Source organism: Hordeum vulgare, chromosome 6H, assembly GCF_904849725.1.
Source record: "Hordeum vulgare subsp. vulgare chromosome 6H, MorexV3_pseudomolecules_assembly, whole genome shotgun sequence".
Taxonomy (NCBI): Eukaryota; Viridiplantae; Streptophyta; class Magnoliopsida; order Poales; family Poaceae; genus Hordeum; species Hordeum vulgare.
Window position 1 is genome coordinate 16,410,078 of NC_058523.1, and position 72,089 is coordinate 16,482,166.

A 72,089-nucleotide genomic window follows, 5' to 3' on the forward strand; every position below is an offset into this window, starting at 1 on the left:
GTACGTCGTCAGATCCCTGGTCGTTCTTGGTGGTGGTGCTTTTCCTAATCCTGTATATGCTGGCTGACCATGATATGATAGATTGGGGATTGCAGGCCTCAAGCTTTGGACGTAAATAGCACATAAGCAACTCCTTTTCAGTGTTCTCTTCCTCTTCATATCCATACAAACATAACTAAACAATCAAGAAATTCCTTGTAGGATTTTAATGGTACAGCCGTAAAGATTTAAACGAAATAAAAAGAAAGAGATGAAGCAAAGGAGTAAGGGTTAACCTGAACCTATGCAGTCATGCTAAACCTCAATCAGCCCTGATCTTTGCTTGGAGGCAGGGGAAAATTTCTCCCGGCGGCTGTAGGCGGAGACTCGAGCGGATGATGGATAGAAACATTGCACGAAGCCACGATCTGGGTGATGCTGCGATCAAAACTATTGATCGGGCTGTCAGGAAACAAATGGGCTGTGTGCGTGCTTCTACTGGGCTTCATGTTTGACAGTGGACCCTTTTTACTTCCCTAGGTTTTAGTTGTACATGGGCTGGGGATGGGTCCCTTAGGAGCTTCACTTTGTGTCTGCTAAAAAAACATAGGGGAGGACAGATCGAGCAAAAAGGAATCGCTAATTGCGATCTGCCTAATCGTTAACACTGGGCAACGTGATCGTTTGGGGGGGGGGGGGTGTCGCCCCCCTCGCCCCCCCTTGGATCTACACATGAGTCACCCTTTTTGTAATATGCCTTTTCTCTCACATGAAGAAAAAACTTACATCTCTTTTTCTAAGTAGCACAAGAAGACTACTAATAAAATACTTAGAGAATCGTCAACAGACCAATGCTAAAACATGAAACTAAAATAATATTTGAAATCAATTAAAAGTTCCATAGAAATATACATTTATAAAAGAAGGCTTAGACGGTGGCGATAATGAAGATGGATGGAAGGAGTCGTGAGGAGGAATGTTTTCTTTCAAGAAGTGGATGCTTATGTAGACAACTATTGTCGAAGAGAAGAGAAGGGGCACGAAAGAGAATCATGACATATACTATATTCAACAAACATTTCTCAGTTACAACAATTGCTTTATAACTATATTTTGTTATTCTGTGACAACGTATTAGTAACCACTAAAATGGTAGCGCAAGCAAGTAGACCGTGCATGCTATTTTTGCTTGCATGGGTCTTTGGGGTCGACGGTACTCATGGATGGCAAACTATACTTAGAGCTGAGAAAATATAGCAAACCTTAATTAGAAAATGCTTCCTAACCATGAAATGAAGCTCTTTCCCCATTCCCCCGCTAGCTCTCTCCCGGCTCCCCGCTATTTCGTGACGTCGATCAAACGAACCAGGACGACATACACACCCCGGCGCCCCAAGAAATCGATCCCTCAACCAACAACCTTGAGTTCCTTGTGAAGATCGGCGTCGACAATGGAGTCGGACACATGCGACATCCATGAAGGCATCATGTCGACGGAGCGGGCGTACGAGGCGGAGCCGGTGCCGTCGCTGTCGGAGACGATCACGGCGCGGTCGCTGGCGGTGAGCCTGGTCCTGGCGGTGACCCTGACGGTGGTGGCGATGAAGATCAGCCTCAACTCGGGGTTCCTGCCGTCGCTGAGCATCCCGGCGTGCCTCCTTGGCTTCTACCTGTCGCACGCGTGCATCCGCGTGCTGGACTACATGGAGGTGTCGCACCTCCCCTTCACCCGGCAGGAGAACACGGTGATCCAGACCTGCGTCGCCGCCTGCACAACCATCGCCTTCAGCGGCGGCTTCGGCACCTTCCTCCTGGCCATGGGCCGCAAGTCGGCCGGCAGCACCGACGCCAATAAGAACGACGTCAACGTGGAGGAGCCGAGCATCACCCGCATGATCGCCTTCCTCTTCCTCGTCAGCTTCGCCGGCATCTTCATCATCATGCCGTTCCGGAAGGTGATGATCATCCGGCACCAGCTCACGTTCCCAAGCGGCACGGCCACGGCGCACCTCATCAACAGCTTCAACACCCCGCAGGGCGCCACCCAGGCCAAGATGCAGGTCTACGTGCTCTTCAAGTCCCTCGCGGCCTCCATGGCCTGGTCCATCTTCCAGTGGTTCTTCTCCGCCGGGAGGGACTGCGGCTTCCGGACCTTCCCCACCTTCGGCATGGAGGCCTACAGGCATGGCTTCTTCTTCGACTTCGGCATGACCAACGTCGGCATCGGCATGATCTGCCCCTACGTCATCAGCCTCTCCATGCTCGCCGGCTCCGCCGTCTCGTGGGGGATCCTATGGCCCTACATCGAGACCAAGGAGGGGGACTGGTACCCCGCCAACCTCGGCAGCGGCAGCCTCAGCGGCATCAAGGGCTACAAGGTCTTCATCGGCGTCTCCATGATCCTCGCCGACGGCCTCTTCAACTTCCTCTCCATCATGTTCCGGACGTCGCGCACCATGACCAAGAGCCGAAAGCAGCCCATCACATCGTCCGCCGGCGGCAGCGTGAACCAGCCGTTCCAGTCCCTCATCGGCGAAGGCCCGGACATGGAGCAGCAGAAGACGGCCAAGAGCTTCGACGAGCGGCGCAGGGCGCAGGTGTTCCTCAGGGACAGCATACCCAACATGGTCACCATCGGCGTCTATATCCTCCTCGCCGCCCTCTCCACCGTCACCATCCCGCTGCTGTACCGGCAGCTGCGCTACTACCACGTCGCGCTCGTCTACCTCATGGCGCCCCTCTTCACCTTCTGCAACGTCTACGGCTTCGGCCTCACCGACATGAACCTGTCCAGCACCTACGCCAAGATCGCCATGCTGGTCGTCGGCTCGTGGGTCGGGCACAAGGACGGCGGCGTGATCGCCGGGCTCGTCACCTGCGGGATCATGATGTGCACGCTCTGCAACGGCGGCGACGTCATGCAGGACCTCAAGACGGGGTACCTCACCCTCACCTCGCCGCGCGCCGTGCTCATCAGCGAGCTCATCGGCACGGGATTCGGCTGCCTCATCAACCCCACCGTCTTCTGGGTGTTCTACAAGGTGTACAAGACGGGCGGGACGACCGGCGGCGACGTACCCGACGTGCCCTACGCCAGGGTGTACCGCGGCATGGCCATGCTGAGCGTCGGCCAGGATGGGCTGCCCATGCACAGCATGCTCTTCGCCAAGATCTTCTTCATGCTCGCGCTGGCCCTGTGCATGCTCCGGGAGCTGGCGAGCCGACAGGAGTGGCGCATGCGGGCGTACCTCCCGAGCACCGTGGCCATGGCCGTGGCCTTCTTCGTGCCGCCGGACATGGCCATCGGCATGTGCATAGGGAGCCTGGTGCTGTGGCTGTGGGAGCGCACGGACCCTGCTGAGGAGCGGATGCTGTCGTCGCCGGTGGCGTCCGGGCTCATCTGCGGGGACGGGCTCGGCTCGCTTGTGTCGTCGCTGCTCACGCTCACCAAGGCCACGGCGCCCATCTGCATCAAGTTCTTGTCCCGAGGCGACAACGAGAAGTTGGATGCCTTCTTGGCAACGCTGCCAGCGACATAGATTCTTCCTATCGTATATATACAAAGTGTGCTTCGTTTAGGTTAACAAAATTTATAATTGACCGTGTACAAACTATTCAGGCATATATATATATATAGATCTTAGATGTCGTGTATGTTCCACTCCACTGTAATGAACAAGTCCATATTCAAACAATTTTCATGCAAGTGTGCATCAGCACAGAGAGGATTTCCGGGTTTATTTCTTCTTTTTTCCAAAAGGCGGATTGCCCCTACAATCATGCATGCATCCATATTGTACTTCCTCCGTTACTAAATATAGGTCTTTTAAGATATTTCACTAGAAGTCTACATACGAAGCAAAATGAATGAATCTACATTCTAAAGTATGTCTATATACATTCGTATGTAGTCTATTAGTGGAATCTTTAGAAAGACTTATATTTAGAAACGGAGGAAGTATTAAATAAAGCTTTCAACAAGTAGATAGTACATGATTATCTATAACTAATTTCTACTCTCGATGACCTCTCTTTATCCCCTTCCTCCCCTCTCTCGAACCGTGACAGCGGCGACTGAAAATTCCCCATCTACTCACCGCCCTTCCCACCCACCCACCACGCGAGCCTCTCCCACCCAATGCTTTCCATCGCTCGAATATGTCTATGCCCAACTGGTTGCATGCGTAACTCCAATCCCCGTCGTTGCTTCTTCATGTGGATGCGAGCCATTTGCATGTGCATGATTCTTCTTCTCTCTCTTGCTGTACACACACTGACACATGCATGCCTACTTTATCTTTCCTCTCTCCTCTAACTCTATCACTTTTTATTTGTTTCACAATTTTGATGGCTCATATCTTTTAAACCAAAAACACGTTTCTAAAACTTTTTACATATTTGAAATCGTGATGCCAAGCCCTTCAGAACAAGATCAGTCTTGGATACATGCGAAACACTTTTTTTTGTTGAGGCGGTGAAAAACTTTCTGAATAACAGGCTTGCACTTTGTTAGAAATATGAAAGAACTTTGCTAGAAAATGTATTTAAAAATGAAGAACTTTATAAACAGTTTACCAGAACTTCGATGAAAAGTTTATGGAACTTGTTTGAGCTGCACACAATATTTATGGTAAACTAAAATGAAAAAATCAAACTAATTCAAATATATTCAACATTGGTCTTGTTCTAAAGGTCTTTACGTCAGAAGTTCAAATATATATAAAAAAATAAATTTGAAATATTGGTTTAGAAGATATAAATGATTTAAGTTTACAAAGGGGTAATAAAATGACGGATTTGCTTGGGAGAGAGCAGGCCTGGGAGAGAGAGAGGAGAGAGGTACAAAAAGCTGTTGATTTGACGTGCATGTAGAATAGTTGATTTAACATGCATGTAGGATGGATGGATCAGATATGCGTCACGCCCGCAAAGGGTTAGACAAAATCCGCGTCCTCCATCGCTGCACTCGCATGGTGAGTTCACATCGTCGTCGGATTCGGATCCGCCGGGTGGCTCCGGTGACGCGAGTGGCACAACCGGTGGCGCTGCCATCTCCTGCGGTGGCCTCACTGCCTTTGATCGACTCCGATTTGCCGGAGGCTCGCAGGGAGATGCAAAAGGGTGGTGCTGGATCGGTTTCACAACCGGAGCGAGTGGTCGGACATCCACATCGAAATCATCCGCTATGCAATATTCGTCGAGAGTACCCGGTTCATGGGGGACGACGGGTGTATGGATGTGGAGCTCATTTTCTGAGCGATTCAGGAGGCTGAATCATCAGATCCGATGCAGGCGCTAAGGTGGGTGTTCTATCGCACAACGAATTCATCCCGCCTCAACATCCGACCGTCGCGGGTGGACGCCCTAGCCAGTTTTCCCTAGAGAGTGCTGCCACCGGGGGTGCTCCCCCTCGCCACAATGTTTGAGGTCATCGCGCCCTTCAACCCCGGTGCTGCTTCGAGCCATTGACCCCCCCTCCGTGACCTGGCGATGGAGGTACCTCGATTCGCCTCCCTACCTCTTTTTGTTCGATATTGGCTGCATTTCGTGGTCGAAGGCCTAGCGATTTGAATTTGATTGCTCGGTGTCATCTATCTGATGAAGGTGTGGGAGGTTTTCCTCCTGGAATTGATGAACTGGGCTAGGGAGGTGTCGTTTCTACAACATGTAGACCAGTAGTTGACAAGTTTTGGGTTCGCAATCGCCGCAGTTTGACCTTGTGGCCGACGATGATCTCGCCGACGAGAGATGTGAGAATTCCCCACCCCTCCTTATCCGTTGGTGGACCCTACCCTTAGAGCCTGTTTCGTGGACCTAGAAGTAGAGGAGCACTTTGGCTAGCTCATCCCCCCCCCCCCCCCCCCGACGCCAGCATGTGTAAAGTTGCACTCATCTCAGAGGTAGGGGTGCAGGGCGATAAGTTGAACATAGACTACTAGACAATTGGATAGGACATGAGATGAAGTTGCACGTCTCATTGGTAGTGGGTAGTTTAGGATGGAGGTGCCATCAGTGAAAACCGCACATCCACGGATAGTACGAAAATTGTACATTGACTGCTAGTGAGTTGCACTTAACGGGAAGTAAACTGTACATAAAAATGTTCGTCGTAACATACCCATGCGGGACGTAGTTTCAAAGAGCACGCCACGACGTTTCCAATAGCGAATGAGCGTCTTAAGTTCGATGTTCAAATCAAAAGATATATTTCTTTATAGAAAAATGAAACCCAAATTAAAAGCGTTCACACATGTTTACATTAGTGAAAAGTACACAATCATGAATAGGGAAAAAGTTGCACCTTGATTACCACGTAGTTGCACTTAACGAGGAGTAAATTGCACACACGAAATCTATGTAAACATACTCATGCATATTGTAGATTGAAGAGCACATTGCAAAGATTCAAACGGCAAAAAATGGTTCTTAATTCTGATGTTTGTTTCAAAAGTTACAGCTTTTAGAAAACTACATAACTCAAATTAAATGCGTTTACACCTGTTTACATGGGTAATTTTTCAGTTTTCTTTTCCTTTTTCTTATTCACATGGTACTTTTCTAATAAGGACTAGGGAGACAAACTATTTATGAATATGCCTGGCCACTCCAAACGTCTAATGAGCCAATGGTCACTCGGTAGATGTGTTTTTTTTAGATTTGTTACCTAGTTTTACTACTTCTCATTTTCCATAGATGTTTTTTTTATTTTTTTCTTTTTCTTTTTTATTTTCCTTGTTTTACTTTGTTTAATAAATTCCTGAACATTCTTTTCAAATTTGTGAACAACCTATGATTTTTTTTTTAAATCCATGACCTTTTTAAAATTACATATTATTTCAAACCTATGCACATTTTTCGAGTTAAAAAAATTGAAATTAACAAACTTTCTTGAAAATCTGTGAAAATCTTAAAAATTAATGGACATTTTTTTCAAATGAGTGATATCTTATATTTCTTTTTTGAAATTTATGGACTTATTAAATTAGCGAACATTTTCAAATTCATGTTTTTTCAAATGGACAGACTTTTCAAATTTTTTGAACTTATTGAATTAGTGAATATTCTTTTAATTCACAAGCATTCCTTTAAATCCGTGAATAGCTTTCAAACTCATGAAGACTTTTTCAAATTCATGAATATTTTCCGTATTCGCGATCAAAATGTTTGAATTCTCTATTTGTTTTGTGTTCACAATTTTTTCCCCAAATTCATGCAAACATTTTTCTGAATCTATGATTTTTTTAATAGATCACCGGAAGTCGGTTTTTTCTTGAACAATTTGGTAGTGGTCTTTTCAATGATTGAACTGATAGCCATCGGGCCACCAAGTTTCGAGCGCAGTTTGGCCCGCAGGAATGAGCCCATTTTTTTACTACTCCCTCTGTCCGGAATTACCTTTTAAAAAATAGATGTAACTAGATGTATTTTAGTTTATATATACATATTTATTTATTTATTTATTTTTGCGATGAATAGTTCTGGACGAAGGGAGTACTTTTTAGTCAATGTTTTGTATAATAGGCACCGGTTTGGTAGGATTTTTTTCGCATTCAAAATCCCATTCACTAGGAGTTTTAAGGCATAAGAAGAAGAGTACAAGAATATCGGGCGAAATCATGTAACATGATTGAATATACTATAACACCGATCTCTTTAGAATTGAAGGCATCACAATCAACTGAGGTCTCCAATTTAAATTCGGTTACCCAATTTTGACCGAGTCAACAATTTTTATAAACTCTCTCATTCAATTTTTTGTACAATACTCTATGATTCATAATTTTAAAATCTTTACAACTAATTGATGCTGCAATTTGGAATTGGGTCACCCGATTTTGATCGGGTCAACAATTTCTTAAAAAGCTCTCCCATTTAATTATTTTAATTTTATATGTTTCTGAGCTCTTTCATTCGATCGAGGTATTTAATTTTGGATTCGGTTTATGGTTTTGATCGGCCTAACGAATTTTCAAATCAGTCAACAACAATCGGTCTATAAAAACATATCAACCCCTTGCACACACCCATTACCTAGAAAAAAGCGTCACTGTGTGATATACAACCATCAATGTAAAAATATCATCACATAAATATGAGTTAATTACCAGATAACACAGAATCACACCGTAAAGAATGCACCAAATAACCACATTATAAAAAAACATAAAGCACACTTGAACATCTTCCTCGCCGGCAAAACTAAATATTCCATCAGTGGCAAAACTAAATATTCCATCAGTTTCAATATAAGGGTTATTAGCTTTTTGAAAAGTCAAATTTCTTCAACTTTGTCCAAGTTCAGAGCCAAAAATATCGACATACAAAATATTAAACCAAAAAAAAAAATCATTTCATGATGAATCTAATAACACCGATTTTATATTATGATTTTTGACAGATTTCTCTCCAAATTTGATCAAACGAAAAGAAGTTTGACTTCTTTAAGAAGTAATACACCATATATTTTGAAATAGAACAAGTAAATAAATTAAAAATCCCAACAAATTAAGTGACGCTGCAAAACGCGTCCAACCCTTCTAGTACTATATAAAGCCAAGAACAAATGGGAGGAAAACCAACTCCCATTGGATAAAATTTAAAAGGGGTAATTAGGGCACAAGTTTGCTTAAATTGGATAAAAAAGATATCTGTGTTAAATAAGCTAAGTGTCGCCACAAACATTAAAATTAAATTAACTGTAAAAATAAACAGGAATCGACATAATTATACATATGGAGTTCTATTAAAATATAGCACTGGTACAAACAAGCAATAGTAGTACTGAATCCCTTGGTTCAGAATATACATAAACATGAGTAGTATCTTACGGGCGAACCAACATGCGGTTGACTGGTTAAAAAGATTGTGATATTCACAGCTCATCAGGTTCAAGGAGACGTTCCTGTTCATGACGTCATTTTAAGAATCTTAAGATGATATGCCGGTTCAGTCTTTTAAAATTATTCATAGAGATAGGATATGTGTGTATATTAAAGGTAAATATATACGGATATATATAAACGTTTGCGTCTATACTGTGTTTAAAAAAATACTCTCTCCATTTTAAAATAAATGCCCTATATTGATAACTAAACTGGTATAAATTATATATTAAGCGAGCGACATTTATTTTAAAAGTGAAGGAGTAGTATCTTACAGTAAACAGGGCACAATCCTCTGGTTCAAAATCACAAACTAATGTAGTACCAATCTAACTACTACCCTCTGTTAGAGGTAGCTATGTAGGCAATTATAAGTTAGTAATTTATACATCTCACAAAAAAAGTAAGTAGTTTATATAATTTCACTTTGTGGGTTAAATACAAAGTACAAAATAGTTATACAGACGACCTCCAAAAACTTCAAAAATCTCAAAATGATGCGGGTCTAGTTTTTTTAAAGATGTTCATAAAGATAGGGTGTATGTACGTTAATAAGGATGAATATATACGCGTATATATGTGCTTTTGCGTCTGTATTGTGTTAGAAAAATACTCCCTTCGCTCTAAAATAAATATCATATAATTATAACTAAAGTAGTATAAATTTTATATGATAACTAAACTTGTATAAATTTTATATTAAATGAGCGACATTTATTTTAAAAGTGAGGGAGTAATATCTTACCGTAAATAGGGAACTGAATCCCCTGGTTCAAAACCAAAAACTAATGTACCAATCTAACTACTAGCTACGTAGGCAATTACTATAAGTAAGTAATTTATACAATTTCACTCTGTGGGTTCAATACAACGTACAAAATAATTATACAGACGACCTCCAAAGACTATACAGATCTAAGCACAAGCTTAGTTAACAGAAGGAAAGCCATGGGCAGAAGATGGCTACGTGCACGGAGCCACGGACTACCTACATGACGGCGCATGCGGCGTTGGGGTTCTCGTCGGAGAAGGCGGAGGTGTACTTGACCTCGGCGGAGGACGCCCTGGCGAGCGGCGCGGCGTCGGGGTCGGCGACGACGTTCCTGACGTAGCCGGGGGGCGCCTTCTTGTCGTAGGCGCCGGGGGCGTAGGGGTGCGGCACGACGTCGTAGGGCACGTACGGCCACGGCTCCACCTTCTTGCCGGTCTTGCGCGCCACCCGCCGCATCAGCCTGGCCGGGTCGTCGATGTACCCGGTGACGGCCACCTTGTTCTGCTTGGGGAGCACCTCGACGCCGGTGACCCCACGGACGCCGTCGACGGCCTTGCGGATGCGGCGCTCGCAGCCCTCGCAGTCGATCCTCACCTTCATCTCCACCGTCTCCAGCTGCGGCCGCTTCTTCATGCGCCGCCGCGCGCGCACCCTCGGGCACGCGCACATCTCCGTCACCGCGTCCAGGATGCCCATCCCCACGACCTCAAGATCGACCGGCAAGCAAAGCTGAGCTCTGAGAAGATTGAGTAGAACGACGAGCTGAGCTGAGAAGGAATGGAGGAGGAGGAGGAGGAGGGAGATATAGGCCGGTGGATGGACGGGCGGACGGCGACGCGTGGGGAAGGTGCGTGTGGGAAGGTGATAGGGTGAGCGAGATGGGTCTGGAGTGTGGATCGGCCGGATCTGCGTGTGTGGCCGGAGGACGTGCGTGCGCCACGTACGTGAACCCACGAGAAGGCCGCCGGCGATCGAGCACAAGGCCAACTCGGGTTGATACTCTTGGCATGAGTGAATTAACAACAAACGTAATTTCTCTGTTGGTTTTGGTTTGGCTTTCGTAGCGTCGCCTTTCGGCAAACGGGGTCGCCGGCTGTCCTTGTCCCAACCATTCTTGGTTGGAGTTTGGCGCGGTGGAGGTTGGGCCGAGCTTTCAGTTCTCCAGTATTCCCCCATGTTAGATTTCAGATTTTTTTATATTTTTTTGACGAGAGGCTGCAGCGCAGCTTTCTGGGTAAAAGTAAAATAGTGGAGCAGCCAACCAAATTGGCTAAAAGAAAGAAAAGATGACGCCCACACGTATGGGCATTTGTATCTCGTCCACACGTATTGATCGATGTTCGTTTATGGTTATACAGATTTTGACAAGTTTTGTCAGATTTTCTATGTCACGCAGGACTGAGTTGGTGCCTGGACAATTAATCATTTCGTCCGCACGCCCGTTTTTCTCTAAGTAGGATTTTTTTTTTCCGTCTTGAAAATGTTTTATTTCCTAATTGAAAAATCCAATTAAAAAATAGTTTTCACAATTAGATCCGTCTCGACGAGATCTTCAAAACTAAATCCCTAATATGTTTCGATGATTTTATTGAGGCAAAAGTTGTCATGATGTTACACTGTAATTGTCATAGTGTTTACACTGCAGTTATCATTTTTTTTATAAAAGAAGGATATACCCCGGCCTGTGCATCTGGACAATGCATGCAGCCATTTTATTAATTATTCTTAAAAACCTTGCAAAACAATACATCACTAAGCCTGAAGCCACCATCTTGACAACACATGCCTCTACTCCTATCTCCATGATGAAGGTGTGCCGAATGTCCGAGCCTAATACCAAACAGACATCACACCAAATCCTAACATCTAAAGCCGGATGCCCCAGCCCAGCCACATACCGGGACTAGGTCCAAACCGGTCTGGCGCACAGGCCGTCGCCGCCGTCTTGCACCAACCCATCTCCAGATCTGATACTAATGCACCGACCTTGCCAGGCCTATCGTTGACGCCACCACGGTGCCAGACAGCTCCGCCATCCTGCATGTATTCATCCACACGCGGCCGTCGGTGAAACTCCGCAGAACCATGCCGCCGGGATCCGTCATCGGCCTTGCGGTGAATGTAACACCGCTCTTCCTCTTGTCCCCTCCAGCCAGCACTTGCTCCAAAACGATGCCCCCAGGAGGGAGAACGACACCGAAAGCGTCGTCATCGTCCGATCCGGTAGACCCAGATCTAGGGTTTCCCCCGGAACATTCCGATCAAATTGACGTTGTTAGAGCATATATCTCCATATGTGGTTTTGGTAATTAATGACAATTCCTATGGACTAATGGTTTCCTTAAGTTATATTTACATGATTTGTCCATAGGCACTTCTTGAAGTCCATCTGTTGGGTTCAAGGAGTTTATATGATGACCAAGATGGTATTCAAGGAATTATCCAAAGAATGGTCATAGAGACACAAGGTTGATCAAGATCTCAGACAAAGAGTAAATCAAGATGTACCGAGAGGGATCAAGTGATCCCATGGTATGGTAAGCATTGTCCATTACGTGTTTGTGTACTAACCCATGGTCTTCGTGAGAGTTCTATGTGGGGGTTAGGTGTGTTTCCATGGGCTTGCGTCAAAGGGAAGATCTCATACAACCCATGAAGTATGACGTCAAGTTTTGATCGTCATCAAGATTGCGGTGTGCAAGTTCAAGTGAATTAGCACGAAGATATCATGCTTGAAGCTTGCCGTCCATTGTGGTGGCAATGGACTTGTGAAGATATGCTGAAGAGTGGATCACCCATAGTGAGTATGGGGGAGCAATCAACTAGTCTTCATCAAGCCAACGCAATCAAGAAAGGTGGTCCATCTTGAGGAAGCCAAGATCATCATCATCTAGCTCAAGAGGACAAGGTGCAAGGTATAGTTTTGCCCTAGATAGGTTTTCTGTTTAGGATAGATTGCTGTACTATCAAGGGGGGCTCTCAAGTGAGTAGCTTCATCGTATCGTTCGTTGAGAGCTCAAACCATTTGCATCCTTGCATCATACTTCTTGGTTCTTGTTTGGTGTTTCTCTTTGTGAGTTTTAGAGCTTATGGTCATCTTCATGACAAGCTCGAGTTCATCGAAAATGGAGTCCATATGCATCTACTATGATGTTTTCGATGTTGGAATTTTTGCCGGTTCTTCATTCATAGAGGACTCACAGCTCTATATCATTGGCATTTTCATATCTGCATGGTCTTAAGATTTCCCCCAAATATTCATGTTTTCCTGTGGCTAGCCTTTTACAACAAATGCTTGACCAGAGATAACATAGCCAAAATAATACATGTTGACGATGTAATTTGTATCTTTTGCAATGAATTTGAATCCATTCAACGCTTATTTTTTGTATGCATTGTTGCTTATGAAACTTGGTTGATTGTTGCTGATGCTTGTGGTATATCTGTGCCTTCTTGCTTTTCTGATTTGGTGGTTTTGTGGAAACAAAAAAAGTCACGAGAGGCGATTAATATTGTGACACGTGCCACTTTGTGGAGCTTATGGTTGCTGCGGAATGATTTTGTCTTTCAGGGCGGAGATGGCAAAGTTTACGCTGCATCTTGGATCTAGTGGGGGCTATGATCAGGAAGTGGAAGATCCTATGTTCTGACACCCACGGTGCTCTTCTTCTCCGGTGCTGAAGACTCTTGGATTATCGAAGAGGGGAATTTCTTAAAATAGCTCGGTAGCTTCCTGATACTGGCTTGGGGAGTGTGTGGTTTTGCTGTTTGATTGCTCTATCTATTTTACGCCTCCCTTTCAGCCATGTCTTGTAATATACTTAGTTGTAATAAGGGTGGATCTAACCCTATTTTGTGTCTGTGACAGCTACCTCTGGTTGTTGACGAGAGGTATTAACATTTGGTCAGGCGGTTTGCTTCGACTTCAATAAAAGTTGGGGCGGGGAGACACCCCTTTCTTTTCAAAAAAGATGTACATAGTGCGCTACAAAGCATCGAAAAGATTTTTAAAAAATAAACAAGGTCATAATCGGCAGAAATAAGATTAGATGCCTATACACCTATTGTATTGTTGGACCACCATCCAAACCGGCTGTAGGTATTCTGTTGGCAACAGTTGGACCCATAAGACCCATGCTTCTTGACTTTCGCACGACTAAGTAATTGACGAATGCGTACAGATCCACAAAGTTGCTCTCTAGATGACGTGCAAAAGAATATCAAACATTTGGATCGAGAAATCCAAGAGTGCTCCCACCATACACTGGCGTTAAGTGTAAACGTGAAATTGAGATAAAAGCTCTTGTTATCCATATAGGCAATTTAGTGATCTTTATTTTGGTGTCTATCGAACATTTTTTTTGTAGAAGTTAATCCTCAATTTTGCAACTAGTCGGGGAACAGATAAGGAAGAGTCAAGTAGCCATTTTCCGTCTTTCACGACTAATTTACTTGCTCGACACACACTTCATCATTCTTTGACCAACCCTGGCAACAACAAGGACTACTAGCGGACCTATCATCCCTCCTTTTCTAGTTGCCTGCTTGACTGAGGGCAGAGAACGAAGTTGCAAATATCCGTGACTGGGTAGTTGGAGTACGTATGGCACAAACAGTGAAAACTCCATATTAATGGGGAGATAAGGGAAGAGAAACTTGCATATCGACTGGCAGACAGTTGGCCGGGTTTAACAAGAGAAGTTGCACACTCATCTGAGAGGTAGGGGTGTTTGGAACGAGGGTGCCAACAATGAAAACTACGCATCTACAAGCAGGGCGATAAGTTGCACATTGACTACTAGACAATTGTTTAGAACATCAGATGAAGTTGCACGTATCATTGGTAGCATTTAGGATGGAGGTGCCTGTTGAAAATATGTCATAGAGGCAATAATAAAATGGTTATTATCATATTTCCTTGTTCATGATAATCGTCTATTGTTCATGCTACAATTGTATTAACAGGAAACAGTAATACATGTGTGGATAAATAGATCACAATGTGTCCCTAGCAAGCCTCTAGTTGGCTAGCTCGTTGATCAATAGATGATCATGGTTTCCTGATCATGGGCATTCGATGTCATTGATAACGGGATCACATTATTGGGAGAATGATGTGATGGACAAGACCCAATCCTAAGCATAGCACTAGATCGTATTGTTCGTATGCTAAAGCTTTTCTAATGTCAAGTGTCTTTTCCTTCGACCGTGAGATTGTGCAACTCACGGATACCGTAGGAGTGCTTTGGGTGTATCAAACATCACAACGTAACTGGGTGACTATAAAGGTGCACTACGGGTACCTCTGAAAGTGTCTGTTGGGTTGGTACGAATCGAGATTGGGATTTGTCACTCCGCGTGACAGAGAGGTATCTCTGGGCCCACTCGGTAGAACATCATCATGAGCTCAATGTGACTAAGGAGTTAGTCACATGATGATGTGCTACGAAACGAGTAAAGAGACTTACCGGTAACGAGATTGAACAAGGTATAGGTATACCGACGATCGAATCTCGGGCAAGTTCTATACCAACACACAAAGGGAATTGTATACGGGATTGATTGAATCCTTGACATCGTGGTTCATCCGATGAGATCATCGTGGAGCAAGTGGGAGCCACCGTGGGTATCCAGACCCCGCTGATGGTTATTGGCCGGAGAGGTGTCTCGGTCATGTCTGCCTGTCTCCCGAACCCGTAGGGTCTACACACTTAAGGTTCGATGACACTAGGGTTATAGGGAATTGTTATACAAGGTTACCGAAAGTTGTTCGGAGTCCCGGATGAGATCCCGAACATCACGAGGAGCTCCGGAATGGTCCGGAGGTAAAGATTGATATATATGATGGATGGTTTTGGACACCGGAAATGTTTCGGGAGTCACCGGTAATGTACCGGGACCACCGGAAATGGTCCCGGGGGTCCACCGGGAGGGGCCACCAGCCCAAGAGGTAGCATGGGCCAAAAGAGGGAGGGAAACCAGCCCAAAGTGGGCTGGTGCGCCTCCCACAAGGAGGCCCAAGGCGTAGGAGGTGGAGAGGGGGGGGGACCCTAGGCGCTGGTGGGCCTAAGGCCCACCTAGGGGGTGCGCCACCCCCTTCCCCTGTCCTGGCCGCCGCACCTCCCATCTGGGGGGCTACCGCACCACCTAGGGTCGAAACCCTAGGGGTGGCACCCCCTCCCCTCCTCCTATATATAGTGGGGGGTTTTGGGGCTGTTTTACACACAGTTTTCCCACCTCCCTCGGGGCAGCCCTGCCCCCTTCTTCCTCCTCTCCCATGGTGCTTGGCGAATCCCTGCTGGGAGACCTCGTCTCTCCATCGACACCACGCCGTCGTGCTGCCGGAGATCTTCCCCAACCTCTCCCTCCTCCTTGCTAGATCAAGGTGCAGGAGACGTCACCGGGCTGCACGTGTGTTGAACGCGGAGGTGCCGTGGTTCGGCACTAGATCGGAATCACACCGCGATCTGAATCGCCGCGAATACGACTCCATCAACCGCGTTCTAGCAATGCTTTCGCTTAGCGATCTTCAAAGGTATGAAGATGCACTCACCCCTCTCTCGTTGCTCGTCTCTCCATAGGAAGATCTGAATATGCGTAGGATTTTTTTTGAATTTATGCTACGTTACCTAACAGTGGCATCTGAGCTAGGTTTTCTATGCGTAGATTCTATGCACGAGTAGAACACAAAAGGTTGTGGGCGATGATTTTTCAATTTCTTGCCGCTACTAGTCTTATTCTTTTCCGGCGGTATTATGGGATGAAGCGGCCCGGACCGACATTACACGTACGCTTACGTGAGACTGGTTCCATCGACAGACATGCACACCATGCATAAAGGTGGCTAGCGGGTGTCTGTCTCTCCTACTCTAGTCGGATTGGATTTGATGAAAAGGGTCCTTATGAAGGGTAAATAGATTTTTCATATCATCGTTGTGGCTGTCACGTAGGTAAGAAAGCGTTTTTGCTAGAAACCCAAATCAGCCACGTAAAACTTGCAACAACAATTAGAGGATGTCTAACTTGTTTTTGCAGGGTTTGACATGTGATGTGATATGGCCAAAGTTGTGATGTTGCATGTATGATGTATGAGATGATCATGTTATTGTAATAGGTTTCACGACTTGCATGTCGATGAGTATGACAACCGGCAGGAGCCATAGGAGTTGTCTTAATTTATTGTATGAGATGCAACACCATGTGCTTACTACTTTTACTTCATTGCTAACGGTTAGCTATAGTAGTAGAGATACTAGTAGTTCGCGTGACGACTTCACTGAGACACGATGATGGAGATCATGATGATGGAGATCATGGTGTCACGCCGGTGACAATGATGATCATGCGATGTCTGAAGATGGAGATCGAAAGAGCAAAGATGATAATGGCCATATCATGTCACTATATGATTGCATTGTGATGTTTATCATGTTTTTCATCTTATTGCTTAGAACAACGGTAGAATAATAAGATGATCCCTCTTAAAATTTTGAGAACGTATTCCCCTAAGTGTGCACCGTTGCGAAGGATCGTTGTCTCGAAGCACCACGTGAGGATCGGGTGTGATAGATTCTAAACGTTCGCATACAACGGGTGTAAGCCAGATTTACACACGCGAAACACTTAGGTTGACTCGACGAGCTTAGCATGTACAGACATGACCTCGAATACAAGAGACCGAAAAGTCGAACATGAGTCGTATGGTTGAATACGATCAGCATGAAGTTGCTCACCATGGTGACTGGTCCGTCTCACGTGATGATCGGACACGGGTTAGTCAACATGGATCATGTATCACTTAGATGACTGGAGGGATGTCGATTTAAGTGGGAGTTCATACTTAATTTGATTAAATGAACTTAACTGTCATGAACTTAGTCTAAAAGTTGTCTTTATAAATATTGTAGATGGCCAACGTCAACCTCATTTCAACGCATTCCTAGAGAAAAACAAGCTGAAAGATGATGGTAGCAACTATGCGGACTGGGTTCGCAACTTGAAGCTCATCCTTGAAGCAGCTAAAAAGGCTTATGTCCTTGATGCGCCGCTAGGTGACCCTCCGCTCCCGCAGCAGCCCAGGATATTCTGAACGTATGGCAAACGCGGAGTGATGACTACTCTCTGGTTAGGTGTGGCATGTTATACAGTTTGGAAACGGGGCTCCAATGGCGTTTTGAGCAACACGGTGCATATGAGATGTTCCAAGAGCTGAAACTAGTTTTTCAAGCTCATGCCCGTGTCGAGAGATATGAAGTCTCCGACAAGTTCTTTAGCTGTAAGATGGAGGAGAAAAGTTCTGTCAGTGAGCACATACTCAAAATGTCTGGGTTACACGGTCGTCTGACTTCACTTGGAGTCGAACTTCCGGATGATGCTATAATTGTGTGACATCCTCGACTTTTGCTACAGTAATGATTGTAATTAAGCGACACTGATCCCGCGCTAATGATGCCACGTCATCGCAAGTGATATCAATGATCTCGTGTTGGTTGAAACCGAATCAAATTCGAAGCTTTAAAATAAAGCCAGACGAGAAAATATTTTTGTGTTGTTGAAATAAAAACGTCGGGGAGTTATCAAAAATTCCCTAACGGATTATAATATCGAATCGGGCACTTTTAGAATTATTGATAATCCCAATATATTTGAAAGTGGAGCTTTAAATCAAATAAATAAAAGAAAGATAGCAAATAAAAATAGAATAATAAAAGGAACTAGAATTAATAAAAAAAAAGAAAAAAAAGGAAAGACCCCCCACCCCCTGGCCTAACTGGGCCTAGTGGCCCAGCCGGCCAGGCCTCCAGCCGCCGCGCTGGGAACCCTAGCGCTCCCCGTGGCGAGAGGCTGGCTCCCCTCGCTCTCCCTCCTGCCGCCGCCAGAAAGGGACGAGGGAGCCCTCCCCTCGTCACCCCCACCAACCGTCGCCCCACCTCCCACCGACACCCTTCTCTCTCCCTCCCAGTCCCCCACGCACCAGAGCCCCCTCCCCCACGACTCTCCCTCCCCTGCCCGATCCACCTCCTCCCCACCGGCCCTCCTCTCCACCTCCTCCCCTCCCGCCGGCGGCCCCCCTGCCCCTCCTCCACTCGGCTCCTCTCACCTCGAGCCGAGAGGAACCCCCCGTCGGCCGGACCTCCAGCACCCTCCGGCGGCCGAAGCCCTCCCGGTTCCTCCCTGGTCGACCGACCCAGGCCAGGGGACTTTCCCCCCGTCGCGCCGCCCCTTCCTCCCGCTCGGTCCAGGAGGGACCGGGCAGGGAGACAGGCCCCCTCGGCCCCTCCACCCCGCCGGCGAGCCCCTCCCCCACCGGGCCTCCCCTACACCTCTTCCTCGCCGGAACGACCGTCACCGTCCTCACCGGAACCGTGCCGTCACCGTCACCGCCTCGTCCTCCTCCTCGCCGTCACCTCCGCTTCCCGCGAACTCCGGCTTCATCTGGCCGTCTCATCAATGTTGGTGAGCCCCTCCTCGGGCTCCTCCCACCGTCGCGTTCCCCTCACCGTCCCGGTTCCGTTCCGGCAAACGGGACCCCGATCCGTCGACGGTAGCGACCGGTAGGAGGATTTGAAGAAGGTGTTCTCCTATGTTGAGCTAGCACAGAGTTCTCTGTCTGTGTGTTAACACACAGAGAGATGAGAGTGCCAAGGATTAAATGAAAATAAAAACAAATGATGTATTAGATGCGTATGTATGTATGTATGTATTTATGAGATGCGATGTATATATTTGCGTATATAGATATTTGGAGGAATACGATAATTGCATGGTTATGTATGTGTAAAAAAATGAGTATATAGCCTTAGGTCACTTACCGGTGGGGCCAACGCACCCGCTGTCTATGACAGGGAGGCCCCACGCGATAGTTAAAATAAAATAAAAATAATATTAATGTTTTTATTAAATAAATAAGTAGATATATTAGTTAAATTAATTAATTGGATAATTAGAATAATTAGAGTATGACACGTGGGTCCCCCACTAAATTAATCTGATTAATTAATATTTAATCTTAATTAAAACTTGTGCCTATGACGTTCGGGACCCGCTGGTCAGTTGACCAGTCAACTGTTGATGTCAGCATGACATCATGTTGATGTCATAATAGCTTTTTATTAAATCTTTTAAATCTGTTTTTAATTCCTAATTATTGAATAAAACTTAAAAAATTAATATTAAATAATCCGTAAGTCAGATCAAAATATTTTCAACATGAAAGCTGATCTGCAGAACGAGACGAACCCGGATACACGGTCCATTCGTCTGTCACGCGTCCCTAGCATAGCAAACATGGAACATTTCCATCGTTTCCAGTATAACCGGTAGTAGCCCGAGACCCGGAAAATATCGTCAGATATTCTTCCGACCCGTCTATGACGGATGTTGTTGCGTTAGCTCATGTCTAGCCTGCATCTTGCCATGTCATGCTTTGTGTTGCATCGGTGCTATTATTTATTGTTTCTTCCCCCTCTTCTTACCGGTAGACCCCGAGACTGACGCTGCTGCCGGGTACATCTACGACCCTGCCGATCAGTCCTTTGCCGCAGAGCAGCAAGGCAAGCAAACCCCCCCCCCTTGATCATTCCTATATCACCTATGTCTTTCTTCCTACTGCTTGCATTAGTATTTTGCTACTGTTGTAGTTAGCTCCTATATCTGATGCATAGCCTGTTTTTGATGAACTTCTACTTTCAGTCCTGTACCTTTAATATGCCTAGTATAGGTGGAGCAGTCATCCCCTCTGACCCCGTAGTCCAGTTGCCCCGCTTGTTTTCAATCTCGATCTTTGATCGACGAGCCAGACCCGACACAACACACACACCCCCTTCGTTGTACGACGCTAAAGGGATACTATCGGGTACCGAGGGTGACACCTCGCTAAGTACTCCTGATGATATCTCTGTAGTATAGCTAGTCGGTCGTGGTTATCGAGGGTGATTCCTCTTTCACCATTCCCGATGACGCCTCTGTCGTGCAACCCCGCAAGTGTGGGACCCCCGAGGGTGATTCCTCTGAGCCCACCTTGACGGGTACATCGTTCGGAATCCAACGAGGGTGATACCTCGGATTCCCCCCCCCCGATGTTCCAACCACACAGTTACTCGACCATGTTACTGGGATCATTGGTGATTAGTTGTAAGACGGGTGGATTCCCGTGAGACTGTGTTGTTGACCTAATTGAAATGTTAATGGACTTGGGTATTTGATCTGGGTTGGTCGGAGACCTTTTCGCACTAACCGGCTACGCGGGAAGAATTATGGGTACTCGGCATCGCGGTATCAGCCGAAGCTTTTCAGATGTCAGCAATCGTAGTGGCGCGCGCCCGAGTGGTCCCGAGATGCATTGCGCTTGTGATTAAGGGATGCTAGGACTGACGTCGGCCGCCCTCGCATCATGCAGGAGCGCGGAGGGGAACTGGGCCCATGAACCCTTTGCGCTTAGGATTTAGACCGGCGGGCTGACCTCTCTCATTAGTCTTAGGTGGGGCTGCGACGTGTCGATATTCCGAGGCCGGGCAGGACCCAGAAAAGTATGTCCGGCCAGAGTGTTATCGAGCGTGACGGGACATGTGGTGCACCCCTGCAGGGATGAAAATTAACTATTCGGATAGCCGTGTCCACGGTTACAGGACGACTTGGAGTTGTGCCCCGATCTTATACAACTACAATTGTTACTTAACTGGATCATTAGTTTGCCTTGGGATTGCTTCCTCGCAGGGAGTCGAGGGAGGATCTATAGGCGTGACCTCACTTTAATATTGCTGCAACAATATGACTATTAATGTGTTACCCCCATGTTCTACTCTCGTCTATTGCTGCAAGACCCTGAAGATGCTAGTCTTCGATAGGACTAGGCCTTCTCCCTTTATTCTTGCATTGCTGCAGTCAGTCCACATATAACCCCCCTTCTTTGATACTGATGCATAATTAGAATAGTTCTGATGTAAGACTTGCGAGTACTTTGGACGAGTACTCACCGCTGCTTTGCTCCCCCTCTTGTCCCCTCGATCCGTTTGCTGCGACGAGATGATGGAGCCCAGGAGATGGAGGTCCCCGCCACCGACGACTGCTACCCCGACGGTGCCTACTACTACGTGGAGGCCGTTGATGATCAGGAGTAGTTAGGAGGTTCCCAGGCAGGAGGCCTCGCCTCATTCGATCGTTGTATCTTTTGTGCTAGCCTTCTCTAAGGCACCCCATGTTTTATGTCTGTACTCAGATATTTGTTGCTTCCGCTGACTCGTGTGTTTATCGAGCTTTCGTATTCTAGCCCTCGAGGCCCCTGGCTTGTAATATGAAGCTGATGTTATTTTATTTGTTTTTAGAGTTGTGTTGTGATATCTTCCCGTGAGTCCTTGGGTTTGATCGTACGCATTTGCGTGTATGATTAGCGTACGTTTAAATCGAGGGCGTCACAAATTGACAGAATCCTCCAGTCTCTCCCACCAAGCTACAAAGGTTTTGTGCTGAACAACAACATGCAAGGGATGGAGAAGACCATTCCCGAGTTGTACTCGATGCTCAAGTCTGCAGAAGTAGAAATCAAGAAAGAGCATCAAGTGTTGATGGTCAACAAGACCACTAGTTTCAAGAAGGGCAAGGGTAAGAAGAACTTCAAGAAAGACGACAAAGCCGTTGCCGTGCCCGGTAAGCCAGATGCCGGGAAGAAGAAAAAGAATGGACCCAAGCCTGAGACTGAGTGCTTCTATTGCAAGGGAAAAGGTCACTGGAAGCGGAACTGCCACAAATACTTAACGGACAAGAAGGCCGACAACGTTAAAGGTATATGTGATATACATGTTATTGATGTGTACCTTACCAGCGCTCGTAGTAGCTCCTGGGTATTTGATACCGGTGCTGTTGCTCACATTTGCAACTCAAAGTAGGAACTGCGGAATAAGCGGAGACTGGCCAAGGACGAGGTGACGATGCGCGTCGGGAATGGCTCCAAGGTCGATGTGATCGCCGTCGGCACTCTACCTCTACATCTACCGTCGGGATTAGTTTTAAACCTTAATAATTGTTATTTAGTACCAGCTTTGATCATGAATATTGTATCAGGGTCTTGCTTAATGCGAGACGGCTACTCATTTAAGTCAGAGAATAATGGTTGTTCTATTTATATGAGTGATATGTTTTATGGTCATGCTCCGCTGGTGAATGGTTTATTCTTGATGAATCTCGATCGTGATGTTACACATATTCATAGTGTGAGTACCAAAAGATGTAAAGTTGATAATGATAGTCCCACATACTTGTGGCACTGCCGCCTTGATCATATCGGTGTTAAGCGCATGAAGAAGCTCCATACTGATGGACTATTAGAGTCTCTTGACTTTTAATCATTTGACACATGCGAACCGTGCCTCATGGACAAGATGACTAAGACTCCATTCTCAGGAATAATGGAGAGAGCAACCGACTTATTGGAAACAATACATACTGATTTGTGTGGTCCAATGAACGTTGAAGCTCGCGGTGGCTATCGTTATGTTCTCACTCTCACTGATGATTTGAGTAGGTATGGGTATATCTACTTGATGAAGCACAAATCTGAGACGTTTGAAAAGTTCAAGGAATTTCAGAGTGAGGTCGAGAATCAATATGACAGAAAAATTAAGTGTCTACGATCTGATTGTGGAGGGGAATATTTGAGTCACGAGTTTGGCACACACCTAAGGAAGTGTAGAATCGTTTCACAACTGACGCCGCCTGGCACACCGCAACGCAACGGAGTGTCTGAACGTCGTAATCGCACTTTATTAGATATGGTATGATCTATGATGTCTCTTACCGACTTACCGCTATCATTTTGGGGATACGCATTAAAAACTGCAGCATTCACTTTAAATAGGACACCGTCTAAATCCTTTGAGATGACACCGAGGCTTCCGGACACCGCGGAGGTGGTACGTCACCGTGTCAGAGAGGAGGATGAGCACGTCCGTCGCTACATGGTTGCGTTGGAGGGCAGGTTCGAGCATACCTGGCAGGTTCTTCGGGGATCTCACTTGAGCTATGATCCTGTGATGGTTCCTTCTCTTTGGGTGTCCACCGCCCGCGACGATACCCGTCGGGCGCTACGGTTCTATATGTGTCAGTGATGCTATATGTATGATAGTATTCGAGGAGTATTAGTGATAATATTCGACGATGTACGGACAAAAGAGATGATGTATTTGTTTATAATTGAATGCATGCTAATCTGAATACTACTTTATTTTACGATTTGGTTTTGCTTATTGAATGCTCAAATTGGAAAAGTACTCCTACTTTGAATACTATGCAGAAATCTAGGAGTCCCGGGTAGAGCCACGACCCGGGACTAAAGTTGTTTTGGAACGGAGTTTCTGATAGAATAATGTGACATATAGAAGGGTAGATGAGATCAGGAAAATAGGATCATTTTCTACACATCTAGAATGTCGCCATTTTGTTAAATCCTTAAAGGTTAAGAGAATCCGTTAGACATATTTTAGAGTTTAGGTTCTAGCCAAGACCCGGGACTAAAGGTCCTCCTATATAAAACGACACTTCGAAGTTTCCAACCCCTCTTATATAGTTTGTTAGTTTATTTGTTAATCAAATGTCCGTTTTTTGCAGAACTATGGATCCACATATCAGGAACCTCGAAGAGGAAGAACTTCTCGAAGATATAATCAAAGACGGCCCCGACGTTGAACCAACTGAATCTCCGTCGTCATATCTAAACCCCTCCGGATATGGAATGGAGGTCGACCGACACGAAGATGAAGCCGATGGGGCAGGAGATAGGTCCAATGACGGAGAAGGTGATAGCTCCACTGATGGAGAAGCCGGTGGAGAAGCCGGTGAAGAAATAATAAAGTCCGGCGAGGTATACATATGAAGTTCGACAATCACTTGTAATATGTGAAAAATATTGGAGATAGCTCTATATTGTACATATACATTCATTTGACGAATGTTTCTCCCTCTTAGGCCTCCACATCGAGCAAAGCTACGAAACGAGGCCCGACTAGAAAGTTGGATGCACGGACGCATTACACCTTTGAGGTGATATTGCCTACGGGCGAACCCAAGCTTCCTAAGAATGTTGCTGACACATTCAAGAAGCAATGCGGAGTTCTCGTTAGGGATCACGTCCCGATCAGCGTTCGGGAGTGGAACAAGCGCAGAGGGGCAGCCGATAGTGACTATGTCGCCGAAAGGTACAAAGATAATCTTTGGAATGATCTCATGTCACATTTCAACCTGCCAGAATGTGAGAATGAAGACGCCGCAGACAAACTGAGGACCAATGTCAAGCAGTGGACTCTAAAGAAGATGGCCGAACTGTTTCGTAGCTGAAAGAAGAAGCTATGGAAAAACTATCTGAAGACAAAGAAAGTGCCAGTATTCGAGGGGTATCTAGCCAAGCAGGCGAATCACTGGAAGGCATTTCAAGAGTACAAGGAGTCAGAACATGCCCATGCATTATCAGAAAAGAACAAGATAAATGCCGACAAGAAGAAATATCACCACAAGCTGGGGCCAGGGGGCTATGAGACTGCCATCCCAAAGTGGGATAAGAAAGAGCAAGATCTGCTAGCTAAAGGCATCGTACGTGAACCACTCCGTGATGAGTGGGAATTGAGAGCAAGAAATTGGTTCCTTGCGCATGGTGGTTCGTACGACGAAGAAACAGGGGACCTCATCTGCAGTGACGGTCTTAGGATACCCAGGGAGAATTGGAAAAAGATAGTGAAAGTAATTTAGGAGGGAAAAAGAAAGTTCACTGCAGATAGAGAGAAAGATTTGCTCAAACTGGTCCTCGGCAATGACGAACATGGAGGACGAATGCGAGGCTTCGGTCCTTCTTACCCGTGGTGGCTTGGGTTTGACAGAGACCAAGACACTTACAGAAGCCGAGAGAGAGCAAAGAAGCGGCAGCAGGATGAGGAGAATGACAAGTTCAACCAGTTGCTTGCCAGGATTAACGAGCAACAGAAGCAGATTGATGAGCTTAGAGGAGTAGCGCCAGGAAGATCCTGAACTTGATATTACCGGCGCCCCATCTAAGCGGAAAAGCAGCATGGCTGAATCTGAGGCCCCGCCCGATGATGCACGAAGAATGATAGAGGGCGGTCCCGGCTACCCCGTGGATGGAATCAAGAAGTCAACATCATGTGAACTCCATCAGAAATTCAAGAACATATCCATGAAGGTGGCTGTCGGACAAGCTTTACTTTCTGGCCCTAATGCACGCTGGCATGGCCGTGAGATTCCAGCTGGCTTTGCAAAAGTCGGGGTGGATGAAATCATGGCGGGGTTTCATGATATGGAGCTCGACATAGCTGGACCCGAAGATGAGAGGACACTCGGAGAAGTACTGGGTGGAGTCATCTTATGGGACAAGAACTACATCAAGCTTCCAGGCTCGGCCCCAAGAACAACACCGCCTCCGAGTCGTCGCGGGTCACATACACCTCCATTACCTCCAAGCCCTCCACATGACGTCGGCCAGCACAACACGAGTCCATCTCTATCACCGCCGCCGGACTTGGGTCGTCCGTCTCCGCCGCCGCCCGCTCCGGATACTAAGCGGAAGCGTGCCAGCAAGAACGCTCCGCCGACGATTTCTAAGCGACGGAGCCCCCCAAAGCGCAAACTGTCGCCCCTCCCAAAGGTACCTCATGCTAATCTTCCTATTAGACCTTATGATCGTACCCCCGGGGAAAACGCCAAGATAGCAAAGGAACATCATGATGCGCAGATGAAAAAGAAGGAATCCGAGCCCCGCCCGAAATACACCGAGAAGCAAATAGCATTTGCAAAATACTTCACGGACCATCCATCACAGTATGACTTACACCATAATCCTGATGACTATACACGCACATTGCAGAAGGAAGTGAAAAAGAGCAGATCACATGCAAGTGCAAGTGGGAGCAAATCAAGTTCAACTACAAGCAAGAAAAAATCAGACGTTCCTCAGCTTGGACAACAGGCCAAACAGTCGATCCCACCCCTCAAGGTGTTACCCGAGAATGTCCCCCCTCCGGTCCAGGGGCAAGATTTGGAAATAGCAAAGAAGTGGGCGGATGAATGGGGTATCCCGGTTGAAGACATTCTGGCTTCCCAAGACGACAGGTTACCCAAGGATGTGGTAGCCCCTAAGCCACAGTTTGTCATGGGAGTGCCTTTGGTCAGCAAAGATGATCTCCCAACAAATATGCGTTACTTGCATACATGGTACTTAAGTGAATCAAAGAATGGGAGAACGATGATCGTGGTGAGTGTCCCACGGGAGTACTACGGCCGCCCGGAAGAAATCCATATCGACTTTGATGAACTCTTCCAGATGTACAATGGCGACGCCCTCGACAAATCGCTTATGAGTTGCTATTGTTTGTAAGTTTTTCAATTCGTTGTCTACATATAACTTGTTTAGTTATTTCAATTCACTGTCTATATATAACTTGTACTCTATTATGCAGAATGAAGATTCTGGATTGTAAAAGTAGGAACATCCTAAATATTGGGTTTATTGACCCAGATAAAATACATATAGCGACGCTAACTGATAAACCCAAGGAGACGGAGGAAAACCTTCTAAGGTTTCTAACAGATCAAAATTTCTGTGACCACATACTGTTTCCATACAACTTCAGGTGAGGATCTTTACTCTGTTGTGTCCATTCACTTACAAGTGTAATTGATAAGTTATTGACACACACACACATATATATATATACATGTGCAGCTTCCATTGGATTCTGTTGGACATTCAAATTGATAAGGGAAGAGTTGATGCCTTCGACCCATTATCGAGACCCTTGGAACAGTTCCAAAGCCTGGAGGACATGCTCCAAGGGTAATTTCAATCATTCTTGCGCTCTATCGGTCTCTTTCGATGATTTTCTAATATATCAATTAATGAAAAACTTAGCAAATCATTATCCTTGTCGGGCAGGGTTTGGAAGCGGTTCAAGTGCGTGACTTCCGGTATCGAGCATGAGAAGCTGACCTTTAGAGCGGCTCAGGTAAGTAGTAGTATGATATACTTCTATTTTCAATACATTTATGATGCTAGATTGTTATTTTGATTATATATATTCTATTCTCGTAAAGTGCGACCAGCAGCCACGGGGGACACATCTATGCGGATACTATGTTTGCGAGACCATTCGCACGTTTACCTCTGAGCACAAGGATCACAGATTCGACGTAAGCAATGAACATTCACACCTCTATTTTTACCCGTCATTCTTTGTTATCATGATTGATATTCATATTCATCTCCTCTTCTTATATAGTACACGGCCATGAGGGAGAAGGTCCTACCAGAGCAACGCGCGATTGCTGTTGCAGAGGAGCTTGCGACCTTTCTGAGGACGGAAGCTATAGATGACAATGGACGATTTAGTGTAGCTAGGGCCATTACTGATGTTCGTCCATGTAATCGAATAGACGGGCTCTAGTCCCGATAATTCAGATCTCCATATAATTGTATATATATGCTCGCTTATCAGATAAGTTAATCTTATATATATATGCATAATTATTTCTATTTAAATTACATGAAAACTAATTCCCGAACACCAAACGAGGCATCACGTTAGTCTCCCGAACACCAAACGAGGCATCACGTTAATCTCCCGAACACCTAAACCCTAAAACCCTAAAACCCAAAAATAAACAAAATCTGAAACTCTTTAGTCCCGGTCCGTGTAACGAACCGGGACTAAAGGGCCTGCCCTTGAGGGCGCTACTAGGCGCCCACGTGGAGCACCTTTAGTCCCGGCTTGGAACAGGGCCGGGACTAAAGGTTAGGCCTTTGGTCCCGCCCTTTTAGTCCCGGTTGGTGAACCGGGACTAAAGCCCCTTACGGGCCGGGGCTAAAGGCCCCGTCCCCACTAGTGAAGGGACTCCTCCTCCTCTCCTTGCGCGGGCCGAACCCTAGGGCTTGTCCCTAGGGCGCCACCCGTCCCCTCCCTCCTATATATAGTGGAGGTGAGAGATGCTTTTTGCACCTCAAGACAAGGCGCAACCCTCTCTCCCTCCACCACTTCGTGACACCCCGTAGCTACTTCGATACGGTACGACGAAGCCCTGCTGGAGAAGCTCCACCACCATTACCGTCACGCCGTCGTGCTGTCGGATAATTCAACTACCTCTTTGTCTCTCTTGCTAGATCAAGAAGGCGGAGATCGTCATCGAGTTGCACGTGTGCTGAACGCGGAGGTGCCGTCCGCTCGGCATTAGATCGCGACGGAGTTCGTGGGACGGCTTGCGATTTGGATCGCAAAGACGTTCGATTACATCAACCGCATTTCTTAACGCTTTCCGCTTAGCGATCTACAAGGGTATGTGGATCCGGTCTCCCCTCTCGTAGATGATCATCACCATGGATAGGTCTTGCATGTGCGTACGAATTTTTTTGTTTCACGTGCAACGTTCCCCAACATTAAGATGTATCATACTGGATTTTTTTGCGGGAATATCATACTCGAATTAGCTTGTCGAATGCCTCAATGTATTTTACAATGGGGATTCAGAGGATCAATTACTAGATTTAATGCTCTAAGTTTACAAGATATTAGAGACCAAATGAATGAAAGAATATATTATTGTCTCTATGCAGCATCATGATAATGACATCCCACCTTTGAAAATATAACTTGAGCAACATCACAAATATTGTGTATCTATTTAATTCATATATATCGTGGACCTTTTTTTATATTGGCATGCATCTCATTTGGTTAACATTTAAGACGTGCGATTGCACATGCATACTTACTACTCCCTCCGTTTCTTGATATAAGGTGTATAGATTTTTGAGAAAAATCCGAAATATAAGATGTATTACGTTGCACCACTCGTTTGGATAGTTGTTTTAGGGATTTGATTACATTTGCTCATATTAGGCAAGCTCCTTTATGTTCTGATGTCAATTAATCAGGTGTAATCTTACAGAAAACGCGAGTTTTTTAATTTCCGTGCGAAAAACTATACACCCTTTATTTAAGAACGGAGGGAGTAATAAATATAAGCTTTTTTAGAAATTCTATTAGAGACTACAGACGAAACAAAATAAATGAATCTACGCTTTAAAGTATGTCTATATACATCCGTATGTAGTCTGATAGGGAAACATCTAAAAAAACTTATATTTAAGAACGAAGGAAGTATGATCTCTATTTCCGATGTGAATATAAATGTATACATATACACATGCATTTTTTTTATGCTTGGTATCCATATATGCATATTTTTCCAGCAAGCTCCCAAAATAGCCATTTAATTTCTTATGCTAATATAGAATACAAATCACCGCTGCCTTCAGGTATGCTATGCAAGGCAGGGCGCCACCCTCTGTAGCAACTGACGTCCTCCTGCTTCTGGTCCTCCAATCCTCTTCGCATGAGGGCAACAACCATGTCGTCCATGGAGCCGGCCTCGTCGTCCTTGCCCAGCATCCTCCTCAGCTCCTGCTTGCTGATCACCAGCTTCACCCTCACGACGGCGCCCTGGTCAGCCGCGGCAGCAGGTGCCTTAGCATCGGACGCGAACAAGCGGTGCAGCTCGTCCGCCCGGATGTCGAGGCTTTGCTTCTGCCGCCGGAGCGCGTCGGCAGCGTCGGAGGAGTCGGAGGCGGGTGCGAGGGCGCCCTTGCAGAGGGGTGGCGTCGGGAGCGCCTTGAGGATTTCGCCGTCGACGACGCTCATCACCTTGATCTCCCTTGTGTCCTGGATCACCAGGCAGTTCCCCATGGCCGGCGACGAGCTGAGCTGGAGCAGATTGGTGGTGAGCTAGGACGGAAGCACGCGCACCGGAAATATCACAATTTGCAAGTGCTCGATGCGCCGTGTGTCTGTGTGAGTGGGGGGTTAGACGGACGGGCCAGTGGAGTGGTCTATTTAAAGAATTGAGGGCAGAGAATGCCCAAATATTTCAGGGCTTATTTCACCAATGCCATTGCCCTATTTACTTTCTTTTTTGTGACAAATCATCTTCTTGGTTTTTTCCTATTTGAAAGCGACCTATGATCTTGGCCTACATCAAGTGAAGTGAAGTTGCCGAAATATTTCAGGGCTTATTTCACCAATGACATTGCCCTATTTACTTTCTTTTTTTGTGACTAATTATCTTTTTTGTGTGTCAAATTATCTTTTATTTATTTTTCCTTTTTGAAAGCGACCTTGCACCTTGTCCTATCTAAGTATAGTGAACTTGAGTGCGGTATTTCGGTGTCAGGCTCATCTGCACCTGATCAGAAAACAATTTAAAACAAATACTATAAAATTCAAAATTCCAATTTTTTTGGATGGTAGATAATTTGATGCTTGAGTTTCGCTACAATTTTTGTATTGTTTGAGCATCTGAGCAGCCCTCAGCAAAAAAGACAAATCAGGTCAAAACAGTGCATGAACACTAAAAAAATAGAGATCTTGAATTTGTTTCTTTTTTGCCGAGAGCTGCTCATATGTTCAAATGATACAAAAAGTTGAGCGGCCTCACGCATCAAAATTTCTACCAGCCAAAAAAATTGGATTTTCTTGGATTTTTTAAATATTTGTTTTGATTTTTGTATTTAGCACGGGTACAGATAAGCCCGGGCTCAGAAATGGATTTCAGAAGTTGCCTCCTTGGCACAACAGCAAACTATAACCATTACGCGAGCAGCGCTGTTTCATTGGGACCCTCTACTGTGGTTAGGTGATTGAATTTGTGTCATACTATGTTGTAGTCCATCCATTCCTAAATATAAGTTTTTTAAAATATTTCAGTAAAACTTACATACGGATGTATATAAACATATTTTAGAGTGTATATTTATTCATTTTACTCTGTATGTAGTTCCAATTAAAATCTCTAAAATAACTTATCTTTCCTACTTATAAAGGTTAGAGTTGTTGGTGAGTTTACATGTAGGACCATATAAATAAATAAATGCACTTCTATCCACATGTGAGACTAGCAACCTTAACAAATATAATAAACAAATATTACTTTTACTCGGTGTGAGAGGTACCCAAATAAACAAATACACTCTACCCTAACATGAGAACAATATCTCATAAAAACACATATTATAAATGCATATGATTCCAATTGAAAATCATGGTCTTGATTTTAATTTGTGCCTAGCTAATTCTTCCAGTTCTATAGCATAGCAGAAGACATAGAACACATTGTAATTTGAACGTGGTCATAGAAGTTGTCCTCCTACCAAGTCCACAAACCTGTGCGTTCAAATTACTCATGCACATTCTCATATGTTTTAAATAAAACGTGATCTCGTTGTAATTCTTGCAAAGGACCTATAGTGGTCCTTAAAAATCATCAGTGACTACAACATGACATTTCATTATATTTACGCTTTCTTTTTAACCAAAAACCATGTAGTAGCAAACAAACACCATCATTTTTTAATGATCTCCTAAATCCATAAGTATCTCATCATCTTTTTATGGTTCCATAGCAACACACCAGCATTGTGCTAGTATATAAAGACGGATGCAGTATTTCAATTGCAAAACCTTCTTATATTTAGGAACAAATGTAGCATCTTTTATTCTTAGTAAACAAGAACATGTACTAAATAGTTATGAAAACATATTCCTTTTAAGGAAGGAAGGAACTAAAGGACATCGGTGTGACCTAGAGATCGTTGTTGGAATGACAACCGGTGCTGGAATGCCTATCGGCTCGCCCATGAGGTCTCATGTGTTCTCTATGACCAGGAACTGGAGTGCATGCAACACCTGCTCTACGACTGCCCCTTCTCGCGACAAAGTTTGGCATAAGTTCTTTTCCTGCTATGGGCTTACGGCTTCTCTTCTCACCCATGACGCCTAGTTAATGTGATGGAGGGCAGACTCCTTCCACCTGACGACGACGCAGTTGCTCGCATAGCCCCCCTCACCTCACCGATAGATTGAGCGATCACACACATGACATGATGGGGCATTAGTGACAATAAGGATACCTTTCACCCGTTTTATTTAATTTCAGAAGAGTATGAATTTATTATCAATTAGAAGAGCACATATATATTGGTAAGATCGCCAAACTACCATAGAAACACAGCTTGATTGCTTGGTATCATCATATCTACTTTCACCAAACTTTCACAAAATCTTATAGAAGAATTTATTGGAAACAACATATTTGTGGGACAAATGGGGGTTAATTGCTTGGGGAATGGAACTGAAGCTGGCAACAACAACAACCGTGCATGTAAGTATGAGGTCGAAACATTAGCATGGATGTGGGGCCAGGCCTAATCCACGTTGTCCTAACAATCATTTGCGTGTTGTCAACTTTGCAGCTGAAACATGAACCGGAATATTATGCGCGTGCAGTCGTGATAAGTATGGCGAATAGGTCAAAATTAGCACTATCAAGTAATAACAACAAACCCATGAAAACATCAATTGCACCATATCGTTTCACATTTAATTAATCAGTAGTGGCACTACAAGCCCCAAAAGTGCACCTTTGTTGTGTTATGCGTGTTTTTTACGCGGCGTTTGTGTAGGGATTGGAAAGTACTGAATTGCAACATGATTATCTCAATATGAGTACAAAACACGGTTTAGTTAATCTTTTGAAACTAGCTGAACTTTTAGTCATCTTAAGTCAATTATAATTATCACAAATCAAGCTATATATTTAGTTCCATTAGTTTGAAAAAATTTAGCCCATGTTTAGTGGAGATGGTTTGTTTGTGTGTCAACTTAATTTTGTAAGTATAAACCTCAACAACAACAACAACAACAACAACAACAACAACAACAAATCTGGTAAAGTGACTTCAAAGTTATGTTTATTTTCTCGCCACATCACTTTTACATGCACACAAAGCAAAAAATAAGAATTTCGTCCGCACAAAATTATATTTATTTTCATAACATAGTAAGTCTTTTATTTACTTATTGTTTGCCCACTTGATTGTACTGTTAGAATATAAACTTAAATGAACGAGTCCATTAATAATGTGCCATGGCCTTTGGTTTGTCCATCATTTTTATTTGAACTTTTGACATACTCATTCAGTTCTCCGAAATTGTATACCATCATAGCAATGAAAATATGTTTCTATATATTTCTATGATATATCATCCCAATCATACTTTATTTTGATTGGTGTTTCGGTATATACCCCGTTTGTAAATACATGATGTATTAAAAGTAAAACTGACTCCTTGCCAACTTTTGGTGCATATAAAAATATAGAAAAAAATATCAACATTTACCGCCAAATCAGCACCTTTAAATTCATCATCAAGTATTTTTGTAAGTTATGTATTTGATATTGTAATTTTCCTATAAACTTAGTCTATGTTTACAAAGTTTGACTTTGAAACAATTTATATGCACCATAAGTTGACAAGAAAGGAGTACGTGTGCAATCATTATTTTCCAACTTTGCCTATGTTGTGTATGTTAATTTATAATTTCGCCATGCAAACTAACATGATTAGATTTACCAAAAAAACTAGTATTTTCTTAATATAACAACTCTAAATTTGCATGATTGAAATGCATCTACAACACATTATCACAGGGCTCGCTAGAGTGTTTGAGCAAGCATGAGTCTTTTTTCTCGTTTGCACGACGTAAGCAGGAGATCGAATCAAGCGCAAGACAACATAAGCGAATGTTATGGTCGATCTCTCCATCACATCACGCATGTAGCCATCAGCACATTCCCAAGCCCCACTACGATCCTACTTTCTGTCATCATCTCCCTGCACTTCTCTTGGTCTGCACATTTTTATATCTCTAGTGCGCACTATGGCTCCTTTTAGCAGCAACATAGGGATTTTGTTATCATCACGTACGGGCGACACGGTAAAGTGATGTGCACTAACTTGCTCAGTCAAAACCTCTAGAGAGTAGGTAATAAAGCACGTCCACACTGTGGCCCTCTAATTTATGCAATATGCATGGTACTACCAAATACAGTATCATTTTCTGACTTTGTTTTACGTACTCCCTGCGTAAAGAAATATAAGAGCGTTTTCTTTTTGTTTTTGAAACATATTTCCGTCTGATAGCGAGATATTTTTGGTACAACGGAAATTCATCCACTTTGATCAATACCATTAAATTCATCATTGAAATATTTTGATATCATATAGATTTGTTATTGTAAATATATATGTTTTTTACGAATTTGGTCAAACTTTATAAAGTTTAACTTCAGTTAAATCCAATATGCATAGCAAATAAAAAATGAAGGGAGTACCATACTGCACAACATTGTATCTGCAATCTAGGGCATTACATTGTCTGGCGAATGGATCCTATGTAGAGTTTCGATTATATAATCTAACTCCTGCTCCAAGTCCATCTTATTGAGTCGAGCTTTCAAAAACTCATAATTTAATTGATAATTTTTTAATATTCCGCAAACATGTCACTGTGTCAAAAGTAACAACAGATCATGTGAGGCCATAGAAAACTCGGTGTTCTCCATATAGAGCTAGGGCACACTAATTATAAATCTTGTTCAAGAGAAAATAAGACTTGGTGCAGCATATGTGTAGCTCCTCCTACTATCTAGCTAGCTAGTACTCCCTTCGTTTTTATTTACTTTGCATATTAGTTTGAATAAAGTCAAATTTTATAAAGTTTGATCAGGTTTGTAACAAATAATATGAACATTTATAGTAAAAAAAATATGATGTGAAAGTGTATGCAATAATGAATCCAATGGTTTGATTTGATGATGTATATGCTAATATATTTTTCATAAATTTGTTAAATGTATTCAAGGTTTGACTGTATAGAAACCTATACTTTAAAAAAAAAAGAGGATTACCTCCGGCCTCTGCATCAGTACGATGCATGCGGTCCCTTTATTAACAACAGAAATCAAATAGTCTTCGGTTCCGAACAGACTCTAAAGGAGCAACAAAAACACAATTCATAAAAAACAAAGGATGCCAAAATCGGCGAAAATAGGCCTAGATGCCTAACCATCCATTACTAGAAAAAAGCCTACTAGTAGCGCCGGTTAAACATCTAGTAGTAGAGCGGGTGTCCGCGCTATTACTACGACGCTACAACTAACTGGTAGTAGTAGCGCGGTGCATCCCATGCTACTAGTAGATGTGTTAGTAGTAGCGCGGGTGCCACACACGCTACTACTAACTATCTGTAGCGTTTGTCTGTGACCCGCGCTAATACTATTAATTTAAAAAAAAAAAAGCATGATCCATGTTGGAGAAGAGGGCCGCTTCGAGGAGTAGGTCCAGTGCACCGTCGGCCGGAGATGGGGAGGAGATAAGGCACCGGCGAGGCCGACGCTCTTGAGGTCCAGGTTGTTGACCCGACCATCGCGGTCGCAGGAGACGTGCGCCCACCCGCCGCCGCACGGGTCGTCGCCCTTTGGCCAGGTGAGGACCTCCGGGTTTGTGAGCGTGTCGCGCAGGTCCTCGAGCACGACCAGGTCGCCCCGGGTGGATCGATGCACCGACGACGACCGCAGCCGCCGCGGCCAGGAGGAGGTGCAATGGCGCATCCATGGCGTGCCGCTACGGGCCCGGGTGCATTGGCGGCAGTGCGGCGAGGCGGCGAGGCGGCCGGCGTTGGGGTGGGGAGGAAGGAAGGTAGGGATGTGGGTGGGGATAAGCGGCGAGGTGAGGGGGGTTTGCCTTCGCCTAACATTCTCGCGTCTCGAGGGGAGGGGAGGGTATGGGATGGGAGGAGGAGTGGGTGGGGGCGGCGGCGGTGGAGGAGAGAGCGGGGCCATTGCCGACGGCGGCGATGGTAGGTGGAGATGGAACGGTGTTGGGTGGAGGTGCCAATGCGTGATTGGAGGGGATGGGAGAAATGAATCAGAGAGGGGGAGAGTGACGGAAGAGAAGAGGGATTCGGGGGAGGATATACAGGGACTTCAGGGTTGTTAACCTACCTTGTACTTAGTAGTAGCGAGGGGTAAAAACCCGCGCTACTACTAACAACTTACTAGTAGCGTTGGTTATAGCCCGCGCTACTACTACTGCATGTCCCCGGGGGGCACGGTTGAAACCACTTAGTAGTAGCAAGGGATAGAAACCCGCGCTACTACTATCAACTTAGTAGTAGCGAGGGCTAAAAACCCGCGCTACTAGTAAATACTAGTAGCAAGGGGGTAAAAACTCGCGCTACTAGTAAGCGTATAACTATAAGCTTTTCCGTAGTAGTGATCTGTCCTATTAGTGGACATTCATTCAAACCGGTTGTAGATATCTCCCGCGCTACCATCTCCCACTAGATAGACCTAGTAATCAAAGGCTCCCTGGTTCCGCAGGAGTGAGTAACGACCACGTACGGATCAGCGTCGATGCGATGTGTAGTACCTGCAGAATATTTATATGTGTTTGTCTGTTTAAAAAATGTTATTCCTGCAGTTCTATATAGCGTAGAGAACTGCACACACTCCCATGCGAATATATCTAACGGAGTTTATTTCAACCCCATTTAACCACGTACCAAACAACATGTCAATGCTATCTGGAAAAATGATACTAAATTCTATGCGAATTGTTTGCCATAAATTTTTTTCTAGCGGACAATGGAGAAAAAAGTGTTTGATTGTTTCCTCGTGATCACAAAAGCTACATCGTGTACTTCCCTGTCAATTACGCTTTATCAAATTATCCTTAATGAAAATTACCTTCTCATGAACAAACCGTATGAAGACTTCGATTCTTAAGGAAACCTTCACCTTACAAATATGAATCGACTTGGAGATTGCAGTTGTGTTAATAAGGTTTAGATACATCCATTTTACCGGGAAGATGTCAGTAGTTGTTAGCTTCCACTGAAGCCTATCGGACTCGTCCGACAACTGAACATTCATGAGTCTTCTGATTAAGTGTAACCACTCCTTCCATCGATGCTCTATCAAAGCTCATCGAAATTGAATATTTGAAGGCGTTGACTGTCATATTGTGACAACGTACACATCGTTGCGTTGAATAATATTATATAGAGTTGGATACTATAATAGAAACCTATATATATACAGAGTAATAAAACCAAAGACAAAGCGAGTACCAGTAGACTTGTGGACTGGTAGCAGATTGACACATGCATGGGTAACGAGCATACTTAATTCATGGTAAAATTGACTCCTCATCACTAGCACTAAGTACTCCCTCCGTACCTAAATATAAGTCTTTTAAGATATTTCACTAGATGTCTACATACAGAACAAAGTGAATGAATTTATACTCTAAAATATGTCTATATACATCCGTATGTAGTCCATTAGTTAAACCTCTAGAAAGACTTATATTTAGAAACGGATGGAGTAGGTGGTAGTAGCAGTAGTCGACCGGTGGCCATAGCCTGTGGCCGGTGCATGCATCTGGCCGTCTCTTCGGCCTGTCCGTTGAAGGTTGAACGCTTTTAGCCACGCGCGGATGCGGGCCTGATCTTTTATTCCTTGCCGGGGAAGAGACGGCCGTGACGCAGCGGCTCACGACCGCCGATCTGGTGGGGCGGCACCGCCGCAAAGACTAAAGATAGATGCACCAGCGCCATTCGCACACGCACACGTCGCCCGTCGTCGAGAATGATGCTGGAGGCGGACCACGACGACGACGACGTCCGCGCACGCTCGGTTGATCCAGACGGGTGGAAGGCCGTATGGGTGCATATATATACTTGCCCGCCTGCTTCGAACGAGAAACCGGCCAAGACTTGAACGGCAAGGCGTATGCTTTGGTCTAAGAGCATCTCTAACAGCCACGCTTCGTGCCGCGTTTAAAAAATCTTTTTACAGCAGGCGCGCCGGCTGATTTAGTGCAGGGATAGGCGCTGGCTCCAACAGCCGCGCTATAATGCAGCGCGCGCGCCGCGCTCCAGCAGTGTCAAAAAATGCAGCGCGCGCAGCAGGCACAAACCACATATACATTTCATAGAATAGTGAGAAAAACGATCAAACAAACAAAATAAATCAACAATAAATAGTTATTACAACTCAAACAAATAGTTTATCGTTCAGTACAACAAATAATGCAATAAACACAATCAATAGTTCATGAACAATACAATACAAATAATGCAATCAAATCATGCTCTTTGTCGTCCATGCCATGCCCATCACTCTTCAATCAGATCCTTCTGAAGATCATTGTGTGTTGCGGGACGCCGAATGGCATGATACGAGGCAACAAAACGGGCAACCCTTTCAGCCCTCCGTCGCACTCGCACGGGATGTCCCAAGAGATCATACTGTGAGTAGTCTACATCTTGGCCACGCTCATTCTCGATGATCATGTTGTGCATGATCACACAAGCGTGCATGATGTACCAAAGCTTTTTTGATTCCAAAATCTAGCCGGTCCTCTCACAATAGCAAATTGGGCTTGTAAAATCCCAAATGCTCTCTCCACATCTTTTCTAGCAGCCGCCTGAGCATTGTGAAAATCAAGATTTTTCTTACCTTCTGGCTTTTTCAACGGCTTCACGAAGGTTTGCCACTTTGGATAGATGTCATCCGCTAGATAATAGCCATAGTTGTACGTACGGCCATTTGCTACAAACTGCACCGGTGGCAACTCACCATTCGCAATCTTATTCATCAGTGGTGACCGGTTGACAACATTGATGTCATTCAAAGATCCAGGCATTCCAAAGAATGCATGCCAAATCCAAGTCTCATGATCGGCCACCGCTTCAAGTATTATAGTGGAACCCTTTTTTTGGCCGTGGAATTGCCCATGCCATGCCTTTGGACAATTCTTCCAACTCCAATGCATGCAATCTATTGAGCCAAGCATGCCAGGAAAGCCGCGAGATTTGTTCATCGCCAATAGCCTTGCGGCGTCTTCAGCAGTGGGAGATCTCAAATACTCCTCGCCAAACACTTGCACAATTCTCACTGCAAAGCGCTTGACACACATGATGGCTTGGCTCTCACCCATAGCCAAGTGATCATCAACTAAATCAGCCGGGATACCGTATGCCAACATACGCAAAGTGGCCGTCACCTTCAGAAAGGTGCTATGCCCGAGCTCTCCGGCGGCATTCCTCCTTTGCTGGAAAAACCGGTCATGGCTCGCTAGTTTCTCTGCAATGCGCTTGAACAAGTCTGTGCTCATCCTAAACCGGCGACGAAAATACGACTCCGGGTATGTGGGATTCTCCACGAAATAGTTCTTCATCAATCTGTTATGGGCATCAATCCTATCTCTCCAAAATTTTTCCCGACCCATAACCGAACCACCGTGCTTCGGTTTTTTATTGATATGCATAGCTATGATCATTGCAAGATCCTCCTCCTCTTCCATATCAAATTCTTCTTCAGAAGAATCATATGACGAACTCATCTACAATGTTCAATACTATACTATAAAAACTACAATTCAAAACATGCAACAAATTCATAAATTTGAAGCAATACATACCTTGTAGGCGTTTTGTCGAACACTTTGCGGGCGCGGCGCGGCAGCGAGCGCTCGGGCGCTGTTCCTAGGACGTCGGAGGCGCGCGAGGGCCGGCCGGACTAGGAGGGGTGGGGCAGAAGCGCGGCCGCGCGGGGAGGCCGGGGAAGCGCCTGAACGGGGGACGCGGGCGGCGGCCGCAGCGGAGACAGGCCGGGGAAGCGCCGGCGGGCGCGGGCGGCGACGGCGGCTCGGGGATAGGCCGGGGCAGCGCTGAACTGTGGCGCGAGCGGCGGCGGCGGCGCGGTCGGATGGGGGCGGCGGCACGGTCGGATGGGGGCGGTCGCGAGAGTGCAGAGCGAGCGCAGAGAGTGCACAACCAGCGCAGGAGAGAGCAGGAGAGAGCGCAGAAGAAAGCAGGAGCGAGCGCGGGAGAGTCGCGCGCGCGGGAGCCGGCGCAGCAAATAATGGGCGCGGGATTGCGTTTCGGCCAGCGCGCTCAATTGGAAATGGCGCGCGCGTCGTTTTTGCGCGCCCGCTGGAGCTGCCGCCGCGTCGCGCGCGCGCTAAAAACAGCCTTTTTCACGGCGCGGCGTTTGTATAGCGCGTCTGTTGGAGATGCTTTAAGGGCATCTAGAGTCATGGACATCAAATCCGATCCTTCATACGTCCGCGGACGCGATCAGTTCGATCCGTGGGCACGTTTTATATTTACTGATTTGCATCTAAGTATTTCATATGTCATTCCTTAAATTTAGGTTTGGCCTGTGCCGCTGATTCCGATAGAAGGGAATCAAGTTCGGCCTGCTGCTTCGACTGCAAATCCACATCACCAGCGTCCCCCCACGTCCTCCTTCACATACTCCTCCCCGCCATCTTCCCCTACCTCCTTCTCCAAGCCTTCCTCCGGGTGCGGTGGATCTCGAGGTAGCCACGCCGCGATCCGGGCTTCAAGCCTTGCCCAGATATGCTCAACGAGCTGAAGCCGGTGCTCCGGCATTAGTTACATTGTCCAGCGGTGCAAGGGGCATGGCTACTAGGTGAGAGTGATGGATGGCGAGTGGAAACTGGAAAGTGGTGGAGGCGAGTGGAAAATAATGGTGGTGGCGGACGGGAAGTGGCAAAAGCGGATTGATAGGATTTCGGAGCCGTTGGTCTGCTTAAATAGCCGGGCTATGGCTCTCCACGGCCCGCCAGAGCAGCGCCACATCTCAACGGAGGAGAAGACCATTTGACTGTTGGGTTTTCGGACGATCCATGTGGAACCCCGCCGTCAGTCCGACGTGATGGGTGTGCTTGGAGGCCTCATATCCGTCATAGATTTATGCTGGATATGAGGGTACATGTCATTCCGGACGTTTAAGGCTCGTCTGAGATACCCGTGTGGGTCTGTTTTGTGACTGGATTGTCCGCACAAGCGTTTGAAGCGTGTTTGTGTCGCCCGGCTTTAAGAGCATCTCCAGCCGTTCGCCCTCTCGGGGGTTGAAATATAGCCTCCTAGGGGCTAATCGGCGATATTTTTGCCATGGTGGGGCAGCTTTATTCATATTTATACAAACCAACTCGAATTAAGATACCAACCAAGACTTCCCATTCGCCGTTTTAAAACACACATAAAAAACTAAAAAGCACTGCGCCGTCACCCCGAGCATAACTCATGTCGAGGAGCTTCTAGAAGTCGGTTTAGTCACCGTCCCCGTCATCGTCGCCGTCGCTCGATGGGTCACCGCCGTTCTTGCTGCAGACCTGCCCTGGGTCGCCGCTGCGGACAGTCGAGGTCGGCATGGTTGCCTCCTCATCGTTGTCAGAGAGGACAATGATGCATGTCGCCCTCTTCGCAGCCACGGCGCCACTCGGCGACCTCCTCTAGAGCACGGCGCTGGCGATTCATCTCCTCCCACACGTAGTCATCGCGCGACCATTTGAGGCCGACATCAAGGCCGGCGACCATGGCCTCGTGCTCCTTCTTCACCATGACAGTCGCTATCGGCTTCTTCTTCGGCTTGACCTGGCGAAGGTGGCCGCGGGAAGGGGAAGGTTGGCGACGGCCCTCATTTTTGACAAGGTTGCCACCGCGGCTGTGCCGACAGAGCAACGTCTCCTATGGCTCGGGCTTGACTCTGACGGGCGGCATAGCTGCACCGGAGGAGCGAAAGCCGGAGGTGGAGGACAATGACGCCGCCATGCGCCTCTCGGCAGCCAGCTCCTGCTCCGGCGTGAGAAAGATGACGCTAGGTACTCCAACAACGGCTCATTGCCTTCCTCAAGGTGCTCGAGGACACCATAAAGCGTGCACCCGGGGGCGCCCCACCATGGGCGGTGACCATCGGAGTTGTGGCGCCCACTCGACGCTGGAGCGCCGTTGATGGACGCTAGCTGTCTCTTCGTGGCGCCGCTGAAAGTATGTCGTCAACAGGGATTGGCTGTCGGCGGCGTACCTAGGCTACTTGCGTGCGACCTCCGGCAAGGACTCCCGGATCCGCGCGATCTCGGCCTGTCGGTCTGCGCTGGAGGATGGCGGGGGCATGGGGACGCCGCCGGCGCTCAGACGCCATGCGCCCGACACGCGCATATCTGTCGGCCTCGAGTAGTTGGCCTCAAAGATTAAGTCGTGCCTCCCACTCGTGCAGAAAGCGGCGGACGAAGCCATCGGCCACCGCTCTGTCGTCAAGGAATCTTTCTGCCATGGCCTCGGCGGAGAGATTTTCCGGTGGTGAAGGCGAGAGAGATGGGAAGACTGGCAATTGATGGCAAGTGTGCGGTGAGCGGCGACGAGGCACGACATTTATAGCGAGGGAAGGGCGGGAGCGGGGTGTACGCGTGGCGGAAAAGGGTGGGACGTGTGGCGGCTTGCCATCACTGTGCCGCTAGACCTTGGAAACTCAACTCGCAGCGCGGGAGCCAAGGCAATTAGATTTGAACCAAACACCAAAATTAAGATTTGCTTTCATTGTTGAATATAATCTTTGCGACTCTTCAAAACTAGATCTTGCATGGGTATGTTTGGATGAACTTTTGTGTGTGTAATATACTCCTCATTAAGTGTAACTGCGGGGCAGTTAATGTGTATGTTTCTCCCATGCAGTTTTTATTAATGACACCTCCAGCCCAAACTATCCACAATGTACAATTGATCGACCTGCCTATGGAGTATGGATAAGTAGTTTCACCGTTAGCACCCCACCCCACCCCCAAATACCCTACCTATGAGATGATCGTGCAACTTTAGCTGCTAAACCCGGCCAACTACCTACCAGTAGATATGCAACTTTCTCCTACCTCCATCCCCCTCCTTGGATATGAAATTTTCACTGTTTGTGCCCTACCCCAATTACCCTGTAAGTGAGATTTGTAACCTCGTTTACTTGCTGCCCTCAGCCAGGCAGCTCGAGCAAGAGGGGCGATATGGTCCCTCATGTTGCCAGCATTGGAGTCAAAGAATGATGAATTGTGTCATGCAATTAAGGGGGTGTTTGTTTCCAGGGACTTTTTGGTGTAGGGACTAAAAAAAGTCCCAAAAAGTCCCATGTGAAACAAACAGGAGGAACTTCTAGGGACTAAAAGGGGGTATTTGGGTCTATTTGGAGAAGTCCCTATGGAAAGGTTTTTTGGGACTTTTTGGCACTTTTTCCAACAATGCCCCTACTTTTAGCATGTCATTTGATAACTACTATTACATTACTAAGGGTAACATGGTCTTTTTGCATGTCATTTAATGACCTCTAGTCCATATTTAGTCCCTGGAAACAAACGGGTAGGGACTAGAGACTTTTAAGTTGAGACTAAAAAAAGTCCCGGGACTTCTGAAGCAAACAGGGCATAAGTTAATTAGTCGTGAAAGATGGGAAATGACTACTTGAGTCTTCTTTGTCCGTTCCCTGGCCAGTTGCCAAATTTGAGGGTTGGTGTTTACATTTTGTTTGTTTGATAGGGATTGAAGATTATTTCATTTTGATTTTTTGTTTGATAATGTAGACACCAAAATAAGGATAACTAAAATACCTCTATGTACAACCTGAACTTCTATCTCGGTTTCGCTTTTACCCTTAACACCATTTCATGGTGGCAGCACTCCTGAACTTCCGGAGTCGGTATTCCTTCAAACCGAAATACCAAACAATATTAAGCTATTAACTGTTCGATTGTTACATTATAGATTTGTATTTATTCCAGTGCCATGAGCTATAATAGAAAATTCACCATAATTCTTCTCATCATAGATCAGGCTTTGGGGGGGGGGGGGGGGGGGGGCAGGTTGGCTTCAGCAGATCAATAAATAGATAAGTGGTACTTATGTCGCAACTAGTATGTTTCAAAAATGATTTCTATGAAACAAGCATAGACACAGAACATGTTGCCAACATATTTTATCCTTGAAATCATTAAAACTCATTTCAAGATAAATAAACTAAAATAATATATGGAACTGAACTCTTCTTTTGCGTTTACAACATATATGAGTAATGTCTTAATTAGTAGTTTAATTAGGACAATCCTTCCTCAGTTAGCATTGAACGTCTTAGGCCCGTGGATGCCGAGGTCCATTGTTAAGTTCATTTGTGATGTCACACATTAATGATCTATCAACTATGGCTATTTGCCATAGTGTGTGTTGGATGAACCGTTTGTGTAAATTTCAAGCTAGGCAAGCTTATTTCTATTGCATTTGTTTGTCATGTTATGTTGTGGTTTATATAGAACATCTAGTAGGACAATTGTTTTCTTGTTCACAACTCACATGGATTAGTTACATCAGCCTACATTAGTTGAGGAAGAAGCTTGAGGATACAAAGGAGTGAATTCAACAATTACACACATACATGTATTACCACCATCCTACACGTCCTGACGGTACAAGAAGGCTAGAATACTGTACTATCTAACCTTGTGAGCTACCATGGGTATCATGCATCCATCCATTAATCGATCAATGGATCATGAACATATGCAACTCTATAATTAATCAAACGATATAATTAACGTGTAGGCATGCAAAGAAAAAGAAGAATAGTTGGTGTATGGGCGGATCATGTTGTGGCTACCCCTGCGGGAGGGGTAAGGTCGCAAGGAACTGCTCCACCTCGAAGTTGGTGTCGGCATCGAAGACCCTCATGCACATCGGCGGTTCCACATTTGCTAGCGACAGCAACGATGACGGCAGCGACCATATCCCGTCACCGCAGATGAGCCCCGACGCCACCGCCGGCGCGAACATCTGCGCGTGCAGCTTGTCGGACTTGGACCACATGTAGAGTACCAAGCTCCCCACGCACATGTCGATGGTGAAGAAGGATCCGAGGAAGAAGGGCACCGCCATGCCGAGCGCGCTGGGTATGTAGTCCCTGATCCACCACGTTTTGTTGTTGGCCACCTCCTTGAGCGCGCAGATGGCGATGGCAAGGAGGAAGAAGGCGGCGCAGAACCTCAGGCAGTACTTGGGCAGCTGGTCCCAACCGTTGGTGCCCAGGAGGGCGATGCCACGGTAGATCTTGGCGTAGGGTGCCGGGTAGCCCTCGTCATTGCCGATGTCGTATGCCTGGTAGAATATCCAGAAGACGGTGGGGGAGATGATGCAGCCGAGCCCCGTGCCGATGACCTGGCTCACGAACATGGCGCGCGGGGAGGTGAGGGTTAGGTACCCCGTCTTGAAATCCTGGATGAGGTCGGAGGCGGTGGAGACGATCCCCATCATGAGGCCGCATGCGGCGAGGCCGGCAATGACTCCTCCGTCCTTGGCGCCGATGTTGGCGCCAAAGATGAAGATGGCGAGCTTGCCGTAGCTGCTGGAGAGCGACCAGTCGGTGAGGCCGGTACCATAGGCGTTGCAGAAGGCGAAGATGGGCGCGGCGACGTAGGCCCAGACGACGTGCTTGGGCTTGAGCTGGCGGAAGATGTGCGGGATGGCGAGGACGGAGATGCCGGCGAGGGCGACGTATGCGCCCACGGCGACGGAGGTGGGGATCTGGTCCTTGAGGAAGATCTGTGTGCGTCGGCGGTCGTCGAAGCTGAGAGCCTGCCTCTCGTTGGCACCCGCGAGGCCGGCCCCGGCAAAGGGGACCCCGGCGGTGTTGGCCTTGGCACGCCCCGTGCGCTTGAGGTACATGTCGTAGGAGGTGCGGAAGAGGATGGAGAAGAAGTTGAAGAGGCCGTCGCCCATGATCATGGCGATGGAGATGAAGACCTGGTAGCCGTTGAGGCCGTGGAGGCTGCTGTTGGGGAGGTTGGCGTCGTACCAGTCCCCCTTCTTGCTCTCGATAAAGGGCCACATGATCCCCCAGGAGATGATGCTCCCGATGAGCAGCGAGAAGTTGATGATGTAGGGGCAGATCATCCCGACACCGACGTACGTCGCCGAGAAGTCGAAGTAGAAGCGCCGGTTGTAGGCCTCCATCCCGAAGGTGGGGAATGAGCCGAACCCGCACGAGTCCCCCGCCGTGTAGAACCACTGGAACAGCGACCACAGGAAGCTCCCTAGAAATGACTTGAAGAGGATCGACACCTGCTGCCTGCCATTGCCAACATCTCAAACAAACGATCCTACCACATCCGCCGTTGCAGTTGTCACCAGAGAAGAAGAAGAAGATGATGATGAGGAGGAGTAGGAGGAGATGGCGGAAGGAAACGTACTTGGCCTGGATGGCGCCCTGGGGAGTGTGGAAGCTGTTGATGAGGTGGGCGGTGGCGGAGCCGGAGGGGTAGGTGAGGCGGTAGCTAATGATCATGATCTTCCTGAGCGGCACGATGGAGAAGAGCCCGACGAAGCTGACGAGGAAGAGGTAGGCCATGACACGCCACAGCGACGGCTCCTCGACGTTGAGGCTGGAGTTGGCCTCGTCGAACCCCGCGGCGATCTTGCGGCTCATCCCGAGGATGTAGGTCCCGAAGCCGCCGGAGAAGGCAATGCTGGAGCAGGAGATGACGCAGGTCTGCACCACCGTGTTCTCCTGCCGGGTGAAGGGCCGCGGGAAGACGCCGCACCGCTCCAGCGCCGACGTCCACGTCTTCATCAGGAAGAAGGCGAGCAGCCCCGCGGAGACGTTGAGGGACGGGACAATGCCCGAGGTGATGTTGAGCTTCATCACGATGAAGCTGAGGAAAGTGCCCAGCCCCGCGCTGACCACCATGGAGCGGAGCGTGATCTGCTCGTTCCACGTCGGCAGGGTCTTGCCTTCGAACGCCTTCTCCATCGAGATCGCCTCCCGCGGTGGCACCGGGGCCGCCGGCGCCGGCGTGGGCGCGGGCGCCGGGGCAGCGCCCTCCGCTGGATCCATCATAAATCACACCCTTCGGCCCTTCTTCCACGACGCCGGCCACCCACCTCCTTGATTGTTGGTCTTTGCTGCAATCGACGGACGATGTATATATGGATGCGCAATTCTTGATTTCTTGTCGATGCAATTGCAATGCGATGTGTGATGGATGCAGTAATCCGGCCGGCCTCCTGGAGATCGACCGATCTTGTCGACGGAGCAATGGTTTCCCCTCTACGTACCTGCCACGGAGGGACGCCGGCCGGAGATGGAGGGGATCGATGGATCGAAAGTGTGATTAGTCTTTTTTGCTGCTAATTATGATTGTCGATCGCTAAGAGAAGAGAAACTAGGTGTGATGGATTTTCGTGTGGTCATGCTGTGAGGTGAAGCAGCGGGTGGTCGATATGCCATCTCGTGCGCGCCTAATTTTAGCAAAAATACGGGAGCATCAATTAAACAGGTGCCTGAAAAAACAAGGTGTGGGTTGATAATATAGCGAGCATCGGATGATCGTCCAATGATATCTGATGCGCCATTGTTCTTCTTCCTCGCGCGCGACGACCGCCATCGTGTTGCCACAGCTCTGCTCCAGCCATTACCTCCAAACGAGTGAAGTCTATTTTAGACCTTGAAGTTGTACATATAATCAAAACTAAATCCTGAATTTTAAATCCCTAAAATTCATACCTTGTATTTACGGATGCCAATCAATTTCAACCTTGGATCTGTTTGCCGCACCTGGAAAGGAAAGATCCCGACGGGAATCACTCACTTATCTCATTTGCTGCTAGCACTATGAACGGGTATTACTAGAACACATCAGCATGGTCCAGGAAACACAACGAACTGACTAACACGAGCTTCTTGTTTAGTATCCATACTTGACGAATACTGGAAGGCACCGAGCTTGCTTTGCATCCATGCTGCTGTCTCGTCCTCCGCCATCTCCCGCCTCCCCCGCGCTCGCCGTCGCCACGTCACGAGACCGCTGAGCGCTGGCGCCCATAACGGTATGAAGGCCCCAGACTTGCTTGGGCTCTCAGAAGCCGGACATGGTATACGTCTTGCCCACGTTGTTCAGCAATGTAGTGATCTGCCCCGACCGAAGAACGCGACCCCGACACCACACGGCTACCGACGTCCGCAGATGTTGGCCACGCTAACCCATTTGTCCCACGAGGAGCCGGCGTCGACACGGCCGCCGAGAGCGCGAAATCGAGACCTGGAAAGCCTCTCTCCTCTCTGACGTACAGCACTTCTGCACAAGAACCTCCCGTACCCACCCACCATCATTTTGTCAAACAGGTGGTGTGCATGCACTCCACTGCAGCTCACGTCGCCTCTGAGGTGCTTCTACCACGCTGACCAAGAATTCGTGTTCGACATCGTCCAAATCCCCTAACCGCGTGTCCACCGCCTCCATCTGGGGTACGCCCGGTGCCACGCAGTGGACATGACGGGGCGGATTGTAGTCGCTCCGCGGGAATGGTATAGCAGTGGCCTGTGATGCTGGACACAAGGGCGCGGCGAGCGGCACATCCATGTACGCTCGCTGGTTGAGCTTAGCACGACGTACGCCAACCGTCGAGCTTGCCAAATGGTCGTCGCAGTACTTGGGAGAGGGAAAGATCGGCGTGACAGAGGATTTTTTTTTCTTTGGCGGGAGAGGATGAATATAAAATGTGACCCACATAGTCAACGAGAGGAGAGTGTGATCCCCACCTGGATTGTTATTTTCCTGCCCCCCAAATAAGTCTACATGGACCTAAGGTCGGGATTGACCGGGATCAGTGAGTTTAGGGTATGAATTCCACGGATTGATAGTTCAAGGTTCAACTCAGACTAATCCTATAATTTTAAGGTTTAAAATAGACTTTACTCCCTCCAAAGTATGTTGGAAAAATAAGCCATGACCGTGACGAGTGAGCCTAGACAGAGTGGGATGTGCATGCATGTGTGCTGGCTGGGCTATGGCCGTTGAGAGGTTGAGGAAGTCGTGATGCATATACATAGTTTTTTTTTAAAACTTCCACCCACTTTATTCAGCAATAAGGGTAATCATATCGTTTACAATAGCTGGGATAATCTCAGGAGGAGCTGAGTCCATCCAACAGCTAGGGGGGAAGATTTAGCTAACTTAGCTAGTTCATGCGCTACTTGATTACTATCTCTACCACAATGATCATATAAAACATGCTTGAATTCCGATCCCAAAAAAAAACAATCATCGATGATTGACGAAGCTGCCAAAGAAGAATATCCCTTCTTAAGATCCTCCACTATCTCCAGATTATCACAGTTCAGCACAATTTTGCTGCACCCTATAGTTCTTGCGAGGTTGAGCCCAAACCTAACCGCCAAGCTTCTGCAGTGTTCGAATCATAGCATATATCAATCTTATCATTTGCTGCTGCCAAGAACTGACCTTTTTGGTCCCTGATAATTGCCCGAATCGATCCTCGGAGGAGGTCGTGATCAAAACCTGCATCGACATTCAGTTTTACATAGCCGTGCGGTGGCTTGCTCCATCCTCCAGTTCGGCCTTTTGCTGTTTTGGCACATGCAATACTGAAATTTGCCGACAGTCCACGTATGGCTAGGGAAATTTGAGGCGCTGTTTGGATGTCATCTCCATGATATACCTTTCGATGTTCGAACCACAGATACCAAGCAGCAGTAGAGACCACCTCTCGAAGTTTCGGGCAGCCCAAGAGAATGATTCCTGATGTTTCCATATGCAACAGCTCGTAGATGACATCCTCACCCGATTTATACTTAGTGCATACCCTCTTAACAATATCGAACAGGCCCAACTGCTTCCAAACTACTGATGATCTAGGGCATTCGAAAAGGAAGTGACGAATACTGTCTGGCCCCTTCTTGCATTCTGGACACTGGGTTTTGACCTTCATATGCTTGGATGCTAATACACACCGACAGGGGATAGCTGACTGTAATAATCTCCAGATGAAAATTCTGATTTTTGCAGGGCATTCCAGACTCCATACCAGCTCCCATTTGTCACTCGGTGAAGAAGACCCAGTACTGACCTGTATTAGGTTGCCAAACCTGGAATTCCATTCCGTTTGGTATGCTGATCGAACTGAAAAAACGCCATTCTTCGCTGGGCTCCAGGAGATAAAATCATGCATCTCATAAACCGGCAGTGGGATTGCTAGAATCCGATGAGCATCCACTGGCCAGAAAGTTTGGTTCACTAGCTGGGTATCCCAATCACCCGTCACTGGATCGATCAAATCAGAGACTCTAGATAGCAAATTTCCCCCTCTGATCGTAGTCACTTTTTGGTTCGAGGATTGTGGTATCCATGAGTCCTCCCAGATATTGACATTCTATCCATCACCAATCCTCCATATACAACCCTTTTTTATTGTTTCTACCCCTGCCAAGATACTTTTCCATGTAAACGATGATCCTGGTTTATGAACCGTGGCCAACAGATCATTATTGGGATAATATTTGGCTTTGAGAATGGTTGCACATAGAGATTCTGGCGCATCAATAAGCCGCCATGCCTGTTTAGCTAGGAGAGCAAGATTAAAACAGTGAATATCTCTAAACCCCATGCCTCCATACTTCTTGGGGATACACATTTTCTTCCAGGAGAACCAGTGCATCTTTCTATGAGTTGCATCATCACCCCACCAAAATCTAGATATCGCGTCTGTAATTCCTTTGCAGATTTTCTTCGGAATTTTAAAGACTGACATCGCATACGTTGGTATGGCCTGTGCTACTGATTTCAAAAGCACCTCCTTTCCCCCAGTAGAAAGACATCTCTCTTTCCACCCCATCAACTTTTGGACTAATCGATCAACAAGGTATTGGAAGTCATCACTTTTATCCACCCCCAGATTAGATGGAAGGCCCAAATATCTGTCATTAAAAGCCTCTGTCATAATACCCAGGATTGTGGACATATCAGTTTTAGCATTGGCATCCGTACTTGGACTAAAGAAAATGCTAGATTTCTGAGTACTAACAAGTTGCCCTGAAGCCAAATAGTAACGATCCAATACTGTTTTTAGAGCAAGAGCATTAGCTACATTTGCCTTCATTAGAATCAATGAATCATCCGCAAATAGCAGGTTTGTAACTGCCGGTGCATCCCGACAAACTTTAACTCCCACTAGATCACCTTCGGCCTCTGCTTGTGACAATAATGCCGTGAGCCCTTCAGTACAAAGGAGGAATAGATATGGTGATAACGGATCTCCCTGGCGAAGACCTCTAGTTGGTTTGAATGAATCTGTTTCCGTTGTGTTATATCTCACCCTGTAATCAACAGAGGAAACACACGCCATGATCATCTTCACCCAGTCTGCATGGAATCCGAGTTTTAACAGGATTGCCTCCAAGAATACCCACTCTACTCTGTCATAGGCTTTTTGCATATCCAATTTGACCGCACACCATCCCTCCTTGCCTGTTTTCTTTTGCTTGATAGTATGCAAACTTTTGTAAGCAATAAGCACATTATCTGTGATCAATCTCCCTGGGACAAAGGCACTTTGGGTTGGGCTAATTATCTCTGGCAGGAACTGTTTTAATCTCGTGGCTATCATCTTTGAGATAACTTTATACACCACATTACATAAACTAATAGGACGAAACTGGGTTACCTTCTCTGGAGCATTCACCTTTGGGATCATAACTATGGTTGTATCATTCCAACCTTGGGGTATGATCTTCATATTTACTGCAGATGGGACCTCGGAAACTAGATCATCCCCTAGCATGGACCAAAACCTCTTATAGAAAATAGCATGTAGTCCATCGGGCCCCGGGGCCTTGAGATCCCCAATCGAAAACAAAGCCTTCTTAACCTCTTCTGCTGTGTATGGAGCCATAAGAGGATCATTCATATTTGATGTAACTTTGGATGGTACCTTGCTCAAGACATCCACATCTGGCACCGAAACTTGGGATGTGAATAGCTCACGGAAATACCCTGTGATGATCGAATTGATCTCCTGTGTATCCTCTCTCCATACCCCCGCATCACCCATAAGTCTCTTAATACAGTTTTTCTTCTTTCTAGCTGATGCATCTTTATGGAAGAAAGAGGTGTTCCTATCGCCATGCATCAACCAGTTTGTTCTTGCTCTCTGTAACTAGATAATCTCCTCTTGGTCCAACAAGCTTTCTATCAAGACTTGTATTTCCTTGATTCTTTGTCTTGATTCACTAGTCAATTGTCCCCTTCTTACCCTTTCTAGTTCCTTTTCCAACTTATGAATCCGACGCTTAGGTCCCTTCAAGGTCTGGCGATCCCACTTCACCAAATCCATTTTAACAGCTCTGGTACGGTCCGACAGTGATGGCCCAATACCTGCTAGATGTGCTCTCTGCCAAGCAGTATTAACAATCTCATTTACTGTCTCTTCGCTCAACCATCGTGCTTCGAATCTTCTTTCACCTTTTGATTGCCTTGACAAAGCATCAGTATAGTATTGTGTATCCAACAGTAGTGGCCGATGATCTGAATGGGTGTGGTGTTCATGCACAACTGCCGCATATGGAATTTTTTCTGCCCATGCTTCGTTACAGAGAGCTCTGTCAAGCCATTCCTTGATCACACCCCTACTCCATGTAAAATGATCCCCAATGTGCATTACTTCGTGGAGTCCACATTCCTCCACGCAGTCTCTAAAATTTTGCATACAATGTGATGGTCTAATATCCCCCCCCCACCTTCTCACTAGCTATTAAAATCTCATTGAAGTCTCCTATAATCATCCATGGTCCCTTCATGTTGCTGTGCAGTGTTCTCATATGAGCCCATGATAGGTGTTTAAGGTCCCAACTAGGTTCACCATAGAATCCAGTCAGTCGCCATGCTACATCATTCCCATCTTTAACAAACCCATCAATAAAATTTGGTGACAAGAAGTTCAACACCACTTCATTTGCATTGTTGTAGAAGAGTGCAAGTCCTCCCGCTCGCCCATCACTTTCTACAACATGCACATGATCAAACCCAACTTAATTCTGATCTCGTTTTCCTTTGCTTTATTCAGATGCGATTCAGACAAAACAACCACATCCGCTCTCACACGCCCTTGTAACACCAAGAGCTATCGAACTGTCGTGGACGAGAGCATTCCACGACAGTTCCAGGCTAGGGTTTTCATTACTCCCGGCGGTCCTCCACCAGGGAGGCCGCCGATCCTTTTTCAGACTGTTTTGTCACTGCTTCGCCGTCAACACCCTTAAGCTTCTTTTTGTTTGCATTTTTCTGCGGGGTTCCCATTGGTGTGGAGCTGCCATTCTCACCTCCCACGAAGATGTCGACTTTAGTAGCTCTGTTACCCGCCGGCACCATAACTCCTCCAGCAATATGTGGTCTATCATCAACGTTGCCGAGAGCTGCGAGGCCCGAATCAGTTGCGTACCTCTTCCCTAGTACGTTGGATTCCATCGCCACAATCATCCTAGTGCTGGTAATATCCAATCCCAGTGTATCATCGTTCTCCCTCATAACAGTCTCCCCCACTGGAACATGGATTTTTCCTGTCATACCTTCCCCAGTTTCATTCGGAGCTTGCCTGTTGTAAGCAGAATTATACCTCCAGTTTGCAGATTCACGCCAATCTTGTCCCGATAGTTAGCGTTCTGGGTGAGTTAGTTAGTGCATGAGACGGCCGTGTACGTGCTAGTGGCGGCTGGGTCTTGCGCGTGGCATTGGGTGTGTGTGCACCAGGTATAAGACCCCCGTCCTGTACTGTTTGTAGTTTGCCCGTGTGTTACTGTGTGGCTGCCGGTCTGTTTCCGCACCATGGTGACGGTATGTGCCGACCCAAGTGAGAGGGGTCTAAGGAAGATGTAGTCTATTTCTGGACCGTGGTATGCGTCCGGTTGATGTGAGAATTCTTTCGGCGTTGTGCTACGCGTGTGCGTATATACCTCCATGTATGTGTATTCAGGGCCGGCCCTGGGGGGTCCGCGGCGCGGCTGCACGGGGCCCAAATTTTTTGGGGGCCCCTGCATATATACGTATACTAACTTACTAAGTATTATAATTAATATAGAAAATAAGAAACCAGGCCTATTCCGTGGGCCAAGAGACAAGACAAATCACAAATGGGCTGGCTCTCTCGTTGCAGAATCGCTGCAGCCGCATCGCACGCCGCACACTCTGGCTCTCTCATCTCCCTGCACGGCGGCGGCGAGATCCCTCATCCGGTCATCCCTAGCGAGCTGCTACAGGACAGCAGGAGATCCTGGTGAAGCCGCACGCCGCACGCACGAAGCCACGAACGCATAACAGGACTACAGGAGATCCAGCGCTCCTCGACGGCAGCTTCCGTTCGGGTTCCCCCGTGGCGTTCCGCGTTCGTCGGAGTTTTAGACGTCAGTCCCAACTCGGCAACTCCCAAGCAGGGCCCGGTGAGATGTAGCGATCATAATTCTTAATCTTTGCATGCAGCGATCATAATTCTTAATCTGAATGGCAATTGATTCCTTTTTAATTTTCGCATGCAGCGAATCATAATTCTTAATTTTACTACGATTAATTTTAATCTTTGCATGCAGCGATTCAGGCCTGCAGCGATTGTGATGGGATGTTATCCATCACAAAGTCTTAATTTTAATCTTTCCATGCATGCAGCATGCATCACAAAGTCTTAATTTTACTACCATCTAGTGATTCCTTTTTAATTTTTAGGTAGTTTATGTTGGGGAACGTAGCATAAATCCAAAATTTTCCTACGCATATTCAGATCTTCCTATGGAGAGACCAGCAACGAGAGAGGGGTAACAGCATCTTCATACCTTTGGAGATCGCTAAGCGGAAGCGTTGCTAGAACGCGGTTGATGGAGTCGTACTCGCAGCGGTTCGGATCTAGTGCCGAACTACGGCACCTCCGCGTTCAACACACGTGCAGCCCGGTGACGTCTCCCGCACCTTGATCCATCAAGGAGGAGGGAGAGGTTGGGGAAGAACTCCAGCAGCACGACGGCGTGGTGTCGATGGAGAGACGAGGTCTCCCGGCAGGGCTTCGCCAAGCACCGGCAGAGAGGAGGAGGGAGAGGAGCGGGGCTGCGCCGAGAGAGAGGGAAAAACCGCGTGTCTCAATGGCCAAAAGTGCCCGATATATATAGGGGAAGGGGAGAGGAGGTGCCACCCCTAGGGTTCCCACCCTAGGGGGTGCGGCAGCCCCCCAGATGGGAGGTGCGGCGGCCAGAAGGGGGAGGAGGGGGTGGCGCACCATCTCGTGGGCCTTAGGCCCACCTGGCCTAGGGTTTGCCCCCCCTTTTCTCTCCCTTGCGCTATGGGCTGAGTGGGGAGGCGCACCAGCCCACCTAGGGGCTGGTTCCCACCCCCACTTGGCCCACCTTATCTCCCGGGGTCGTTGCCCCTCTTCGGTGGTCCCCCGGGGCCACCTCCGGTGGTCCCCCGGGGCCACCTCCGGTGGTCCCGGTGGTCCCGGTACGTTACTGGTGATGCCCGAAACATTTCCGGTATCCGAAACCATCCGTCCTATATATCAATCTTTACCTCCGGACCATTCCGGAGCTCCTCGTGACGTCCGGGATCTCATCCGGGACTCCGAACAACTTTCGGTAACCTCATATAACAATTCCCTATAATCCTAGCGTCATCGAACCTTAAGTGTGTAGACCCTACGGGTTCGGGAGACAGGCAGACATGACCGAGACACCTCTCTGGCCAATAACCATCAGCGGGGTCTGGATACCCATGGTGGCTCCCACTAGCTCCACGATGATCTCATCGGATGAACCACGATGTCAAGGATTCAATCAATCCCGTATACGATTCCCTTTGTTTGTCGGTATAGAACTTGCCCGAGATTCGATCGTCGGTATCTATACCTATACCTTGTTTAATCTCGTTACTGGTAAGTCTCTTTACTCGTTCTGTAGCACGTCATCGTGCGACTAACTCCTTAGTCACATTGAGCTCATGATGATGTTCTACCGAGTGGGCCCAGAGATACCTCTCCGTCACACGGAGTGACAAATCCCGATCTCGATTCGTGCCAACCCAACAGACACTTTCGGAGGTACTCGTAGTGCACCTTTATAGTCACCAGTTACGTTGTGACGTTTGATACACCCAAAGCACTCCTACGGTATCCGGGAGTTGCACAATCTAACGGTCGAAGGAAAAGATACTTGACATTAGAAAAGCATTAGCATACGAACAATACGATCTAGTGCTAGGCTTAGGATTGGGTCTTGTCCATCACATCATTCTCCCAATGATGTGATCCCGTTATCAATGACATCTAATGCCCATGATCAGGAAACCATGATCATCTATTGACTAACGAGCTAGCCAACTAGAGGCTTGCTAGGGACACATTGTGATCTATTCATTCACACATGTATTACTGTTTCCTGTTAATACACTTATAGCATGAACGATAGACGATTATCATGAACAAGGAAATATGATAATAATCATTTTATTATTGCCTCTAGGGCATATTTCCAACAGTCTCCCACTTGCACTAGAGTCAATAATCTAGTTACATTGTGATGTATCGAACACCCATAGCATTATGGTGCTGATCATGTTTTGCTCGTGAAAGAGGTTTAGTCAACGGGTCTACAATATTCAGATCCGTGTGTACTTTACAAATATCTATCACTCCACTCTGGACATGGTCCTGGATGGAGTTGTAGCGGCGCTTGATGTGCTTCGTCTTCCGGTGAAACCTGCGCTCCTTGGCTATGGCAATGGCTCCAGTGTTATCACAGAAGAGTGTCATAGGACCCGACGCGCTTGGAACCACTCCAAGGTCGGTGATGAGCTCCTTCATCAAAATTCCTTCATGAGCTGCTTCCGAAGCAGCTATGTACTCCGCTTCACATGTAGATGCTGCCACGACTTCTTGCTTGCTGCTGCACCAGCTCACTGCCCCACCATTCAACACATATACGTATCCGGTTTGTGACTTAGAGTCATCCGGATCTGTGTCGAAGCTAGCGTCGACGTAACCCTTTACGACGAGCTCTTCGTCACCTCCATAAACGAGAAACATTTCCTTAGTCCTTTTCAGGTACTTAAGGATATTCTTGACCGCTGTCCAGTGTTCCGTACCGGGATCACTTTGGTACCTCCCTACCAAACTTATGGCAAGGTTTATATCAGGTCTGGTACACAGCATGGCATACATTAGAGAGCCCAGGGCTGAAGCGTAGGGGACATAACTCATCTTCTCTCTATCTGCTGCCGTGGTCGGCGACTGAGTCTTACTCAATCTCATACCTTGCAAAACTGGCAAGAACCCTTTCTTTGAGTTTTCCATATTGAACTTCTTCAATATCTTATCAAGGTATGTACTTTGCGAAAGACCTATGAGGCGTCTCGATCTATCTCTATAGATCTTGATGCCTAATATGTATGCATCTTCTCCAAGGTCCTTCATTGAAAAACTCTTGTTAAAATAGGCCTTTATGCTCTCCAACATCTCTATATTATTCCCCATCAATAATATGTCATCTACATATAGTACGAGGAAAGCTACAGAGCTCCCACTCACTTTCTTGTACAGACAGGCTTCTCCGTAAACCTGTATGAACCCAAACGCTTTAATCACCTCATTAAAGCGAATGTTGCAACTCCGAGATGCTTGCACCAGCCCATAGATGGAGCGCTGGAGCTTGCATACTTTGTTAGCACCCTTAGGGTCGACAAAACCTTCTGGTTGCATCATATACAACTCTTCCTTAAGGTTCCCGTTAAGGAACGTTGTTTTGACGTCCATTTGCCAAATTTCAAAATCATAAAAGGCGGCAATTGCTAACATGATTCGGACTGATTTCAGCTTCGCTACGGGAGAGAAAGTCTCTTCGTAGTCAACTCCTTGAATTTGTCGAAAACCCTTTGCGACAAGTCGAGCTTTGTAAATGGTTACATTACCGTTTGCATCAGTCTTCTTCTTGAAGATCCATTTATTTTCTATGGCTCGCCGGTCATCGGGCAAGTCCACCAAAGTCCATACTTTGTTCTCATACATGGATCCTATCTCGGATTTCATAGCCTCAAGCCATTTGTTGGAATCCGGGCCCGCCATTGCTTCTTCATAGTTCGAAGGTTCACCGTTGTCTAACAACATGATTTCCATCACAGGGTTGCCGTACCACTCTGGTGCGGAGCGTGCCCTTGTGGACCTTCGCGGTTCAGTAGCAACTTGATCCGAAGCGTCATGATCATCATCATTAACTTCCTCTTCAGTCGGTGTAGGCGCCACAGGAACAACTTCCCGCGCTGCGCTACTTTCCTGTTCGAGAGGGGGTGTAATTACCTCATCAAGTTCTACCTTCCTCCCACTTACTTCTTTCGAGAGAAACTCTTTCTCTAGAAAGGATCCGTTCTTGGCAACAAAGGTTTTACCTTCGGATCTAAGATAGAAGGTATACCCAATAGTTTCCTTAGGGTCTCCTATGAATACGCATTTCTCCGCTTTGGGTTCGAGCTTTTCTGGTTGAAGTTTCTTCACATAAGCATCGCAGCCCCAAACTTTAAGAAACGACAACTTAGGTTTCTTGCCAAACCATAGTTCATACGGTGTCGTCTCAACGGATTTAGACGGTGCCCTATTTAAAGTGAATGCATCAGTTTCTAATGCGTATCCCCAAAATGATAGCGGTAAGTCGGTAAGAGACATCATAGATCGTACCATATCTAATAAAGTGCGATTACGACGTTCAGACACTCCGTTGCGCTGCGGTGTGCCAGGCGGCGTCAGTTGTGAAATGATTCCACACTTCCTTAGGTGTGTGCCAAACTCGTGACTCAAATATTCTCCTCCACGATCAGATCGTAGACATTTAATTTTTCTGTCACGTTGATTCTCAACCTCACTCTGAAATTCCTTGAACTTTTCAAACGTCTCAGATTTGTGCTTCATCAAGTAGATATACACATACCTACTCAAATCATCGGTGAGAGTGAGAACCGCGAGCTTCAACGTTCATTGGACCACACAAATCAGTATGTATTATTTCCAATAAGTCGGTTGCTCTCTCCATTATTCCTGAGAATGGAGTCTTAGTCATCTTGCCCATGAGGCACGGTTCGCATGTGTCAAATGATTCAAAGTCAAGAGACTCTAATAGTCCATCAGTATGGAGCTTCTTCATGCGCTTAACGCCGATATGACCAAGGCGGCAGTGCCACAAGTATGTGGGACTATCATTATCAACTTTGCATCTTTTGGTACTCACACTATGAATATGTGTAACATCACGATCGAGATTCATCAAGAATAAACCATTCACCAGCGGAGCATGACCATAAAACATATCACTCATATAAATAGAACAACCATTATTCTCTGACTTAAATGAGTAGCCGTCTCGCATTAAGCAAGACTCTGATACAACGTTCATGCTTAAAGCTGGTACTAAATAACAATTATTAAGGTTTAAAACTAATCCCGATGGTAGATGTAGAGGTAGCGTGCCGACGGCGATCACATCGACCTTTGAACCATTCCCGACGCGCATCGTCACCTCGTCCTTGGCCAGTCTCCGCTTATTCCGCAGTTCCTGCTTTGAGTTGCAAATGTGAGCAACAACACCGGTATCAAATACCCAGGAGCTACTACGAGCGCTGGTAAGGTACACATCAATAACATGTATATCACATATACCTTTAACGTTGCCGGCCTTCTTGTCCGCTAAGTATTTGGGGCAGTTCCGCTTCCAGTGACCCTTTCCCTTGCAATAGAAGCACTCAGTCTCAGGCTTGGGTCCGTTCTTTTTCTTCTTCCCGGCATCTGGCTTACCGGGCGCGGCAACAGCTTTGCCGTCTTTATTGAAGTTCTTCTTACCCCTGCCTTTCTTGAAACTAGTGGTCTTGTTGACCATCAACACTTGATGCTCCTTCTTGATTTCTACTTCTGCAGACTTGAGCATCGAGTACAACTCGGGAATGGTCTTCTCCATCCCTTGCATGTTGTAGTTAAGCACAAAGCCTTTGTAGCTTGGTGGGAGAGACTGGAGGATTCTGTCAATTATAGCATCATCCGGAAGTTCGACTCCAAGTGAAGTCAGACGACCGTGTAACCCAGACATTTTGAGTATGCGTTCACTGACAGAACTGTTCTCCTCCATCTGACAACTAAAGAACTTGTCGGAGACTTCATATCTCTCGACACGGGCATGAGCTTGAAAAACTAGCTTCAGCTCCTGGAACATCTCATATGCCCCGTGTTGCTCAAAACGCCTTTGGAGCTCCGTTTCTAAACTGTATAACATGCCACACCTCACCAGAGAGTAGTCATCACACCGCGTTTGCCAGACGTTCAGAATGTCCTGGGCTGCTGCGGGAGCGGGAGGGTCACCTAGCGGCGCATTAAGGACATAAGCCTTTTTAGCTGCTTCAAGGATGAGCTTCAAGTTGCGAACCCAGTCCGCATAGTTGCTACCATCATCTTTCAGCTTGTTTTTCTCTAGGAATGCGTTGAAATTGAGGTTGACGTTGGACATCTACAATATTTATAAACACAACTTTTAGACTAAGTTCATGACAATTAAGTTCATTTAATCAAATTAAGTATGAACTCCCACTTAAATCGACATCCCTCTAGTCATCTAAGTGATACATGATCCATGTTGACTAACCCGTGTCCGATCATCACGTGAGACAGACTAGTCACCATGGTGAGCAACTTCATGCTGATCGTATTCAACCATACGACTCATGTTAGACCTTTCGGTCTCTTGTATTCGAGGTCATGTTTGTACATGCTAAGCTCGTCGAGTCAACCTAGGTGTTTCGCGTGTGTAAATCTGGCTTACACCCGTTGTATGCGAACGTTAGAATCTATCACACCCGATCATCACGTGGTGCTTTGAGACAACGAACCTTTGCAACGGTGCACACTTAGGGGAATACGTTCTCGAAATTTTAAGAGGGATCATCTTATTATGCTACCGTCGTTTTAAGCAATAAGATGTAAAACATGATAAACATCACAATGCAATCATATAGTGACATGATATGGCCATTATCATTTTTGCTCTTTCGATCTCCATCTTCAGGCATCGCATGATCATCATCGTCACCGGCGTGACACCATGATCTCCATCATCATGATCTCCATCATCGTGTCTCCGTGAAGTCGTCACGCCAACTACTACTATCACTACTACTATAGCTAACCGTTAGCAATGAAGTAAAGGTAGTAAGCACATGGCGTTGCATCTCATACAATAAATTAAGACAACTCCTATGGCTCCTGCCGGTTGTCAAACTCATCGACATGCAAGTCGTGAAACCTATTACAATAACATGATCATCTCATACATCATACATGCAACATCACAACTTTGGCCATATCACATCACATGTCAAACCCTGCAAAAACAAGTTAGACGTCCTCTAATTGTTGTTGCAAGTTTTACGTGGCTGATTTGGGTTTCTAGCAAGAACGCCTTCTTACCTACGTGACAGCCACAACGATGATATGCCAAAGCTATTTACCCTTCATAAGGACCCTTTTCATCAAATCCAATCCGACTAGAGTAGGAGAGACACACACCCGCTAGCCACCTTTATGCACGATGTGCATGTCTGTCGGTGGAACCAGTCTCACGTAAGTGTACGTGTAAAGTCGGTCCGGGCCGCTTCATCCCACAATACCGCCGGAAAAGAATAAGACTAGTAGCGGCAAGCAAATTGACAAATCATCGCCCACAACTTTTGTGTTCTACTCGTGCATAGAATCTACGCATAGAAAACCTGGCTCTTATACCACTGTTGGGTAACGCGGCATAAATTCAAAATTTTCCTACGCATATTCAGATCTTCCTATGGAGAGACCAGCAACGAGAGAGGGATAAGAGCATCTTCATACCTTTGAAGATCGCTAAGCGGAAGCGTTGCTAGAAGGCGGTTGATGGAGTCGTACTCGCAGCGATTCCGATCTAGTGCCGAACTACGGCACCTCCGCGTTCAACACACGTGCAACCCGGTGACGTCTCCCGCACCTTGATCCAGCAAGGAGGAGGGAGAGGTTGGGGAAGAACTCTAGCAGCACGACGGCGTGGTGTCGGTGGAGAGACGAGGTCTCCCGGCAGGGCTTCGCCAAGCACCGGCACAGAGGAGGAGGGAGAGGAGCGGGGCTGCGCCGAGAGAGAGGGAAAAACCGTGTGTCTCAATGGCCAAAAGTGCCCGATATATATAAGGGAAGGGGAGAGGAGGTGCCACCCCTAGGGTTCCCACCCTAGGGGGTGCAGCAGCCCCCCCAAATGGGAGGTGCGGCGGCCAGAAGGGGGAGGAGGGGGTGGCGCACCATCTGGTGGACCTTAGGCCCACCTGGCCTAGGGTTTGCCCCCCCCCTTCTCTCCCTTGCGCTATGGGCTGAGTGGGGAGGCGCACCAGCCCACCTAGGGTCTGGTTCCCACCCCCACTTGGCCCACCTTATCTCCCGGGGTCGTTGCCCCCCTTCGGTGGTCCCCCGGGGCCACCTCCGGTTGTCCCCGTACGTTACCGGTGATGCCCGAAACATTTCCGGTATCCGAAACCATCCGTCCTATATATCAATCTTTACCTCCGGACCATTCCGGAGCTCCTCGTGACGTCCGGGATCTCATCCGGGACTCCGAACAACTTTCTGTAACCTCGTATAACAATTCCCTATAACCCTAGCGTCATCGAACCTTAAGTGTGTAGACCCTACCGGTTCGGGAGACAGGCAGACATGACCGAGACACCTCTCTGGCCAATAACCATCAGCGGGGTCTGGATACCCATGGTGGCTCCCACTAGCTCCATGATGATCTCATCGGATGAACCACGATGTCAAGGATTCAATCAATCCCGTATACGATTCCCTTTGTCTGTCGGTATAGAACTTGCCTGAGATTCGATCGTCGGTATACCTATACCTTGTTCAATCTTGTTACCGGTAAGTCTCTTTACTCGTTCTGTAGCACGTCATCGTGCGACTAACTCCTTAGTCACATTGAGCTCATGATGATGTTCTACCGAGTGGGCCCAGAGATACCTCTCCATCACACGGAGTGACAAATCCCGATCTCGATTCGTGCCAACCCAACAGACACTTTCGGAGGTACCCGTAGTGCACCTTTATAGTCACCCAGTTACGTTGTGACGTTTGATACACCCAAAGCACTCCTACGGTATCCGGGAGTTGCACAATCTCACGGTCGAAGGAAAAGATACTTGACATTAGAAAAGCATTAGCATACGAACAATACGATCTAGTGCTAGGCTTAGGATTGGGTCTTGTCCATCACATCATTCTCCCAATGATGTGATCCTGTTATCAATGACAGCTAATGCCCATGATCAGGAAACCATGATCGTCTATTGACTAACGAGCTAGCCAACTAGAGGCTTGCTAGGGACACATTGTGATCTATTCATTCACACATGTATTACTGTTTCCTGTTAATACAATTATAGCATGAATGATAGACGATTATCATGAACAAGGAAATATGATAATAATCATTTTATTATTGCCTCTAGGGCATATTTCCAACAGTTTATGCCCTAATTTTGATTCATATTTATTTATTTTCAGAATTATTATAAAGCCTAAATCAGGTGCTGCTAAAAGAAAAAAAGAGGAAAGCAGATCAAAAATTGGTAGATTCATAAAGAGGGTCTCTTCCTAAGTATTTTAAGAGTAACCCGTCCACTTCAAAAAATCCAGATGAGTTGGCGTTAGTCTTGTGGGAGAACCAAGTAATGTGGATCTAGAAGATGATATCCATACAGAAGATAATGTTGTCATCCACGCGGACGTTAACAATGTGAGTGATCATGACCATAATTCATCTCCCACGTGATCGAAAATGGTTAGTTTATTCAAAACAGGCTACAAAGTGTTCTGTTTTTCTTGTAAGTTGTTTAATCCTATCAACTGCAAAAGTAGTTTGGCGCATGATGGGTATAAAGATTGGCAGCATATTAGTGAAAGTCTAAAAGAACATGAAGCAAGTGTGGAGCATATTACAAGCATGATCTCTTGGAATGAACTGAAAAATAGATTGAGCAAACATGAAACAATTGATAAGGAGTTGCAGCATCAGATCGCAAAAGAGAAGGAGCGCTTAAAGCGAGTAATGCTAAGAATAGTTGCTATTGTGAAATTTCTTGGTAAACGAAATTTAGATTTTAGAGGATCCAATGAGCAGCTTTATAATGATCTTAATGGTAATTTCTTAGCTTGTGTTGAGATGGTTGCAGAATTTGACTTGGTAATGCAGGACCACATTAGACGGTTTCAAAACAAAGAGATTCAGTATCATTATCTAACTCATAAAATTCAGAATGAGTTGTTTTCTCTTATGGCTTCTAGCATTACAGAAACTATTTTGAAGGAGGTTAAGGAGGCCAAATATTTCTCGGTTATCCTCGATTGTACCCCAGATGTGAGTCACCAAAAGCAAATGAGTTTGTTGGTTCGATGTGTTCGTATGGCTTGTGCTCAAATAAAAATTGAGGAATACTTTCTTGGCTTCTTGGTGGTGAATGACACATCCGGTGAAGGGCTTTTCAATGTATTGGTTGAATCCATCAAATCATATGGTCTTCTTATTGATGACATTCGGGGTCAAGGTTATGATAATGGCTCTAATATGAAAGGAAAGCACAGGGGAGTGCAAAGTAGGTTGCTTCAAATAAATCCAAGGGCTTTGTATATGCCATGTGCTTGTCATAGTCTTAATCTCACTCTTTGTGACATGGCTAAATCATGTGATAAGGCTGTTTCTTTTTTTTTGGAATAGTGCAACGGATCTATGTTTTATTTGCTGGGTCTACCAAAAGATGGAAAGTTTTGCTAGATCATGTGGAATGTTTAACTATGAAGTCCTTGTCCAATACTCGTTGGGAGAGTCGAATTAAAAGTGTCAAAGCAATTAGGTATCAAGCTCCCCAGCTCTGGTCCGCTCTTCTAGAGTTAAGTGAAGATGGTGATACCGAACCCAAGGATCGGAGTGATGCAAAAAGTTTATATAAAGTGCTTGGTAAATTTGAATTTTTATTTGGTATGGTTATTTGGCATTCAATTTTATTTGCAGTTAATGCAGTGAGCAAGAAGTTGCAGTCACCATCCATGTGCATTGAGTAGACAATACAACAAAGAGAAGGTATACGTGATTACTTCTGCACCTATAGAAATGAAGGGTTTGCTTCTAGTTTGGATAGTGCCAAGGAAATTGCAACTGAATTGGGTGTAGAGCCATCATTTCCAGTAAAACGCCGTGCTTCTAGGAAAAAGCAATTTGATTAAACTGAATGCCAAGAAGAAATCTTGCAAGGCGAGGAGGATTTTAAAGTGAACTACTTTTTGGTTATGGTTGATATGGCAATCACATCATTGACGAGTAGATTTGAGGAGCTCCAATCATTCAAAAAAGTATTTGGATTTTTAATGAGTTCAACATATTTGAAGTCGTTGGATGGTTCTCAATTGAAAGAAAGGTGCACTGAATTTGCAAATACTTTCACACAAGGTAAATGTGATGTCGAGCTAAATGATATAATTTCTGGCTTGAGTGTCATGCAGTTTACTTTACCAGATAGAACAATGTCTGCTATGGAGATTTTTCATTTTTTGAGGGAAGCGGATTGTTATCCTAATACTTCTATTGCTTATCGGAATTTATTTACTATGCCCGTGACTGTTTCATCAGCTGAAAGAAGCTTTTCTAAGCTGAAGCTATTGAAAAACTATTTGAGATCTATAATGTCACAAGAGAGGTTAAATGGTTTGGCAACTCTATGCATCGAGAATCAGTTATTGGATGAGATTGATATTGATTCCATCATCGATGATTTTGCATGCAGGAATGCAAGAAGGAAATTTTAGGGTGTGTTTGAATTGTGGGCCACCTCTGCCCTAGGTCTTTCGCCTATAAATTCCCATAAATTCCAGAAAAAATCTGGAGATCATCGAAAGTACTTTTCCGCCGCCGCAAGCTTCTGTCTCCGCAAGATCCCATCTGGGGCACGTTCTGGTGCCCTGCCGGAGGGGGGATTCGGATACGGAGGGCTTCTTCATCAACACCATGACCTCTCCGATGATGCGTGAGTAGTTCACCATAGACCTATGGGTCCATAGCTAGTAGCTAGATGGCTTGTTCTCTCTCTTGGATCTTCAATACAAAGTTCTCCATGATCTTCATGGAGATCTATCCGATGTAATCTTCTTTCGCGGTGTGTTTGTCGACATCCGATGAATTGTGGATTTATGATCAGATTATCTATGAATCTTATTTGAGTTTCTTTTGTTCTCTCTTATGCATGATTTCATATCCTTGTAATTCTCTTCGAGTTGTGGGTTTTGTTTGGCCAGCTTGATCTATGATTCTTGCAATGGGAGAAGTGCTTGGTTTTGGGTTCATACCGTGCGGTGACCTCACCCAGTGACAGAAGGGGTAGCGAGGCACGCATCGTGTTGTTGCCATCAAGGGTAAAAAGATGGGGTTTTCATCATTGGTTTGAGTTTATCCCTCTACATCATGTCATCTTGCTTAAGGCGTTACTCTGTTCGTCATAAACTCAATACACTAGATGCATGCTGGATAGCGGTCGTTGTGTGGAGTAATAGTAGTAGATGCAGAAAGTATCGGTCTACTTGTCTCGAACGTGATGCCTATATGTATGATCATTGCCTTAGATATTGTCATGACTTTGCGCGGTTCTATCAATTGCTCGACAGTAATTTGTTCACCCACCGTAATATTTGCTATTTTGAGAGAAGCCTCTAGTGAACACTATGGCCCCCGGTTCTACTCCACACCAAATTTTCAGCCTTACTCTTTTTCTTCGTTGCACTTTCCGCCTTCAGATCTCACTTTGCAATCAATCTTGGAGGGATTGACAACCCCTTTATAGTGTTGGGTGCAAGCTCTTTTGTGTTTGTGCAGGTACTATGGACTTGACGAGATTCTCCTACTGGATTGATACCTTGGTTCTCAAACTGAGGGAAATACTTACTGCTCCTGTACTGCATCACCCTTTCCTCTTCAAGGGAAAAGCCAACGCAAGCAAGTCTCCGTCAACATGTCAATTTCTGGCGTTGTTGTTTGAGAAGTAGCATCGGCCCCTTTCTCGTGAATTATAGTGAATAAACACATATCGAGGATAACACGCCTAGCATGGAAGATATTGACCGCCCCTTGTCGCCACATGAGCGGTTCGGGCATGCCAAACAGATTATTACTTGAAGATTTAGAGAGTGGCACATGCAAATTTACTTGGAACGACAGGTAGATACCGCATATAGGTAGGTATGGTGGACTCATACGGAACAACTTTGGGTTTATGGAAGTGGATGCACAAGCAGTATTCCCGCTTAGTACAAGTGAAGGCTAGCAAAAGACTGGGAAGCGACCAACTAGAGAGCGACAACAGTTATCAATATGCATTGAAATTAACCAACATCGAGTGCAAGCATGAGTAGAACATAAATCACCATAAACATGAATATCATAGAGCCTATGTTGATTTTGTTTCAACTACATGCGTAAACATGCCCCAAGTCAAGACACTTGAATCATTCAAAGGAGGATACCATATCCTATCATACTACATCATAATCATCTCGAAATTCATGTTGGCGTCCAAGACAAACCATTATAAGCTCCTAGTTAATTAAGCATGGCATCAAAACTATGATCTTTAAGTTGTCATTGCAAACATGTTTCTCTCACAACAAAGCTGAATTAAGAATGACGAGCTAGTCATATTTACAAAAACAAAATAGATCGAGTTCATACCATCTTTTCCAGGTTCAGTCACTTCATCATATGTCGTCATTATTGCCTTTCACTTGCACGACCGAATGATGAGAACAATAATAAGAGTGTTCGTACATTGGACTAAGATGGAATCTGCAAGCAAACACAAAGGAGAAGACAAAGTAATATGGCTCTTTGACAGATAAACAGATATGCATGCGAGAGCCACTAAACATTGTAACCATGATCTTCTATCTTGACCCAAAGGAAAAGAAAGTTATTTACACGGAAAGCTCCCAACAAGCAAAAGAAGAACGGGAAATATTTTTGGGTTTTCTCAATCTAAACAAACACACGAGAAGAAAGCGAGAAAAAGAAAATAAACTAGCATGGATGATACAGTGGCAAGCTGTGAACACCGACTAACAAAGTGAAAGCGTGAACATGAATATAAAGTCGGTGAGAAACACGTACTCCCCCAAGCTTAGGCTTTTGGCCTAAGTTGGTCTACTCCCAAGGTGGGAAATAACCATCTCCGGGGTACTCCGGAGTGCACTGCGGGTGCCACTGCTGGGTGAGCTCCTAGATTCATCCATCTCAATGGGGATGTGCATATCCCCAACAAGTAAATCGTACTTCATCTTGACAGTAGGTATAGGGCATTCAAAGCTTCCAATAAGAATCGATGAAGTTTTTTCAATAGCATTGATGCAATGTACTCGATATTGTTTCTTCGGAAAGTGCACCGTATGCTCATTACCATTGACATGGAAAGTGACATTGCCTTTGTTGCTATCAATAACAGCCCCTGCAGTGTTTAAAAAGGGTCTTCCAAGGATGACCGCCATGGCATCATCCTCGGGAATATCCAGAATAACAAAGGTTGTTAAGATAGTAACGTTAGCAACTACAACAGGCAAATCCTCGCAAATGCCGATAGGGAAATCAGTTGATTTGTCGGCCATTTGCAAGGAGATTTCAGTGGGTGTCAACTTATCCAATTAAAGTCTACGATAGAGAGAGAGGGATAACACTAACACCGGCTCCAAGGTCGCATAAAGCAGTTGTAACGTAGTTTCCTTTAATGGAGCAAGGTATAGTGGGCACTCCGGGATCACCTAGTTTCTTAGGAGTTCCACCCTTGAAGGTGTAATTGGCAAGCATGGTGGAAATCTCAACCTCAGGTATCCTCCTATTATTAGTCACAATATCCTTCATGTACTTAGCATAAGGAGACATTTTGAGCATATCTGTCAAACGCATTTGCAAAAAGATAGGTCTAATCATTTCAACAAATCGCTCAAAATCCTCATCATCCTTTTTCTTGGATGGTTTCGGAGGAAAGGGCATGGGTTTTATGAACCCATGGTTCCCTTTCTTTACCATGCTTCCTAGCAATGAAGTCGTTCTTATCGTATCTCCTATTCTTAGGTTGTGGGTCATCAAGATCAACACTAGGTTCAATCTCCACATCCTTATCATTGCTAGGTTGAGCCTCATCATGAGCACCACTATCGATATTATCATTAGGCTCATGTTCATCACCAGATTGTGTTTCAGCATTAAACAAAGATATCATTTGGATTCTCGGGTGTAACAGCAACGGGGTTGCTAGCATGCAAGTTCCTATCATCTTTCTTTTTCTTTCTAGGATAACTAGGTGCCTCGATGCTAACTCCTTGAGAATCTTGTTAAATTCTCTTAGGATGACCCTCAGGATACAAAGGTTCCTGGGTCATTCTACCACCTCTGGTAATAACTCTGACAGAATTGTCATTCAACTCATTGAGCAAGTCATTTTGAGCCTTAAGTACTTGTTCTACTTGAGTAGTAACCATAGAGGCATGTTTACTCAAAAGCTTAAGATCATTGACGTTTCTATCCACACAACCACTTAAATGACTAAGCATACGAGCAATCTATTCCAATTATCTCCTAACATAATCATTGAAACTTTGTTGTTTGGCAACAAAGTTATCAAATTCATCTAAACATAAGCTAGCAGGTTTATCAAAAGGAATATCACTCTCATTGAATCTACGAAGAGAATTTACCTCTACTACATGTGTCGGGTTATCAAGACCATGGATCTCTTCGATAGGTGGTAGATTTTTGACATCTTCAGATTTAATGCCTTTCTCTTTCATAGATTTCTTAGCTTCTTGCATATCTTCAGGACTGAGGAATAGGATACCTCTTTTCTTCGGAGTTGGCTTCGGAGGTGGTTCGGGAATAGTCTAAGCATTCTCATTGCACAATATATTATTCAATAGAATCTCAGCTTGTTCCACAGTTCGTTCCCTGAAAACACAACCAGCACAACTATCTAGGTGGTCCCTAGAAGCATCGGTTAGTCCATTATAGAAGATATCAACTATTTCATTCTTCTCAAGAGGGTGATCAGGCAAAGCATTCAGTAGCTGGACAAGCCTCCCCCAAGCTTGTGGGAGACTCTCTTCTTCAACTTGCACAAAGTTATATATATCCTGCAAGGCAGCTTGTTTCTCATGGGCAGGAAAATATTTCTCAGAGAAGTAGTAGATCATATCCTGGGGACTACGCACACAACCAGGAGCAAGAGAAGTGAACCAAGTCTTAGCATCATCCTTTAGCAAGAAAGGAAATAGCTTAAGGATATAGTAGTGGCGGATCTTTTCCTCACTCGTGAATAGGGTGGCTATATCGTGCAGCTTAGTAAGATGTGCTACAACTGTTTCAGACTCATAACCATGAAAAGGATCAAATTCGACCAAGGTGATTAACTCAGGATTGACAGAGAATTCATAATCCTTATCGGTCACAAAGATAGGCGAAGTAGCAAACTTAGGATCGTATTTCATTCTAGCGTTCAGAGATTTTTCTTTCCACTTGCGCAATAAAGTCCTTACAAGCAAAAAAGTCCTCAGCTATCTCTCCCTCCATAACATAACCCTCAGGTATATCACGCAATTCATATCTAGGAAATCTAGTTCTAACAGGTGAAATAGCAGGTTCTACTTCAATAATCTCAGCAGTTTCAGAAGTATCATCACATTATGCAGCAACTCTAGCAATTTGTGCATCAAGGAATGCACCTAGTGGCAAAGCAGTATCAAGCAAAGCATCATCACAAGCATCATGGATAGAAGAAGTAGCATCATCAAGCAGAGGCGACATATCAGAATTTCTAGCAGGAGGTGGTGTCGTAAACTTACTCATAACCGAAGGTGAATCAAGTGCAGAGCTACATGGCAGTTCCTTACCTCTCCTCGTAGTTGTGGGCAAGACTTTAGTTTTTGGATCTCTCGGATTCCTCATAGTGATCAACTAACATAAATCCCAAGTGACTCAAGGAATAGTTCTAGGCCTCCCCGGCAACGGCGCCAGAAAATAGTCTTGATAACCCACAAGTATAGGGGATCGCAACAGTTTTCGAGGGTAGAGTATTCAACCCAAATTTGTTGATTCGACACAAGGGGAAGCGAAAGAATATTCTCGAGTATTAGCAGTTGAGTTGTCAATTCAACCACACCTGAAAGACTTAGTATCTACAGCAAAGTTTCAGTAGCAAAGTAGTGTGATAGCAACAGTAGCAACGGTAACAGTAGCAGCAGTGACAGCAATAGCGGTAACAGTAGCAGCAAAGTAATGTAGCAAGAACCAGTAGGAAAAGACTCTTAGGCATTGGATCGGTGATGGATAATTATGTCGGATGACATTCATCATGTAACAGTTATAACATGGAGAGATATGTAACTAGCTCCAGTTCGTCAATGGAATGTAGGCATGCATTCCGTATATAGTCATACGTGCTTATGGAAAATAACTTGCATGACAGCTATTGTCCACCCCTCCCGTGGCAGCGGGGTCCTAATGGAAACTACGGGATATTAAGGTTCTCCTTTTAATAGAGAACCGGAACAAAGCATTATCACTTAGTGAATACATGAACTCCTTATACTATGGTCATCTCCGGGAGTGGTTCCGTCTATTGTCACTCCGGGTTGCCGGGTCATAACACATAGTAGGTGACTACAACTTGCAAGATAGGATCAAGAACACACATATATTGACGAGAATATAATAGGTTCAGATCTGAAATCATGGCACTCGGGCCCTAGTGACAAGCATTAAGCATGGCAAAGTAGTGGCA

The 72,089-nt window shown here is 45.9% G+C and overlaps 4 protein-coding genes across 4 annotated transcripts; 1 reads left to right on the forward strand and 3 right to left on the reverse strand.

Annotated features, from left to right (window-relative positions):
• Positions 1-1,279: 1,279 nt before the first annotated feature.
• On the forward strand, positions 1,280-3,691 carry LOC123401185 (probable metal-nicotianamine transporter YSL7). Its single transcript, XM_045094916.1, has one exon. The coding sequence runs from the start codon at positions 1,431-1,433 to the stop codon at positions 3,516-3,518; it is 2,088 nt and encodes a 695-aa protein (XP_044950851.1). The 5' UTR covers positions 1,280-1,430; the 3' UTR covers positions 3,519-3,691.
• Positions 3,692-9,688: 5,997 nt separating this feature from the next.
• Positions 9,689-10,502, reverse strand: LOC123401190 (heavy metal-associated isoprenylated plant protein 27-like). Its single transcript, XM_045094920.1, has one exon. The coding sequence runs from the start codon at positions 10,327-10,329 to the stop codon at positions 9,850-9,852; it is 480 nt and encodes a 159-aa protein (XP_044950855.1). The 5' UTR covers positions 10,330-10,502; the 3' UTR covers positions 9,689-9,849.
• A 19,265-nt stretch (positions 10,503-29,767) lies between these two features.
• On the reverse strand, positions 29,768-30,481 carry LOC123403254. Its single transcript, XM_045097197.1, has one exon. The coding sequence runs from the start codon at positions 30,366-30,368 to the stop codon at positions 29,904-29,906; it is 465 nt and encodes a 154-aa protein (XP_044953132.1). The 5' UTR covers positions 30,369-30,481; the 3' UTR covers positions 29,768-29,903.
• Positions 30,482-44,749: 14,268 nt separating this feature from the next.
• LOC123404172 (probable metal-nicotianamine transporter YSL8) lies at positions 44,750-47,549 on the reverse strand. Its single transcript, XM_045098089.1, has 2 exons — positions 46,611-47,549; positions 44,750-46,489 (listed from the first exon to the last, which is right to left on the reverse strand). The coding sequence occupies exons 1-2, from the start codon at positions 47,255-47,257 to the stop codon at positions 45,022-45,024; spliced, it is 2,115 nt and encodes a 704-aa protein (XP_044954024.1). The 5' UTR covers positions 47,258-47,549; the 3' UTR covers positions 44,750-45,021.
• Between the last annotated feature and the right edge of the window lie 24,540 nt (positions 47,550-72,089).

What these genes read in the sequence shown, in the direction of transcription:
- LOC123401185 (XM_045094916.1), top strand. Translation starts at nt 1,431, where the DNA reads ATGGAGTCGGACACATGCGACATCCATGAAGGCATCATGTCGACGGAG.
- LOC123401190 (XM_045094920.1), bottom strand. Translation starts at nt 10,329, where the DNA reads ATGGGCATCCTGGACGCGGTGACGGAGATGTGCGCGTGCCCGAGGGTG.
- LOC123403254 (XM_045097197.1), bottom strand. Translation starts at nt 30,368, where the DNA reads ATGGGGAACTGCCTGGTGATCCAGGACACAAGGGAGATCAAGGTGATG.
- LOC123404172 (XM_045098089.1), bottom strand. Translation starts at nt 47,257, where the DNA reads ATGATGGATCCAGCGGAGGGCGCTGCCCCGGCGCCCGCGCCCACGCCG. An exon ending in CAGGGCGCCATCCAGGCCAA is followed by an intron (nt 46,490 to 46,610) that starts GTACGTTTCCTT and finishes TGGCAATGGCAG; the next exon opens with GCAGCAGGTGTCGATCCTCT.